The sequence below is a fragment of the Arachis ipaensis genome, chromosome B9 (genome assembly GCF_059453495.1).
Source record: "Arachis ipaensis isolate K30076 ecotype BB chromosome B9, ASM5945349v1, whole genome shotgun sequence".
Taxonomy (NCBI): Eukaryota; Viridiplantae; Streptophyta; class Magnoliopsida; order Fabales; family Fabaceae; genus Arachis; species Arachis ipaensis.
This window is the reverse complement of record NC_142444.1, coordinates 122,964,174-123,035,543: the sequence shown is the minus strand read 5'-3', so window position 1 is coordinate 123,035,543 and position 71,370 is coordinate 122,964,174. Positions and strand designations below refer to the sequence as shown.

General features: G+C 38.4%; 6 protein-coding genes and 1 pseudogene across 7 annotated transcripts; 3 read left to right on the top strand and 4 right to left on the bottom strand.

Moving 5' to 3' along the window:
• The first annotated feature begins 2,928 nt into the window (after nt 1-2,928).
• Nucleotides 2,929-3,753, top strand: LOC148546177 (uncharacterized). Its single transcript, XM_088498051.1, has 2 exons — nt 2,929-2,955; nt 3,334-3,753. Exons 1-2 carry the CDS (start codon nt 2,929-2,931, stop codon nt 3,751-3,753), a joined length of 447 nt encoding a protein of 148 aa, XP_088354177.1.
• Nucleotides 3,754-4,264: 511 nt separating this feature from the next.
• LOC148546176 (uncharacterized) lies at nt 4,265-8,010 on the top strand. Its single transcript, XM_088499153.1, has 8 exons — nt 4,265-4,305; nt 5,640-5,692; nt 5,780-5,790; nt 7,065-7,157; nt 7,254-7,388; nt 7,483-7,604; nt 7,732-7,795; nt 7,912-8,010. The coding sequence occupies exons 1-8, from the start codon at nt 4,265-4,267 to the stop codon at nt 8,008-8,010; spliced, it is 618 nt and encodes a 205-aa protein (XP_088355279.1).
• Nucleotides 8,011-13,980: 5,970 nt separating this feature from the next.
• On the top strand, nt 13,981-16,029 carry LOC107615801 (uncharacterized). Its single transcript, XM_088499152.1, has 4 exons — nt 13,981-15,190; nt 15,314-15,518; nt 15,603-15,769; nt 15,863-16,029. The coding sequence occupies exons 1-4, from the start codon at nt 13,981-13,983 to the stop codon at nt 16,027-16,029; spliced, it is 1,749 nt and encodes a 582-aa protein (XP_088355278.1).
• A 13,111-nt stretch (nt 16,030-29,140) lies between these two features.
• Nucleotides 29,141-32,362, bottom strand: LOC107615800 (protein FAR1-RELATED SEQUENCE 5-like). Its single transcript, XM_016317829.1, has 4 exons — nt 31,853-32,362; nt 31,564-31,632; nt 31,172-31,366; nt 29,141-30,265 (listed from the first exon to the last, which is right to left on the bottom strand). Exons 1-4 carry the CDS (start codon nt 32,360-32,362, stop codon nt 29,141-29,143), a joined length of 1,899 nt encoding a protein of 632 aa, XP_016173315.1.
• A 3,334-nt stretch (nt 32,363-35,696) lies between these two features.
• Nucleotides 35,697-41,868, bottom strand: CRY2 (cryptochrome 2). Of its 2 annotated transcripts, XM_088500606.1 has the most exons (5): nt 40,453-41,868; nt 39,281-39,502; nt 38,164-38,870; nt 36,543-37,191; nt 35,697-36,025 (listed from the first exon to the last, which is right to left on the bottom strand). In XM_088500606.1, exons 1-5 carry the CDS (start codon nt 40,763-40,765, stop codon nt 36,015-36,017), a joined length of 1,902 nt encoding a protein of 633 aa, XP_088356732.1. In that variant the 5' UTR covers nt 40,766-41,868; the 3' UTR covers nt 35,697-36,014. The 2 variants fall into 2 exon arrangements, with proteins under 2 accessions (XP_088356732.1, XP_088356731.1); XM_088500605.1 differs by having other exon boundaries at nt 36,009-37,191; nt 40,453-41,803.
• A 3,440-nt stretch (nt 41,869-45,308) lies between these two features.
• ADF6 (actin depolymerizing factor 6) lies at nt 45,309-48,486 on the bottom strand. Its single transcript, XM_016320482.3, has 3 exons — nt 48,329-48,486; nt 47,008-47,273; nt 45,309-45,775 (listed from the first exon to the last, which is right to left on the bottom strand). Exons 1-3 carry the CDS (start codon nt 48,347-48,349, stop codon nt 45,625-45,627), a joined length of 438 nt encoding a protein of 145 aa, XP_016175968.1. The 5' UTR covers nt 48,350-48,486; the 3' UTR covers nt 45,309-45,624.
• A 10,701-nt stretch (nt 48,487-59,187) lies between these two features.
• Nucleotides 59,188-60,127, bottom strand: LOC148546175 (uncharacterized; annotated as a pseudogene).
• Between the last annotated feature and the right edge of the window lie 11,243 nt (nt 60,128-71,370).

Genomic DNA, 71,370 nt, shown 5'->3' with positions numbered 1-71,370 from the left:
TAATCACATTCTATCTTTTAAGATGAAGGAAAAACTTAAGAGTAGAGAAGTTAAAACATATTTGAGAAAAAACCAAGAAAAGTGTCTTGTTAATATATTTTATTTATCCATCTTCCAAAGAAATGCTAAGAGAAAATTAGCTAGTCTTTCCTTTAAAAATAAGACAAAAAGCATTAGCCACTTAGGAATTTTCAAAAAAAAAAAAAAGACTTGCATAGGATTTCTTATCGAGTCACATACTCGTTTAGCAAACATGTTTTAGAAATTTTTATTATGACTAATCCCTATACTGTTCTATTTAATTATTAATATTATTATTATTATTATTATTTTAAAATTTAGGATATCAACCCACCTATTATTGATTTTGCTTTAAAATGCTATATTAGGAATTTGGGTTTTCACAAATAAAGGGAGCCGCGAAATTAAAATTGAAACCCTTTTATGAAATATCCCAGCTCCACTATAAGTTACTCTGCTTCTCATTCCTTATTCCCCAGCCCTAACTTCGAAAACTTTGAATGAAGGAACCCCTCCCCAATAGAAGCTCGCACAACTCGCGCTCCCAACGAGGGATCCTCAGCTTGCGCCGGACCTGGGTCTCCAGCCACTCCCGGTCGCTCAGGTCTCTCCACCAGTCTTCACAGCTTCCGATTGAGATCAAGGTTGGGCCATCTTAAAGTTTGAACTTATATTCCTTTGGGATTTGGTTATTTTTGCATTGCTTTCATTCTGAGTTAGTTATGAAATGCTATTTGGCTTGCCTTACCCCATGAGATTTTTATGGAGAGTAGGAACTCATTCAGTTGTCACTATCTTTATATTCAAAATCTTTGAATTTGTTAGCATCTACCTTAACGTTGATCACAATGCTATTGTCGTTCAAGGCACATTCCCTAAAATTTTCGTGAGAGACCCAAACTATTCTGACTTGAAGTTTCATACTGAATTTGTGGAAACTTATATTGTAATGGGAAGCTTTAACTGCCTATAATTTTAAATAACTAATTAAAGGAACTTGAACTATGGTATTTTATTGCTTGAAACAATTGAAACTGATGATGAGTTCTCTTGGGCAGTAATGACTAACATAAACCCTGACAAAAGGCTTGAAATCATGCTAATTATTAGCTTGATTTGATCACTGTTTCTTCTTATATGGCATTGTATCTTTTCTCTTTTTTTTTTGAACAAGGATAACATGGTTTTATAGAGAGTTAAAAGCAAAGTAGTTCAAACATAGGTCAAAGCTTGATTGTTTAGTTTATTTATTATACATTTAATTATTTTCTTATGGGAGATTTGATTATTTTAGTAATTAATTATTTAATTAAAAAATTATAAGATATGATTATTGATTTAGTTATTTATTCATTTTTTGGGAATTATATTTTTTGAGTGTATAATTATTCGATGGTGATTATAAAATAAGACACCTTTTTGGCCCCATATACTCGTTGCAATGATTATAGCTAACACTCTAGGACATGCATGAAAATAATCAATGGAAGGATCTAATTAAATTGGGATAGGTCATGAGTAATTTATATGTTTTTCATTGTTCAAATCTGTACCTAAAATATGACATTAATATATATAGCCATTTGGTTTGTATTTTGATATATGCGTGGTGTATTTTTAATGTTGTTGTCTACCTAAGATTTAATGGTTCAGTCATATCTACCTATAGGCTCTTCATCGTATATATTTTAAATACTCCTCTTGTGTATTTGGTACTTATTCGTGGAAATCATTTAGTCACTAGTTTTCTTAATTAAATATATTAAATTATTTAGTCACTTAGCCAGAAACAGTGTTCATGTGATATTTGAAACTAAAAGCTATATATGAAACATAGCAATTAATTTGGAATTGCCCTTTGCAATTGCTATAATCTTGAATGTACGTGGTACTTTTTCTGTTGAAATGGTTGGCAGTATCATAGAGTTCTGGGCAGAACTTATAGTCTCACATGTATGTAATCTCATATATGTATCTAAACTTGTGTTTTCTATATAGATTAGTCAATGAATTATATTTTAATTTTGGTTGTAACAAATTTATCAAAACAGAATGATATGTGCTTTGACTCTTCTTGATTTTAATTTGTTATTTGGTTGAAACAGGCGCCCTTTATCTTCTAAGATGGCCAGAAAAGGTCGTTTCACGAAAAAATCGAAAATAGGACCAGGATGTCAGCAACCACAAACGGCTCCGCCTCCGGCCTCTGCTACCCACCGCGATGACTCTGAAATACTCCCAGACAGTGGTGATAGTGTCCCTCCAATTTATGTCCCCTTTGAAATAAATCTGCTTTATTTTTACAACTCTTGACATACTGTTGTTTGTTATCTGTATAGCATATTTTCCACATTGATGAAGATAGCGAAGGAACCATCAAAAAAATATTTTGAAAGCTATGGGAAAGTCCTGGAAGGAGACAAGGCTGAGGTTGTATAATGCTTATTTCGAGCCAACGTTCACGACTGAACAAAATATTGAGAACCGTCCACCGGAAATAGATCGAGAGCATTGGAGATGGTACCTTGACTATCGCGCCAAACCCGAGACGAAGGTAAACTACTATATTACAAATTATTGTTGCGTTGAGTATTTTTAAATCATCTTATAATCTCCCGTTTTCTCTGCTGGACCAATAGAAGAAGTGCAAGAAAAATGCGAAGAATCGATCAAAACAACAGTATACCCACACTGGCGGTTCGAAGAGCTTTGCACGGCGTTTGGAAGAAGAGGTACTTTACTTTTTTTGTTCACTCTTCGGACTATTTCTGTGACTTAAGGTTGCCTTGATTGTGTGGAAAATGGTAATAGCACAAAATTTGTTGATACAGTCGGAAGAACAAGGGAGAATAGTCGGTAGAGGAGAGTTATGGATAAAGGTGCACAAAAAAAAAGGACGGCTCCTATATGAATGATGAAGCAAGAGCAATCGGTGTAAGTACTACTACTTATAATTGATCGATAAACTTATGACCTCAAATAGGGCAATAGTCTACTTTTCTATGCTATATTGTTTTTGCTCCTGTTTGATGAATGGTTTGATACTGTATGTTAAGATAGACCAAGAGACTTTTAAAAGTCCTATTTCAGCTTACTTTAATTATCATTGCTAATTTAACAGTTATGTTTCTGGACTATTTGAGCTAAGATATAATTTGGAAACAGTTGCCGTAGAATTTGAATGACTGAGTTTCATTTATCCCTTACAGCTAGTTATAGTGGCAGGCATCCTATGTTATCGTTTGCTATGTGTTATTGACATGAGATGGACCCATCAACAAAATTGTTGTTTATGCTAATTTGTGTCTGTAGGAAAGAATTGAGGAGATTGAGCAGCAGGATGAGTCATCAAGGGTGTTGTCTCAAAATGATTCCATTGCTCAGGTTTTCGGAAAAGAGAAACCGGGTAGAGTACGTGGTGTGGGTTTTGGACCGACTCCTAGTCAAATCTTCGGTCCAAATTCACATGGGTCTGGCAATGGAGTCCAACTAGAGGAGACTCAGAGGAAGCTGCTTGAACTGCAGGCAGAGCTTGAAGACGAGAAGTTGAAGAGGAAGGCGATGGAGGATGAGGCAGCAGCACAGAAGTTGAAGAGGAAGGCGATGGAGGATGAGGCAGCAGCAAAGAAGAAAAAGATGAAGGTGATGGAGAGTGCTCTGGTTTATCTGTTTCAACGCCAGGGTGAGGAGCTGCCACCAGACATCGCTGCAGGAATGGGTTTCGTGGAATGATAGAGTAAATAGTAGAATATTAGGAGTGGAGAAATTTTGCTATGAATCAAGCATTTTATTGAATTAGACTGAGCAACTCTTTGAAAGAGATTTCTTTTTGTTCGTATTTTTATGGATATATATATTTCCTATTTTGCTTATATATCAATTTTCTTTTTGCTACAAGTTTAGATTCTAAGGTTGAAAATATTCAATTTTAAAATAATAAAAAATATAAGAAGAATTATAAAAAATAATTGAATAATATTTTAAACCAATTTTGCGTTTTTTTTAAAGACCCGAATTTTCTTTTTTTTTTTTTAATTTCTATTAAAACAGCGGCGGTTTTAAACCGCCTCTATTTTGGTTCCATAATTAAGGATAGTGTTATATCTAGCGGCGGTTTATAACCGCCGGCATCTCTAACAGAAAATATATTAGCATTTGGTGGCCGTTTTAAAAACGCCGCTAAACGTGCGGCCACGTAAACAAAGCGATAAAAATTGTGGCGGTTAAAAAACCGCCGGTAAATATGTTGCAAAATGTGTCAGTGGAATACGGCGGCGGTTTTCTGTATGTGTGCCGCGAAATTTTGATTTAGCGGCGGTTATGCCAGCGGTTGCTGGAAACCGCTGCCAAATCCAATCCAGGCGCCCATATCCATGGCGTTTCGATTAACCACCGGCATTTGATTTTGCGGCGGTTTAAAACCGCTGCCAATTCATAAAAAAACCGCCACCAAATTCCGCCTCTGCTGTAGTGATGTAATAAAAATGTGAAATAATTTTTTTAGATATTATTTTAATTTTATGCTTAGTTATATTTAAATTAATTATATTTTTTATTATTCATAATTATTAATATAAATATAATTAAATATGTATAAGTAAAAAAATATCAAATATTTTTTTCAATTATAATATAATTTTTTTATGATTACATGATATTTATTAATATTATTTTTGAATAAATGCACATAGAATATAATAGAAATTTATGTGTTTTCAAGCTCTAGATGTAAATTATAATTTTAATTAACTGATTTAATTATCACTGTTCGCATAAAAACTCATACTTTTTTGAAATATATTTTCCTTAAGATAACATAAGTTTAGTATTTGTTAAATGTATGATAAAAATGTGTTATGCATATTTAACTAGGAAAATTATACTTAATGAGATCATTATGATACAATAATTGAAATAATTATTTTAGACATTTAGTGAGAGCTCGGTTGGGGGTGCGGTGAACCCGTCAGCTTGCATGGCAAAGTTGCATGGTTAATTAGTAGTTTGCGACGTCATCACCGGGCAGTTTGCAATGAAGAAAGAACCTTAATTCCATTCTTACACCGAAGGAAAAATCGACTACAATCTATTAAAATAAACTACATGCATCGTACGGCATTATTGCACGTAACACTTGACAAATATTGAAGCCTAACTGAACATGTAATATTATTGTCCCCAAAACATGTGCACGGATGTTGATTCGTATGATACACCATATATTAATTCCTGCGCAATAAATATAGGCCACATCTAGAAATTTGGTTCATAGGGATATGCTATTTTTCATGGGAAGCCACTTCAAAGCGAGAATGAGCAAAACAGTAAATAACGCTAATAATTATGTTTGAAATTAGAATATATAACCGTCTAGGTGTGGATACAATATCTGGGGTTGGTGACACATATTTTGAACACAAGGTAGTTATATTATTGTCACTAATGTATACGAAAATAAGGTTTAGGACGCCAAATACGGGGTTTAGACTAAGATTTAAATTTGCAGTAGATGTTATTAGTTATATTTAGATTCGGAGGGTAAAAAATTAAACAGCAAATATATTTTACCACAGCATAGTTAACACTTTTGTTATGATATTCGTAGAAACGTGTTTTAGATACGACTATGGAGACCAGAACCGTATGAGACTGGGAAAAGATATACTCCTGTGTAAGTCACTGCAACTAGGTTTTTTAACATAGTTGGTAATATCAGCCGGACATAATCACTTAAGATCATTATTATAATTTGTAACAGGCAATGTCGAGGTTACACAACGAAAACATGTGACATTCTAAACATACACTAGACATTAAAATAAAAGAGATACATAGATTGGAGTAATCGGGAAAAACCGTTTGCTTGCCTTGCATAGGTTGACGTTAGACACATTGGTAGAGCGGAAACCTTGCAAGTCGCCGTGACCTTCCTGAATGTGAAATTTGCCGCGTCATGCAACAGTGACAAGGATCCTAGTAGTCAGAGTCTTATGTGGTTGATGAATTTTTTTTCCAATTTCAGCCAATCCCATGCATGGATTCGGTTATGAAGATATAGGAGGGGGAGCTTGTTTTTTGCAATGCGAGGGGGGTGTAGCTCTTGGCATGTTGGGTATTCCATGCGCACTTGGCATCACGGAAGCATGTATAGGTTGTGACTTGTTAGGGAGGCAACCCTGATTTCCTTTGCAATGAAGTTGATGTGTGTAATCACAGTCTGGGTCGTACCTGACTAGGCTGGTTGATTTTTTCCAATAACCCCGTGAACCAAATTCTGAACCGCTTCGTTATAGTTATTAAACTAAAAAAAGATATAATAAATTCAACAAGTAGTCCGGTTACTCTTTAAATAATTACACAACTAATTTATTTTTAGTCGAGGCAGTTATATTTTTTAATAACAGAAATATATTAAGTTTAGTCGTTTAAGCAACCGGTCTTGGCTGGTTTGCATAACCCTGAGTATATAGAACCATGCTTGGTGAGGCAAAAAGCAGATTGACTTGGGCGATCCCCTAAGATGCAACGTTGTTTAAGCTACCCACGCTTGAAATGTTATGTTCGCACCAACTCATAACCTGTGCCACTCAACTCAATAAGATGCGACATCCGGATTGACATAACAAGCTTCAGTCTCAGTCATTTCTCAGAAAAAGCGCAATGGTAAAAGACCATAATGTACACACATTAGTGCACCAGTGCTTAACTTCACAGTCCGACACGGACCACAAGGCATGATCTGTGTTAGATTTTATTGAAAAACCCATTGCTACGCATCTTTCCTCCCATCCATTGTAAGTCACTCACCTGTAATTTAAGTGTTTATTTTCGCAAATATATTTTGTTGGTAATTGAAACGTAAAGCCACTGTATTGTGAATCCAATAACGTAATGCCATGCAACAGAAGAAAGATAGTCGTGACGGACATCGTTTACCTATCACATTTTAATTCTTTCTCTGGTTTCTTAAAAGCCTTACCTTGGTCGGCCTCTGCACCAGGATGAGAAACGATTCCAACTAAACTGGGGTATTTTATTTGCAGCAAGCTACATTTGGCGGCCAGTCGTTGACATCGGCGAACATGACGTCGAGATGCAACAACTACATGTGCAGCAAGGTGGACCAAACTGCCAAGGTATGTACACCGCTACCGGTATTATGTATTCATATGCTTGTTTTTTTATGTGTTGCTGCTTTTTCATACTTACCATTGTTCTGGATTTATTTTCAGGTTTATCAGTCCATGTGGTGTGACCAACACTGGTACCTGATGATAATCGACGTCCTGTGGAAGAAGTTGGTGTATCTAGACTCACTTCGAGACCCACGTGAAGCGAATGCCAGGAAAACGATGATGCTTCGGGTGGTAAACCTCGGTATCATTGGCACTACCACATGGCCACCCATCGAACGGCCAACACATGTCACTGGTACCTAGGAATTCTGCTTGTGTTTTGTAGGCACTTCACCTAGAGGGTCTGATGCTGGGAAAGTCCTGGCTATCGGGACCTAAGGCGCTGCATCCTAGGATCTCAATGTTCGAGTTTGAGGAGCCAGAGGTGCCTCAACAACAGGGGAACTCGTAAGACCTTTCATTTCCATATTTCGTATACTTTTGTGATTTTCTAGTATACTTTTACTAGTTATCTGATGTCTTCATTGTTATAACAACAAAACCCTAAATATCTGAGTGATTTGTGCCCAAATAGCATGGACTGTGGCGTGTGGGTCTCCCAGTGGATGATTCGGGAGCACCTGTGGCAAGATTACGGGGTATAGGTAGAGTTATTCTTATGTTCACATTCATCCCGTTGAGATTATAATGAATTAAGTTTAAACGAGGCATCTATTAAATAGATACGTTGGTATTCACTTGACTTTTGTTTCAGCATGTCAACAAGGCGACTTGGATGCGCTTGGCAGTGGATTTGGTGAAGTCTCACAACGACCTGGCAAAAGACACTATCTCCAAAGCATTTCGACACTAGCAAGGGAAAACTATCTAGATTTCAGGCATGTTTGGTTGGAAAGGTTCCGAGTGGTATATCTTTTGTGTCGGTACCTTCTGGGAATTTACTTTTTTGCATGCCAGGGTGCTAAATCGGAACATGATAAACATGCACACCCCCGTAACTGTTTCATTGAAATAGCGTGAAATTTACCTATCTGCTTGTTTTGATGATGGAATTTTTGAAGTCTATACTCTAAGTCTCTTCTGAAAGCAGTATTGATGCCAGGGCATTTTGACCAATTTCACTGACCTTTTCTTTACTGTTTTAGGGTAGTTTCATGCATTTTCTTAGTAAATAAGCAAGTTTTGGGTAGAAATACACTTACATCTTGATTCAAGCAAACATTGTGAACTTTACATGATTTAATGAGAATTATGCATGAATTGAATGACAAATTGGATAATGCATGATCTCATGACTTGGAATAGAGCTTTGATGCACTTTATTTGCTTGATTTCAGAACAAAGGAAGCAAGGAAGAGCCACGTTAGTAGCCACGTTAGCCTAATTAACGTGACCACTAATGTGGAATGGGCATAAGCTTGTAGCATTAATGAGAAAAGTGATCGCCAATAACGCCTTCGAAGCCATCATAACCCACGTTAGTTGCCACGTTAGTTACATTAACGTGGGAGCTAACGTGGAAAGAAAGGAGGAGCTCCAACGTTAGTGGTAAAAGTGAACACCACTAACGTTCTAAAAGGCCATACATAAGCCACGTTAAGAGCCACGTTAATCTAATTAACGTGAACTCTAACGTGGAGATTAGAGGAGAACGCCAATGTTAGTGACACTCACCTTTGTCACTAACGTTGGAACAGGCCAAGATTGCCCACGTTAGTGGTCACGTTAAGGCCACTAACGTGAAGGGTAACGTGGAGCAAGGAGTGATAGGCCAACGTTAGTGACACTCACCTTTGTCACTAACGTTGGAGATGGCAATTACCACCACGTTAGTGGCCACGTTAATCTAATTAACGTGAACTCTAACGTGGGGAGGAGGGGCGTTTGGAGCGTTAGTGACAAAGGTAAGTGTCACTAACGCTCTCGAAGCTTAGGCATGCCCACGTTAAGGGTCACGTTAGTTATACTAACGTGAACTCTAACGTGGGGAAAAGAGGCAATAAGCAACGTTATTGGAAAAGGTGAATGCCAATAACGTTTGTGAAGGACCAAGAGGCAACGTTAGTGGTCACGTTAGTGCCACTAACGTTGAAGTTAACGTGGATCATTTTTGGCTTGGAACGTTAGTGAAAAAGGTGATCGTCACTAACGTTCTCGAACCCACATTTTTACTTAACGTTAACACCACTAACGTCCTAACTAACGTCCACGCCTAACTCACACTTTTTCTGCAAGCAAAGCTGAGCCCACTGAAGACTATAACTGCCTCAACTCAAGATCAAAGGCCCATATCCAAGACTTGAAGAGCCAACTAGAAGATCAGAAGAGTAGTATATATAGGAGTATTTTTGAACTAGTAAGGGAGCTTTTAGCATTTTGGAGAACTACTCTCTGTATACTTTACTTTCTCTGTAATTTTTAGTTAATTTGATAATGCATTATTCTTTATCTTCTTCCATTCCCAGAGCTATGAACAACTAAACCCCTTCATTGGGTTAGGGAGCTCTGTTGTAATTTGATGGATCAATAATAGTTTTCATTATTCTTCTTCTTTATTTTCTCTTGATTTTACTAGAAAGCTTTCAATCTTCATCCAATTGGGTAGTTGTCTTAGAAAAGAAGCTATTCATACTTGGATATCTTTGGAACCTTGGAAGAGGAATGAAGAGATCATGCTAGAAATGCTTTCTCATGATTTCTCATGTTGGACCAAATTGGGGTTTGGATAGATATAGTGACATATAATCCTACCAACACTTTGATTTGGGAATACATGTGGTATAATCAGTGACCATACTTCATCTCTTCTCATGAGCAATTAGACCAAGGAATTGGCTATTGATCAAGATTTGAGAGATTGAATTACCAAGGAATTGGAATTTAATCACTTAAGATTGCCAAGGAGATCAATGAATGCATTGATTGAGGAAGAGATGAGAATGAACTTGATCCGGAGAATACAACATCTCCTGAGCCCAATGAATCCCCCATTTCTGATCTTGCCCATTCTCTTTACTTTCTGCCATTTACTTTTATGTTCATTTCCCCAAATCCCCATTTAAGATTCTGCAATTTACTTTCCGCCATTTATATTCTGCTCTTTATTTCCAGCATTTACACTTTCTGTTATTTACTTTCCTGCCATTTACGTTTCTGCAATTATCAACTCAATTTCTGCTTAGCTCAACTAGAACATTCCTCTGATTAAAGTTGCTTGACCAATCAATCCCTGTGGGATTCGACCTCACTCTATTGTGAGTTTTTACTTGATGACAATTCGGTATACTTGCCGAGGGAAATTTGTTGAGAGACAAGTTTTCCGTGTATCAAGTTTATGGCGCCGTTGCCGGGGATTAATTGTGATTAACAAACTACCGGTTGGTTGATTACCTAGATTAGACATTTTCTTTGTTTTGCTTTGTTCATGTAATTGCTTTGGTTCTTTGTTTTCTATGCTCTCTAACTGTTTGTGTTAATGCCTCACCAAGAAGCCCCTATTCGTGACAGCTCTGGCTCTGGTGATTTTGTTATTAATACAACAGTTTCTTTTACTTAGCTTCTTTTCAAATAAACTTGGCATATGATCACATTCTAAGTTTGGTGTTGTCCTGCAACAATCTATTTTCAATCTTTCTGGATACTTGCATTGATTCCAAGAGAAAGTGTCACACTAAGTTTAGTGTGCCACTTATTTTTTTTATGCAATGTATCCAGCAATACCACTTGTCTGTACAATCATAATGCCTTTTCTTCTTAGGCTTGTAGTGTCATTTTTTAACCAAGCTTTCTTAATTTTATGCATTACTCATAACTTGTTTCTTTTTTCTGACATTCATGGTTGAATCACAATCTCAACACCACTGCTCCTACTTGTTGCTTGCTGGCAAAGCACTTACTCTAAGATGGTGATTGGAGGGAGGAAGTCTGCAAGAAAGGACAACAAGGGCGAAGATGAGCTACAAAGGTTGTAAAGTTCCTTTCCTTCTCATTTACTCCCAGTAGACTTAATTGCAATCATGAATGTCTCTTGTTTTGAATTCTAGGGTCTACCTCTGTTCTGTTAAGTTACTTTTAGTTTAGTAATAAGCATGGTTCACTACTTATCATTGCACCCTCATCTTGAATCTGCTTGCACCCATTATACTTAAAAGTGCATCAAAAAAATCATTCTTTTGAAAGGAAAGTGTTGAGGAATTTTATCAATTTTGAGGCAAGCTAAAGATTAAGAGAAATAGACTGATTGTATGATTGTGTATTGAGGTTACATGTTTGTGAAAACTTGCATGGGAGCTCATAGACAGGAATTGAAATTTGGAAAAGTGTTATGGAAATTCTCAAGAATCTATTGATCCAAGAAGCAGTAAACAAAAGAAAACAAAAGAAAAATAAAAACAAGGAAAAAGCCCAAGGTTCTAAGCATCAATTACTAGGATGAAAAAGAAAGATACAAAAACTCAAAGAGTTATTGTCCTAGTTACATGCTTGTGGTGAATTTGTGTCAAAGAAAGAGGCCTAAGCAAGTAAATCCTAAGGGGTGCTTCATCACCTAATACCTTAACCCAACTGGGTTAGGAGTATTGATTGAAAACTTATCCTAAAGGGCCGCTTTGAGACATGACGCCTAGAGTCGAGGCCAAGACAAATAAATACTGCTTCAAGGTGATAATCTGTAAAGAGGACTCCATAATACCATTCGAATGACACTCCTAAGATCTAAGACTTCCAAGATGTAAGGACTAATGAACACTGGAACCCTTGCATAAGCATATAATTGGAGTTGGCCTTCATTATCACTTAATCACTTCACTCACCAAGGCATCATAAGAAATTCTTCAGCGCACTCTAATAAAAAGAATCCTTTGTGCATAATTCTTTCCTTGCTTGGGGACAAGCAAGATTTAAGTTTGGTGTTGTGATGCAGGTGCATTATTGCCTATTTTTAGTAGTTATTTCAGTAGGTTTTAGTTAGTTTTCATACAAATTTTGCCAATAAATGAGTAATAGCATGAAAAATCTCTTCATGAAACAAAATCTCAAGCATAGGTGAATTTTAGTTAATATACAGGGTAAATATGATAAAATAGATCACACTAAGTGAAGTTTTGATTTTGAGTATTATAAGCACACTTAGTATATAAAGATCATCTTGTATGTTACCTTCATAGTTGTAAGAACCGGACCGGACCGGTCGGTTCGACCGAAAAACCGATGAACCGGACCCATAACCGGTCTGGTTGAGTGATGTAACCGGATAAGGAAGAGAGCCATTTTGAACCGGGTTGAACCGGCTGGTTTTGATGAAAACCAGAAAACCGGCGGTTTCTGGTTAACCGACCGGTTCGGAAATGTTTTTTTTTATTCCTTTTTCCAAAACGACGTCGTTTTGGTTTATTTTTAAAAAAAAAAAAAAGAAAAGTCCTACGGGCTACCAAACCCCACCCCCACCCCAGTTTCCACTTTCCCCTTTTCCCCCTAAGGCCCCAACCCTAACGGCGCCTAAGCCCCCCTCACCTCACTCACCCAGCCCCCAGCCCCCAGCCCCCAGCCGCCCGCCGTCATACTCTTCGTCTCACCGCCGGTCTGAACTCTGAAGGAACCAACTCAACCAAGGGAGTAGGAACAGGACAGATACAGACCCGCCACCCGCAAACTCGCCGTTGCCGCCCAGTCGCCGTTGCTTTTCCGGTCGAACTCGTCGTTGCCTCGCCCTTCTGCTCTGTGACTCTGTCAAACAGGTAAGCTCCAGTTCTGTAATCTGCTTCTGCTCGGTTCTACACTAGAAGTTTAATGATTGTTCTGTGAAAAATGCATTACACCCGCTCTATTCTGCATTGCACTTGTAAGTTGTAAACTTACTTTTTTTCTGCACTTCTTGCTGACTTGCTGTTATGAATATGAATATGCTTGTTGAAATTGTTAAGCTGAATATCCTTGTTGAAAGCTTGAAATATGAAACTGTTGAATATGCTTATTGAAATTGCTAAGCTGAATATCCTTGCTGACTTGTAAGTTGTAAATTTGTTGTTTTGTTGATTTGTACTGGAGATATGAAACTGTTGAATTATATGCTTGATTTGAATCTATGAAATATGAATATGTTTGTCTTGCTGAATAGGGAATTTAACTATTTAAGCATTTAAGGTTGCTGTCTTACTTAATAGGGAATAGGAACTAGGGAATTTACTAATTTAGGATTGTTATTGTTTTATAATTTTGCGGTTTTGCTACTCCATATTCTTTTAGAATGTCTGTTGTGAATACACCATCAGAAACACCATCTTCGCAAGAACAAGGATCAACTGCTGATGCATCAATCGGAACCCAAAAAAACAATAATAGAGCAAAAAATGATCCTGCATGGGGTCATTGTAAACAAGTTGTGGAGTCTGGAAAAACAATTCTGCTATGCATATATTGTGAGAAGCTTATTAGGGGTGGAGGAATTCATCGGTTTAAGCTTCATTTGGCTGGAAAAGGAGGAGATGTTGAGTCTTGTCGAAAGGTGCCAGCTGCAGTGAGACACCAATTCCATGAAAGTATTGAAGAGCTTCGAAGCAAGAAAAGAAAAACTCAAGAACAATATGCCGAAAGTTATAATGCTTGTGATGATGTTGAAAGAGAATTTGACGAGATCGAACGTAATGAGATGCAACAACAACAAAAATCCAGGGTTCCAACACCTATCTCTAGAAAAGGAAAACAAGTCAAAGGTTTACAATCCTATTTTCCATCGGCAACAACACCCGGAGCTCAACCAACTATCAAAAGCGTTCTTCAAAGCAAAGAAATTGTGGAGAAGTGTGATATTGCTATTGTGAAATAGATGGTGGATGCCTCTGTTCCATTTAATGCGGTTAATTCAGCTTACTATCAGCCAATGATTGATGCTATTGCAAGCATGGGTGCAGGGTATAAAGGGCCAAGTTATCCAAGAGTCCGTGGGTATTTGTTGAGTAAATTAGTTGAGGATGTGAGAAAAATGATTGATGGTTATCGTGAGATTTGGAAGCAAACTGGATGCACTATTATGGCCGATGGATGGACTGATCGTTGTAGGCGTACTTTGATTAATTTTTTAGTTTATTGTCCTAAAGGAACTGTTTTTCTAAAGTCAGTTGATGCTTCTAATATCTCAAAAACTGCTGAAAATTTGTTTAAGTTGTTTAGGGATGTTGTATTGTTTGTTGGTCCTGAGAATGTTGTGCATATTGTAACGGACAATGCTGCAAACTATGTTGCTGCGGGAAGATTGTTAGAGGCTGAGTTTCCTAAATTGTATTGGTCCCCTTATGCAGCTCATTGTGTTAATCTGATGTTTCAAGATATTGGGAAGTTGCAAGAAGTGAGTCAAACTGTGTCACAAGCTTCACTGATCACTAAGTATATCTATAATCATTGCTATCCACTATTCTTGATGAGAAAGTTTACAAGTGGGCGGGAAATACTTCGTCCAGCTCCAACTCGGTTTGCTACTAATTTCATTGCTTTGCAAAGTATTTTAGCTCAAAAGGATCCTTTGAGAGCTATGGTGACTTCTAAAGAATTTACAAGCTCAGCTTACTCCAAAGAAGCCAAAGCTAAGAAATTTGTGGATCAAGTCTTGGATTCTAAATTTTGGAGTCAATGCACTGATATTGTTAAGCTTACCTCGCCACTTGTTCATGTTTTACGTATTGTGGATAGTGAAGACAGACCTGCCATGGGTTATCTTTATCAAGCTATTTATAAGGCTAGAGAAGAAATGGTGATGAGGTTTCAGAAAAGAAAGAAGGTTGTTGATCCTTATTTGAAGATTTTGGATACCCGTTGGGATGCACAACTTAAGAAAAATCTTCATGCCGCTGGTTATTGGTTAAATCCAGCTTTTCGATTTAATGCTGGAGAATTTGAAAAGCACAAAGAAACGATTTCTGGCTTGTTGGATGTCATTGAGAAATATACTTATGATGATCCTGTATTGAACTCTAAGCTGACAAGTGAGAAGAGGATCTTTAAGATTGCTGAGAAAGATTTTGGAAGACCCTCTGCAATACGTGAATGAACCACTGTTATGCCAGGTGAAATTTCTTCATAAATTTGGTCTTTTACTATTGTGATGTATTTATTATGTGATATTTATGATTGTGATAAATTATTTATCTATTTTTTATGTTAAGATCAATGGTGGGAATCTTATGGTTGTGGAGCACCAAATTTGCAAAAGTTGGCTATTCGTGTTTTAAGCCAGACTTGTAGCTCTTCAGGTTGTGAGCGTAACTGGAGTATTTTTGAACACATTCACTCAAAGAAGATGAATCGGTTAGAGCATCAAAAACTTAATGATCTTGTTTATGTTCATTACAACTTAAGGTTACAACAAAGGTACTTTCTTGATTGTTTTAAGTTGAAAGCATTATTTTAAAATCTTAATCATCACATGAGTAACGAAATATATTGATAACATAGGAACCAAATGAGAAACCAAGTTTATGATCCAATTTGTCTTGATGCATTTGAGGATCATTCGGAATGGATACTGGAAGATTCACCACCATTTTTAACTCCTGAAGAAATTGATGCTTTACGAAATGATCTTGCAAATATGTCTCTTCAATCACCTTTAGATGATTTAGGTATGCTTTTATTTATTTATGAATTTTGATCAACTATGATTTTTGTATGCCTTATAACATGTTTTATATTATTTTTTATCTTGATTTGTGAAGCATTATCTATAATGCTAGATCAATTGGATTTGGAAGATGATCGGGAGGATGATGGAGCTAATAATTCTGTGAAAAATGCAAATCAAAATGAAACCAATCAGGATGTAGCTCCACATTGGTCAGATGAAGAGCAACTTGCCGACTTCGAAATCACTCCTTGGATTTAGTTTATGAATTGTTATCCATATTATGTTTAATTAAGATACTAATGTACTGGTACTAACCACTTTCATGTTTATCTTTGTATTAGTTATATTTAGACTTTGAAACTTGGTTGTTTTTAAAATGTTGGTGAAGAACTAATGATATGTATTTTGAATTTATTAAGTTTATGACTATTTTTAATATTTTATATTTTTTATTCATGTGAAACCGGTTTTACCGGTTCAACCAGCGGTTTATCGGTTGAACCAATAAACCAGTGAACCAGTAACCTGACCGGTTCGATCACTGGTCCGGTTCTTACAACTATCATGTACTTTGTTTGTTTGATTTCAGGCCAAAAGAAGCAGAGAAGAGCCACGTTAGTGCTACTAACGTGGGCACTAACGTGGAAGGAAGGAAAGTTTGGAACATTAGTGGGAACATTAATGGCATTAACTTTGAAGAAGGAGCAGTGTTATTGGCAAAAGTGAGTGCCAATAACGCTAGCGCAGCAAAGGAAGACCCACGTTAATGGCCACGTTAGTTACACTAACGTGGGCATTAACGTGGAAGAAAGGAGGCAGCTGTGAAAGTTAGTGAAAAAGGTGAACGCCACTAACGTTTGTGAAGCAAAGAAGGCCTACGTTAGTGGCCACGGCACTAACGTGGCCACTAACGTCGGCAAAATCTCACCCGGCAGCCTGACCATGCCTTCTTCAAACAAGAATAACTTGAGCCGCAAAGCTCCAAATGAGGTGATTCTAGTGGCAATGAAAAGTAGGATTCCAGAGCTTTTCAAGCATATATGGCACTACATGGTGGACACTAAATTTGAGGGAGAAAACCTGCCCCGAAAGTGCAAAGATGAACATGGTATCAACCTGTAGTAAGGCCAGCTGACCTCTTCACCTTCCAAGAAGTGTAACTCGAGCTGTAGAGCTCCAAATGATGCGCTTCCAAAGGCGTTGGAAAGTAGACATCTAGGGCTTTCCAAAAATATATAATAGTATGGGGTGGACATCAAGTTTGAGCTCCAGAACCTGGCAATATTAATCCACTGAACGCTAACGTTATTGGCACTCACTTTTGCCAATAATGCCAGCGACTATGCCAGCGACCCTGTCCCCTTCAAAGGAACATAACTTGAGTTATAGAGGTCCAATTGAGGTGATTTCAGTTGCGTTAGAAAGATGACATTCAAAACTTTCCAAAGATATATAATGATCTATAGTGGGCATGAAATTTGAGCACAAACAATAGGCATCTTTTAAGCCCCAAAAACACCAACTGGATAGCAAGTGTAACGTTAGCCACAATAACTTCAGCACTAACGCCACACTTGTAGCGTTGGTATGGCTAACGGTAACACTAACGATTACCACCTGGACCTCAACTTTATTCACTTCTCTCTCAAGTCCACTTCAAAGCTCAAGCAAGCAAGCCTACAATTGTCAACCAATCAAGGCCACAAGAAGCATCTAGAATAGTTAATTTCATTTCATTGTAATTTACTTTTAATTTCATTTCATTTTATAATTTAGGAGAGCCTATAAAAAGGCCTTAGTTTCTATATTGAATTCATCCTGGAAATCTGGAAATTGAAGGAAGAGGGAGAGAGTGAAGACCAATTCGAACTTCTGTGAATTGGCACACTCCAAGGGGAGTGGGTCTTCGGACCCCTCCCCTCCTACACTCTTCTTCCTTTTCTCTTCTTTTTCTTTTCTTAGTAGGAGTTTAATTCTAGTTTGTACTTTCCATTTATGAACTTTGAAGTTTCAACTTAGTTTTAATCTTCATCTTTATTTTTCTGCACTTTCTTTCTTATCTATTTTGGTAGAGCAATGATCAACTAACTCTTTTCATTGGATTAGAGATCTCTATTGTGATTCAATGGATCAATTGTAGTTCTTATTCTTCTTCTTCTTTCTTTTCTCTTGATTTTACTAGATAACTTTGATGAGAGAACTTTTGCGTGGTCTAGAAATTTGCAGATAAATTCTCGTTGCAAGTATAGTTTCTAAACCTTCAAAAGTCCTTTCATACAAACGTTTGGTTGTCACAAGTAACAAACCCCTTTGAAATTGATAACCGAGTATTCAAACCTCAGGTCGTCTTCTCAAGGAATTGTAGGGAGGTATGTTCTTATTATTGGTTATGAGTTTGTAAATTAGGGGTTTTAGAAATTAGGGAGCAGTATGCTGAATGGCAAGTAAAATAAAATAATAATAATAATAAAATCTCTTGGCAAGGTATAAGAAATAAGAGATCATATCCTAGCTATCCTTATCAAAGATGATGACAATTGAATCTTAATTCCTCTTCGTTAACCTTTACTAAAATAAAGGAATATCAAGGGATTAATTAAGTTGATCTTCGAATCCTATTTATTTCCTAAGAAAAGATTGGGATTATTGAAGCTCAAATTAACAAAGATAACAATTGTCAAGCATGTTTGAGTTTGACGACTCCTGAGTTACTGATTTCTTAACCAAAACCAAAAGAAGGAAAATAAATCTACTGGAATAAAAATGTCTTCAGATTGGGGATAATTGTAACATAAATAAAGGAAAGCAATATTAAACTGAAATACCTCAAATAACATTAATCCAAAAGAGTAATCTGTAACATAGAAGAATTCATAAATTAATTTGGGAAAATAAATAAAAATAATGAACCTGGGATTGAGAGCCACTCCTAAAACTAAGAGAAATCCTAAATCCTAATCCTAAGAGAGAGGAGAGAACCTCTCTCTCTAAAAACTACATCTACTCCTAAAATTGTAAATATGAGAGCTTTTTTTATGAATAGATGCATTCTCCCACTTTATAGCCTCTAATCTGTGTTTTCTGGGCCGCAAACTGGGTCAGAAACAGCCCAGAATTCGCTGGTTGCGAATTCAAGCACGCTGATTTTTGTCACTGCGACATGGCCGCATGGAGCACGCGGTTTCGTCACTTAGCGTCAGGGAAACTATAGTATATTATATATCAAATCGAAGCCCCGGACGTTAGCTTTCCAACACAACTGGAACCGGGTCGTTTGGACCTCTATAGCTAAAGTTATAGCCGTTTGAGTGCAAAGAGGTCAGGCTGGACAGCTTAGCAATTTCTCCAGCTTCTTGTATTCCTTCCACTTTTGCATGCTTTCTTTCCATCCTCTGAGCCATTCTTGCCCTGTAATCTCTGAAATTACTTAACACACTTATCAAGGCATCTAATAGTAATAAGAGAGGATTAATATTAGACATTATAAGTCCAAAGAAGCATGTTTCCAATCATAGCACAAATTCTGGGAAGGAATTGTAAAACATACAAATAGTATGAATAAGTGGGTAAAGAGTTGATAAAAATCACTCAATTGAGCATAAGATAAACCATAAAATAGTGGTTTATCAACCTCCCCACACTTAAACAATAGCATGTCCTCATGCTAAGCTCAAGAGAAACTATAAAGGTGAAGAGGAATGATAGAATGTATGAAATGCAACCTACCTATATGAATGCAACTACATGCAAAAATGTTTCTACCTACTTGGTTAAAAACAAATAAGTTCTCCAAGACAAACATAAATCAGATTTCACTAATTCAAATTATACAATAAAAGACAAGTAAACTTGTAAGAAGATAGCTCATGAAAGCAGGGAACATAGAATTAAGCACTGAACCCTTACTGGTAGTGTATATCACTCTAGTCTCTCAAGTGTCTAGGGTCAATCACTCTACTATTCTCTAATCATGCTTTCTAAACCTTGTTCTTCATCTAACCAATCAACAAATATTTAATGTACCAATGCAAACATCATGAGGTCTTTTCAAGCTTGTAATGGGGTTGAGGTAAAGGTAAGGATATATGTATGGCCAAGTGAGCTATAATATGAATTTTTAATTAACCTAAGCTCTCACCTAACATACATACACTCTATATAACTTTAAAATCATACCTAGCTACCCATAATTCCCACTTTTACATCACATACTCATGTATCAATTTTTCTTTTTAATTTATCACATGTGCATTGATTTTTTCATTAACTTAACATTGGGGTAATTTTGTCCCCTTATTTATTTATTTATATTATATATTTTTTTTTCTTTTTCTCGTTTTCTTTTCTTTTCTTTTCTTTTCTTTTTTTTTTTGAATCATAAAAGCAAACATAACTTATCAATGCACATGAATTTTTCATTATTTTTCTATTTTGGTTTTTCATGAGTAGGTTCCCAAATTTCCTATATTCAAATAAATTAAAAGCATGATACGTTCCCTTATCAACCCATGTTCCCACAATTTTTCCACACTTATTTGATACACAATCTCTATCTTAAGCTAACCAAAGATTCAATTGGGATAATTAATTTGTTTTCCGCTTAAGGCTAGTGATGTGGTAAAATATAGAACAAATGGGGATTAAAAGGCTCAAAGTGGCTGACAAGGGTGATTTAAAGGGTAGGCTTATTTGGAATAAGTGAGCTAAAATCAAACAATGGCCTCAATCATGTGCAAGCATGTAAATATACTAAATAATGGACATATAGATTGGAACAAAATATAGATTACAATCATAGAGAAGGAAACACATAGGAATAAAATATTTATGGTTAAATAATGTAACCATATAAATAAGCTCAAAATCTCACAGGTTGTGTGTTCTTTGGCTCAAAAACCATGTTCCACATACAACTTCAAACAAGTTTTAATATAAATTTTTTTTTCAATTTAAATTAGTGAAATTTTTCAAAGATAGGGTCTTAAAAAAATTTTATTACTTTAACCAAGTAGTAACTAAATGCATAAAATCAAACAAATATGCAAATGCAATAACTAATTTAACAAAGAAAATTTAAACATTGGTGTTGAAACAGAAAGTTACTAACCCATGGAGATCGGTATCGACCTCCCCACACTTAAAGATTGCACCGTCCTCGGTGCATGCTAAGATGTGCAAGTGGACGGGTGGCTTCAACCGATGCTTTTCTCTATAGATTGTGCAGATTGACTTGCCTGTCTCCCCATGTAAACGTCTTCCGGTTCTCTTCCGGGTGGCCATCCTGAAAGAAAAAGGGAAGAAAAGTAACCCAGAAATAGAGATAAGAAAATAAAAGAAGTATGGGTGGGTTAATGCCAATTGATAAGGGTCTCAATTACATGGTAGCTACAATATGCAAGTGAGAAAACAATAGAAGCCATGGCATGCCAGTGGTAAAAAATGTACAACAATGGAAGAGAGTGGGGAAGGAGAGATAATATAAATTCATGTCAATGCAAAAGTAATACAGATATAAAAGATTGGCATTGATTTAAATAATATTACTCAATCAGAATTAAACAAGTCATTAAGCACCAAGAAAATACCAGAAAAGATGTAACAGTTGAATAAGAACATTTGAACACCAATAGTAAAATAATAAATTTAGAAAAATAAAAATATGCAATGAATGAAAGTATACAAATAAATAAAATAAAATAAAAGATAAGAAGAATGAGAAGGGAAAGAAATAAAGTAAGAAAGAAAGAAGAAAGAAGAAAAGATAGAAGAAATTAGGCTTAGAGAAGAAAAGATAAGAAAATTGGCACTAATCTGGATAGGTTGTGTGACGCTGGCGACGCGGTCGCGTGGTCAACGCGGTCGCGTGGTGCGCAATAAGGTCAGACGACGCGGACGCGTGGGGCACGCGATCGCGTGACTTGATTTGTGCTAGTGGCGCGAGTGCAGCCTTGCGGTTGCACAACTCTCTGTTCGAAACTTTGTATTGCCAAAATCCAGGGTGACGCAGTCGCGTGGTCGACGCGATCACGCGGGTGGCCTTATTTCCAATATGACGCGGACGCGTGGGTGATGCGTTCGCGTGGCAGGGCTTGTGCTGCAAGCACGGGTCCAGCCCAATTCCAGCTCAACTTTCGGCCATACACCCTTGTTACGTCGATTTACAGGACCACGCGGTCGCATGGGTGACGCGGACGCGTGGGGAAGCTATTTTGCAAATGACGCGGCTGCATCAGCGACGCGGTCGCGTGGATCAATTTGTGCCATTAGCGCGCCTCCAGCCACGCTTTCACGTGACTCTCTGTTCAACCTCATTTTCTTCCAAACGCACATACGACGCGGACGCGTCGGCGACGCTATCGCGTCGCGTGTGAAAATCTTTTTTTTTTTTTTTGTAAAATGCAGAATGCAATGCTTAATGTGAATGCTATGCATGATTCCAGGTTCAATAAAATAAAATAAAATTCAAAAACAAACAAAACTAAATAAAATTAAAATTGAAAAAGGAACGATCATACCATGGTGGGTTGTCTCCCACCTAGCACTTTTAGTTAAAGTCCTTAAGTTGGACATTTGGTGAGCTCCCTGTTATGGTGGCTTGTGCTTGAACTCATCCAGAAATCTCCACCAATGTTTGTAATTCCAATAGCCTCCGGGATCCCAAACTTGGCACGTAAAGCCTTTGAGCAGCTTCAAACAGATTCTTAGGCTCCCGGGGTGTTGGATGTCAGAACAGATTCCAGGATCTCAAATCTTGCTTTTACACCCGTCTTCAAGTTGATTATCATGATTCCATCCGGGTGGTTCAGCTTTAGAATTCTCACTGAAGCGTCCAAACAACTTCCTAGACCCATTCAATTGAGCTTTACACCAACCCTTGCGTTTAAACTTAAAGCTTCCAACCATAATGAACCTTGCAGGACAATTCTTACCACTGACCATCTTCCTCTTACTCTTAATGCCACAAAGAGCTCTAAGTTGACCATCCGTCTTCAGTAGCCCATATTCAAGTGGAATCAGAAAGCTAAGGGATATGAGTTTTACCCACTTGAATGTTGTGAAGGATGATGGCAACTTAGGGGGGGTATTTTTAATGAAATTGCAAGCTCCACTCCCTTGTGCTCTTCTCTGATAATTACCACCTCTTTGCAAGCTTCTTCAATTTCAACCTCTTCCTCTTGGTAGCTTTCTTCCAATTCAATCTCCTCTTCATTGCTTTCCAAGGGCATGGGAGGTTGTGCTTCTTCTTCTTGAATCTCCATCTCTTGATCAACCTCTTCCAAGTCTTCAACTGTGATATGCTTTGGAGGTTGTACACCCTCCTCAACGTCAATTTCAATCGCCTTGGAAGGAGGTTCTATAACTGGACTTTCCCATGGAGGTTCTGCATCTCCTAAGTCTTCAACCACTTCTTCCTCTGCAACTATTATGGCTTCCTCCACTTGTTCCAATACAAAGCCATGTTCCTCATTGTCCACCGAAGTTTCTAGTGTTTCCTTCATGCTTTGCTCTTCTTTTGATTCTCCACATGTAGCCATGGGAGTTCTTTGAGTGCTCAGATATTGGGAAGCTATTATATTTATTAACTCGCCGAAGGCGACCGCGAAATTTTGCACACTCTTATTCATCCTTTCTTGCCTTTGAAGAATAACACAAAGTCTGTCATCCATTGGAGGTTGGGGTGGATGTGAGGATTCATTGGTTGGGAGAGAGGGTTCATAATAGGAAGGTGGTTCATCTTGATAATGATATGGAGACGGTGAATATTGAGGTGGTGGTTCATGAGAGTAGTTGTGTTGGAAAGGTGGTGGTTCTGTGTATGGTTCATTTGGCTCATAAGGTGGTTGGTATGGTGGATGTGGATTAGGGTCATATAGAGGTGAATGGTGGAAAGGGGCTTGTTAGTATGGTGGTCCAAAGTCATGTTGAGGAAAGGGTTCATAGGTATATGGTGGTGGTTGTTGATAGTCCATTGGAGGTGGTTGTTGCCATGAGGGTTGATCAAATCCTTGTGGCTCCTCCCATCTTTGATTGTTCCAACCTTGATGCCTGTTCTCATTGTAATTTCTTCTTCCTGCAACATAATTGTAACCAGACTCATAGCTAAAGGGGTGAGAGTTCATAGTATCAAATAAAAATTAAAAAAAAATAAAAATAAAAACAAATTTAAATTAAAAGGTTATTTAAATTTTGAATTTGAAAATTAAATTTTGAAATTTTGAATTTTAAATTTTTGAATTTTGAATTTTTGAAATTTGAAATTTGAAAATTTTTAAATTTGAATTTTGAAAATTTTTAAATTTAAATTTTGAAATTTGATTTTTGAAATAAGACAAGATAAAATAAAAATTTTAAAATAAAAACCAATAACCTCTTAACTTAAGAAAAAGCAAAAATAAAAACAAAAATAAAAAATAAAAACAAATAAACAAGCAAAAATAAAATATTTACAATAACCAATAATAAGGCACACGTTTGCGATTCCCGGCAACGGCGCCATTTTGATGAGAGGAACTTTTGCGTGGTCTAGAAATTTGCGGATAAATCCTCGTTGCAAGTATAGTTTCTAAACCTTCAAAAGTCCTTTCATACAAACGTTTGGTTGTCACAAGTAACAAACTCCTTTGAAATTGATAACCGAGTATTCAAACCTCGGGTCGTCTTCTCAAGGAATTACAGGGAGGTATGTTCTTATTATTGGTTATGAGTTTGTAAATTAGGGGTTTTAGAAATTAGGGAGCAGTATGTTGAATGGCAAGTAAAAAATAATAATAATAATAATAAAATCTCTTGGCAAGGTATAAGAAATAAGAGATCCTATCCTAGCTATCCTTATCAAAGATGATGACAATTGAATCTTAATTCCTCTTCGTTAACCTTTACTAAAATAAAGGAATATCAAGGGATTAATTAAGTTGATCTTCGAATCCTATTTATTTCCTAAGAAAAGATTGGGATTATTGAAGCCCCAAATTAACAAAGATAACAATTGTCAAGCATGTTTGAGTTTGACGACTCCTGAGTTACTGATTTCTTAACCAAAACCAAAAGAAGGAAAATAAATCTACTGGAATAAAAATGTCTTCAGATTGGGGATAATGGTAACATAAATAAAGGAAAGTAATATTAAACTGAAATACCTCAAATAACATTAATCCAAAAGAGTAATCTGTAACATAGAAGAATTCATAAATTAATTTGGAAAAATAAATAAAAATAATAAACCTGGGATTGAGAGTCACTCCTAAAACTAAGAGAAATCCTAAATCCTAATCCTAAGAGAGAGGAGAGAACCTCTCTCTCTAAAAACTACATCTACTCCTAAAATTGTAAATATGAGAGCTCTTTTTATGAATGGATGCATTCTCCCACTTTATAGCCTCTAATCTGTGTTTTCTGAGCCGCAAACTGGGTCAGAAACAGCCTAGAATTTGCTGGTTGCGAATTCAAACACGCTGATTTTCGTCACTGCAACGTGGCCGCATGGAGCACGCGGTCGCGTCGCCTAGCGTCAGGGCAACTATAACATATTATATATCAAATCGAAGCCCCGGACGTTAGCTTTCCAACGCAACTGGAACCGCATCATTTGGACCTCTGTAGCTAAAGTTATAGCTGTTTGAGTGCGAAGAGATCAGGCTGGACAGCTTAGCAATTTCTCCAGCTTCTTGTATTCCTTCCACTTTTGCATGCTTCCTTTCCATCCTCTGAGCCATTCGTGCCCTGTAATCTCTGAAATCACTTAACACACATATCAAGGCATCTGATGGTAATAAGAGAGGATTAGTATTAGAAATTATAAGTCCAAAGAAGCATGTTTCCAATCATAGCACAAATTCTGGGAAGAAATTGTAAAACATGCAAATAGTATGAATAAGTGGGTAAAGAGTTGATAAAAATCACTCAATTGAGCACAAGATAAACCATAAAATAGTGGTTTATCAAGCTTTCGATCTTCATCCAATTGGGTAATTGTCTTGGAAGAGAAATTGCTCATATTTGGATTTCCTCTGAACCTTGGAAGAGGAATGAGGAAATCATGCTAGAAATACTCTCTCACATTGGATTAGGTTGGGGGTTGGATGGATATTGTGACATTTAATCTTACCAATACTTTAATCTATGAATGTGTGTGGTAAAATCAGTGACCAAACTTCATCTCTTTCCATGAGCAATTAAATCAAGGAATTGGAAAATTGTTCAAGCTTTGAGAGATTGGATTGCCAAGGAATTGGGATCCAATCACTTAAGATTGCCAAGGAGATCAATGAATGCATTGATTGAGAAAGAGATGAGAATGAACTCGATCTGGAGGATTGCAATATCTCTTGATCCCAGTGTTCATTTTATTTTTAGTTCTTACATTTACTTTTCTTGCCATTTTACTTTTCTGCACTTTATCGTTTTTCCTTTACATTCATGCAATTTACATTTCCTTGTTGCTTATCACTCTAATCTGATTCGTCTGACTAGGATAATTAATCAACTATTGATTGCTTAATCCGTTAATCTCTGTGGGATTCGACCTCACTCTTTTGTGAGTTATTACTTGACGACAATTCGGTATACTTGCCGAGAGAAATTTGTTGAGAGACAAGTTTCCGTGCATCAAGTATCCTTTTGGATGTACAAGGAAACCGCGGGAGTTCCTGAATGTCATATTATCGCATATTGCTAACTAACAAGGTTGTAAATTTCTTATTTTTACTCATATGATATGTGTAACTCACCCCAAGTTATTTTGGCTGTTACACTCTTGGGGTCTCAGACAAATTAACTAGGGAATAAACTTGCTCCTCTTGGTTTGTGATTTTTTTTTTTTTGGGTTCGTATGTTGGCCCACTAAGAACTAACACGACCAAAGATAAATATTATTCTATGGTTATTAAGCCCATGTGGTTTTTTCAACAGGTTTTCAACCATGCATGAGTACTTTACTTTAGGGAAATTTAAATAACAATAAAATAGACATCAAATTTGGAAGTAAATATTTTTCGGCATCTTGTAACTAGTTATTGGAACGTTGACAACACAAATTAGATTACATGGCTATGTTGTTTGTAAAGGACAACATTATTTGCTTGTCACCTATAAGGAAAACAATGTTTAATAGTTTTGTCTAATTTCTATCGCAATTTTCAATTCATGCATGGGTTATTTTGTATGGATTGTGATACTCTAGGTTACCACAATTGTCATCACCTTGATAACGAACAAATCATGAGAGATATAAAAAGTTACACGGTTCATCAAGGATATTCAGTAACCATATGTACAGGTTGCTGCAAATTATCAATTCATTTATCATGTACAAATAAAAGTTAACAACTCAAACATAACATGTGTGTTTCTCTCTAAGGGTTAGAGTCACAAATCCGTTTGAATTTTGTGTCACCATTTCTATCTATATAATTGAAGCTGATGAGTAAGCTTCAATGATAGTAGGAAAAAATTAACTACATAGTGCTACCAAATCAATAATGTTACTATATAGCACTCCAAAAAAAATTCCAGCCACACTGGGGGAACGTGACCGTAACCCTTTGTACCTACATTCATCCCTGCAGATCATGGTTCTTGGTATCTGCTTCAGGATGTGTTTCTATTTGTTTCACGCAATAAACACCTTACAACTAAGGCACCAATTATAGGTCATTAAGCATAACACAAATAGATGGACATGTCTATTATACATAAAGGTGTTATAGTCCTGGCAGACATCAAAGGTTCACAATCGCAACTTATCACCTTAGAACTAGCCACTGAACAAGTGGTGGTTACAGTTACACCGAAACATTATAACCCCAACTCACTAATAGCTATTCCAATTAGAGTCCGTTGAACCTAATCAGAAAAATCCGACCTCAACAAAATACTTACCATAGTCTTGTCATGGTGCTGAATTCAAGTCAAATTGGCAAAATGGGAATCACATGAAACCTACTCTAATTTCAGAACACCTTCTAGTTGTGAATATGCCCTTGTTAAAACATTTTTCCCACACCTAGACCCAGACAGGAATTCAAAACAACGAACAACCTCATGCCTATTTCTTCTCACCGGCATTGTTACTACTTCTATGTCCACCCATGCCTTCTGTTGGATGATGGCCTTCCCACGGCATTCTGTTCACGGCCACAAAAACAACACAGTCCACCAACAATCCATGCAGCTCAATACAAAAAATAAAAAAGGGGGAAATAACTCAACTTAACACAAATCACGAGTTTTTCCAACGCTACTTGTGAAAGCCATTACTCGAATAGTTCTTCGTTTGTGTGCCTTGTTGGATTAGACATTGGGCTGGCAACGTTTCCATGAGACTCTTCTTTGTGGCCCGAGCAACCCTATGAAGCAAAGAACTGTTCGTTGTGTTGCCCTCCGAGAAAGATGTTGCCCCCCTCCCCCACCCCTGACACCCATTAGGGGGTTCCAAGTCATTTGACTACACCCATGAATGGACGCAGGTGCTGCACCGTCAGCACGGGTTGAAGTGGTGCGGCCTACCTCGTCGGTGTCGACATCAATGCCATCCCACTACTACATACAACAGTCACATCACGTATCATTAAGCATCCATAATCCATTTGTTATGCATGCAATGCAGCATTGGAAGTGAACTATCAGGAAACATCTATTACAAACCAAACACATCGTGCTAATGCATCACCAAGGGACCTGTCTCAAACCCAGCGAGACATAGGATAGAAGAAAATAACCCCTAAACAACAGACATTACACGCATTCGAACAAAAATATGGAAGCTACCTAAACCCAAATATCCAACTCTATTTTCTGTCACCTGCGATATTTCAAAAGTGAAAAATACTGCCTATGTATTCATATCAGACGTCGATACAGCGTCTGTTCACCTCTTCCCTTTCAACCAACTTAACCAATTTTTTCACTACGCAAATAATCCTGTTATGTTTTGGTATTCGTCTGGTGTCATCAGTAACAGTCTCACAACATAGGTAGTTTAGAATAAGTTAAAACTCACACACTAACCTAAAATTTTCCAGCAAATTTATCCCTCACAGTTGCAGACGGTGCACTTCCGACATCAGAGGAACACTCCACGCAACCTGGGACTGCTCCATCTTTAGTGCCAGAACCACGATGATCCCGATGCCACGTGCATGTCCTCTTCGTATGACCAGGAACCCCACAACTTGTACAATGTTGTCACTTTGTTGGAACCTCACATTGCTTGCCCGGTTCCGGTTCTAGTTCATTGCCCTTCCTCGGAGCCCCCTTTGTTTTTTAAACTAGTGGGTCCTTCAGCGCCGACAGCGATGATAAACCAAGTTGGCTTCCGACCCGGTCATATGCTCTTCATTGAAGCACCTCCGCAAGATTGGCGATCCCATCCCTAGCCACAACAAACTCCGCCGGCATCTTCGGCACCAAGTTTGGCAACCAAACTCATTAACCCACTAAGGGGACCATATCGAAGCAAGTGTCCTTGATGGTCATCTGTGACTTGGGGGGGATTCGACCTCCAATCCTTTGGATCCTTGCACCACCTGCTCAGAATAAGACCCTCCAGGATTTGTTCCAATCCCTCGTACTTCATCACACAAAAGATATGACTACAGAAAATTCCATCACTGTTCCACATTGAACACTCACACTCAATCTTTTTCTCGTTTGGATCATACAACACCTTGTGTGTTTTGTTAGGTTTTCCCATTTTTGAGAATTGGTATACACTAGTAGTGCTAATGCTGTCCCTGCCCCGAAACAATAACATCGCCACACCCTTAATCTGTTTCTTTACTTCTCTAAAAACTGCTTGTGTATACACCTTTGATGCAAATAGCTCGGTCGAATCAAGGCCGGTCGTTAGCACCGGAGTATAATATGTGAAATAGAATTGGGCTGTTACTTCATTATTCTGGTAGTCTTTTACAACCTGGTCTAAATTGTGTACAAGTTCTAAAATGCTATCAGTTAATTTAAGAAAACCCTTAATAAAATCATTTATCCCTTCACATCTTGAAGCTGTCATGTAACCCGCACAGAAGGTCCCCCTCAGGTAGGCCATTGCCCAGCTTTCTCCAGTTTCGTATGTGCTATGAACCCAACCATTATCAAGTAGGCCAAGCGAATCAACCGATGTCTTCCAATACTCCTCAAAGTCGCTGATTTCAAAATTTGCATATAGAGCTTTCTTAAAAACCTTGCGAAATTCCGTATCCTTCACCCTTTGGATGCAATTCTTCTCTAGGTGCCAACCGCACAGTCTATATGTTGCGGCTGGCATCACCTCCGCAATTGCAGCATGCATTGCCTTGTCCCCATTCGTCACCACTACATAGGGCTTCTTCTGTCCCATAACATCCAGCAGGTTCAACAACACCCACCGGTAAGTTTGAACCTCTTCATCCTCCAGTAGCGCAAACCCGAATATGGATGTCTGTTTGTGGTTATTTGAATCAGAGAAAACCACCGACGGCTTCTTGTACTTGTTAGAATGATACGTGGAATCGAATGCCTAGAGATCACCAAAGACCTGATAATCTGACATCATCTCACCATCCGCCTAAAATAGGCTACCCAAACAATTATCCGTAGTCCGTGTGTAGCGTGCGACCGTCATCATGTCCGCATTCGCCTTGCCCTCCAAGAAACTGATAGTTGCTGCTGCATCCATAGTTGTCAGAACCGAACCGGTGATCAAACCGGTCAGGTTACTGGGTCACTGGGTCACTGGTTCAACCGATGAGTCACTGGTTGATCCGGTTGACTCGGTCCTATATAAATAAAAAATAAAAAATAGTTAAAAATTTAAAATTAAAATTTAAAATACATATTTTTACTAACATTTTAAAAATATCAAGCTATTTTAAAATAATATAGAACAGGAACAATAAATATTTTATTATTTTTACTCTATCATAAATATTTTTATTTTATTTTTATATTAAAATAACTTTTATTTTTAAATTTCAATAATTTATTAATTAGTTTATATTTATTATATTATTATATACTACAAGTATTTATTGAAAAATAATATTAATAGATATTATATAATTATGAAAAGAAAAAAAGAGAGTTTATAATTATTGTTAAATAAAAATATAATTAATTTAAGAATGAGTGAGTTTATAACTAAAATTAAAATAAATTAAATAGAAATAACTTGATGAAAGATATTTATATATATTATAATTTGCATATATAATAATGAAGAGTACAATAGCCTATTGGCTATAAATGGCACCTCTATTTATGAAGGGGTTCGAACCCTGCCTTTAGAATTTTGAACAAATTTTCAATTTGTACCGGTTTGGTTGGACCGGTCTTCATCAGGTTTGACCGTTTTTCAACGGTTCAATCTGAGTTTGACCGATTTGTACCGGTTCGTTGCCTTACACAGTCCAAATATCGGACAGACCAGTATAGGGTCCGGTTTACCAGTTGGTCGATCCAGTCCGGTTTTAATAACAATGGCTGCATCACTATCACATATTCGCACAACCCTTTGCCCATGTACATAATTATACAAATCCCATTTCGTAAATCGAAGCATGCCATACCCACCAGACTGCCCAACCATGTAAGCTATTATTTTCGAAGTTGCGATCCCAAACTGCTTGAAACCATCTTTAGCATTTTGAACAAATTTCCAATTTGTATTGGTTTGGTCGAACCGGTCTTCATCGAGTTTGACCGGTTTTCAACGGTTCAATCTGAATTTGACCGGTTCGTACCGATTCGTTGTCTTATATGGTCCAACTATTGGACCGGACCGGTATAGGGTCTGGTTCACCGGTTTTTCGGTCGAACCGACTGGTCCGGTCCAATTTTAATAACAATGGCTGCATCACAATCGCATATTCGCGCAACCCTTTGCCCCTGCACATAATTATACAAATCCCGTTTTGTAAATCGAAGCATGCCATACACCAGACTGCCCAGCCATGTAAGCCATTATTTTCGAAGTTGCGATCCCAAAATGCTTGAAACTATCCACCTATGCCTTGTTGCCGTCACTCATCTTTCGGTGACTTGGAAGGAGATATGTGAACATTGCCGGGGCAAGCTCGTGGTTGTGATCGTCCATGATGGTTCTCACCTTCCACACGTTGTGTTGCATATCATAGTAAATCTTCAACTTTTCCTTACAATCCATCTGGCTCTCAAGCCTCTCCTCCCTTACTCGCTCAGGACGGTCATAATGCTTAGGATGTCTTGTCCCTTGTCGATGGCAAAAAAAGTCTCTTCTGACCAAAACCCCGTTAACCCGAGCTACATCTCCCTTTCGGACTCCAAAACCCCTAAATTTGGCAAACTCCTTGTACGCAGCATAAGCATCCTCCTCCGTTGCAAACTCTTTACCCAAGAAGTCATCCACCAAGACTTGCCAGCTTGGGGCACCGCCTGCCACGTCATTTGCACCGCTAGACCCCCTGCAATTGTTAGCATCCCCGACACTTTTTTCCCCTGCTTCGGGACCACCTCGGGGCTCAAAGCCCTCCACGTCATCGTATTCGTTGTCAGTACCAAGATAATGTCCGGAACAATCATCTGAACTGCCTGCATCAGAGTTTTGACCTTCAATGTCGAACATACGGTTGAACTCCATCGACCAACGCTGTGCGACGTTCTACCCTGAATCCATACAATCCAAAGAAATGCAACTCATAATCACAGAAGATATACAATAAAAGCATGTACCACAAATATCACGACGGAGGGAATATTCACTTCCACAAATAAGGCATAGAACCACTGCATTGAATCTACTTTAAGAGAGAATTCAGCAACCACTATTTCGCTTTGATGAACAGCAACTCATCGCAATTAAGTACAACATTAATAACTGATGAATTTATCAACACATTCACAAGAACAAACAAAAAATTATGGGCATAACTAAACCATCAACAAATTAGCTACCATCAACTATCTTACTTAACTGAGTAAACTTAATTCAACTATTTCTGCGTTCAATGCAAAACAAGGTTCAACAAGGTGTTACCCCCCTAACCAAAGCTCAACAATTGTAACTTTTCTTAGCTAACTTCCATAGAAAGACTAACAAGCTAAACCCCATCTTAGGCACAAAAGGGTTCTCAGCACAACTATACACGAAAGGTTGAAACACCCTCTCCACCTAATAATCACAGGAATTAAAAAACTTTAACCAATAACATGTATTACAATATCACTGACATTTCAACGTCTTACTATACCTCCTATACAAGCTTCATCGTAATTCCCATACATGGCATGTCCTATATGAAACAAAAAATCTAAGCTTCATTATCCTGCCTACCATCTAGTTAGTTCCCATAATAATAACCATTTTCAAAACCAAGAATCATCATGCAGAAGACCAAACTTAACTCTCTATACTTGTTCCTCTCCTAATTACAGTACTTGTTCCTTCTTTTCTTTGCCTCCTCAAACATATTTTTTGAATCTTACAATTCGATTCCAAATTTAATTACCGCAACATCAACATATTACTTATCATAAATAATCTTATATCCACTATATTTTCACACATATACAATCATAGAATAAAGAAAAAGACACCATTTACATTCCAGATAATGCTATACAAGTGCCCATTATTAAATTACAACTACGGAGGATGAATGAGGAAAGGGACCAGGCAGCTCCTTACCTACCACGATGACGAATCGGTGGTCCCCCACTCCACACCTACCACGACGAAACTGGGGCTTGGCGCAGTGGGCCAGCACCTTCACCGCCTCAGACGACTTTGACCACGGGCTTATCTCGCGCGCCACTGGTAGGAGCGGTAGGAATAACACCAGCGACGACGGTCCTCCTCACTGAACCTAGAGATTTCGTTCGATGTTATGACACTATCGAAGCGAAGACGCAAGTGATAGGTTCCATCCTTTTTTTTTCCTCCCCAAACAAGGTCCATGTCGCGAGCCTCTAACCAACGAAACGTGGGACGTTCAGAACCCCGTTCAACTTCACCCCACCAAGCCGGCTCCATCGTACCTCCCATGAGCTCCCGCCACCTCCTCTGAGCCAGCTGCATACTACAACATAGGACCAACACATGTCAACATGTGAAACAAAGTGAAAAAAAATCTGTATATCTGTATGAATTTTGATTTGTACATTAGTGCGACCCCTCAATTTTATCCTCTTTATCTACTGACATTTGCCTCAGCATCATGGCTACATAATTATCATTGTTTCTATCATTAAGGTCTTTTGCCAAATCTTTCTGATATCTATCCGTACAATTACTTGCAATCCATTATATAAAAAGAAAAAAAAGAAGCCTTTAGTTACATCTCCAAAAGACTACTAGAAAAAATTTATTCTATAGCCATCCCTTTTTTAGTCATGTATTAAAAGTGTGGTAAAAAATCACTAACTAACACAAACTTTTATGACAGTGATATTTGTTCATATCTTTGGCCATATTTTATAAGTTAAATTATTCTATTAATCTTTATAATTTTTTCAAATTTATAATTAGGTTCTTATATTTTGAAAATTTTTAATGGGGTGTTTATATCAATTTTAAATTTATAAAGTTTTAAATCTATAATTAAATTATTTTTAACAGTAAACATTAAAATAATATTTTTATCCATCTCGCATTATTAGCGAATATTCCTCAGCGAATTCTGTTAAATTAAACAATTTAAAACGGTAAGGATGTGATTACAAATTTAAAGTTGACGACTAATAAAGTAATTTAACATATTTTTTACTTTACTCTTGTATCACGTGACAATAGAGTTTTAATGGACACGTTTAAAATGTGTGATCCACATTTATATTTAAGACATACTTTAAAAGCGTAGCATATTCTTTTTATCATTTAGTATGATAATTAAAGAGTAAGTTATATAAATAAATCAAATTGATTTTGAATTTACGCAATTACAACTTTTTGAAACAGGATATATGTTTGTACTTTTTTTAATCTATGTAAACTCTTACAGGATATAACGGTTTATAATTTGCACGTAATCCGCTATAGGGTACCGTGGATTATGTTAAAATTTGTGCCATGTAAAAACCGCTAAAGAGTATAGCGGTTTTTGAAGAAATTTCACAATGCATAAACTACTATATCGTAGTTTATGAAAAAACAGATGCTGCCCTAATCCGGTGCTATGGTTATGTATTGGATCGCTATAAAATATTTTGTATAAAACTGTGTACAAATATATGTTGGGATTCGAAAATTTTTTAAAGATCCATCATGCTAAGCCAATATATTGACCATTAAAGAGCGATACAACACGTAAACCGTGACACCCTCTAAAGGGTACCACTATTTCTTCATAAATTGTACCCTATAGTGGTTTATGCATTGTGGAATTCCTTCAAAAACTGCGACACTTTCTGCATGGCACGAATTTTAACGTTATTCTGTAGCAGATTACATACAAATTATAAACCGCAATTTACATAGATTAAAAAAAAACACAAACATATAATCCCATTTCAAAAAGTTGCAATTGCGTAAACTCAACCAATTTGATTTATGTAACTTACCCATAAATAAACACAGCTAAAGAAATAAAATTTACTAAACTTCAGAGTTACACTAAATTATCCTACAATTAATTTACTCAATTATCGGCTAATACACTAAAAACTAAAAATTTCACAAACACAAATACGCCTCTTGTTTTTCTGTAATTGCAGTGTATAACGGTCAAAATTAGTTGTTTACATAAAGTTCAACCTAACTTCCCCTACAATGAGGCCTAGCATACCATCAATAGCATGTCCTTCCTTAAATACTAGTGGAATTCGATCAAAAACCGGTGAAACGATCTACCATTTTGGCATCCCAAAATTTCCTTTTGGCAACGAAAACTATTAGTACCTCAGCACTAGATCAGAAATCATTCATCGAAAAAGTAAGGCAAGAATTTATTATAGCGTTGATAGTTCTAAGCAGGCCATTCTAGAATAATGTAATGTATAGAACATTTGAAGTTTGTTAGGTTTGTATACAAGATTGTCAGAATATGTATGTATATGGACATCACCATCACTACGACATTACTAATATACAAAAGTTGGCTATTTCAATACAAGTGGCTCTTCTCTTTGATTTCATAACCTTTTTGCACCACTGCTTGAGAATATAGCCACATAAAACATATGCATGTAGAGCTTAGTCTTAGTAAACTGCACCGGTTATATTTAGAATAGGAGTAATTTTTTGTCTTGGAAGTAATGCATCTGCCACTGGACTTATATAAGAACAAGCATTAACCTCACACAGCTCCTGCATAGCAATTCTTATTGGTTAATTCTTAATTGTTAGAAGCACATAAAATCCAGCCAAACAAAAAAATGCTAATATAACTATTGGAATCAACTGTTTTTTTCCAATGAAGAGAATCTGAACTCCTTCCAATGTGTTTGAGACTTAGAATGCACTATGAATCTGCAAAGTTCCAAAGGTTGCATCAACATTAAAAATGGGAGCCCGGTGCACAAGTATCCCGTGTTAATGCAGGGTCCAGAAAAGAGCTGCACCCAAGGGGTATAATGTATGCATTCTAACCTGATAATTACATCAGGATGACTAGTATTGTTGTTGACTCTCCCAACGTGTGGTCCTTTTTTTTTGGTCATCCCAAGGTTCAAACTGGAGACCACTATGAAGAAACAAGTTTTCTACTACTTGACCAATTTGTTGCTGGTCCATTTTTTATAATATATTCCCAATAATATAAAGATAATTTCTTTAGATATGTGCTTTCATTTCCTTTCATCCTTGGAAATATCAGTATACTCACCATCTTTGCTTGAACTCTGATCCATGTCAATCTGATCTTGCCATGGCCACTTTAAGTTAGAAGATGAAGAACACTGTTGTGGAACGGAAAACGAATACGTGCTGCTTGTACACTGCTTCTTGCATGAGGATTCAGCTGTTGAGCACATCTCTTGGTCAACGCCCGACACCCCAGTCTCTTTGTTATGGTTTTGTGAATGATCTTCATTCTGTCTTGCCTCCTCCATGTACTTTGGTCTTTTCCCACCAGGTGGTTCGATCTTGGGATCCTGAAATGCCGGAACCATCTGATCATTAGCTGAAACCGTGGCACATGGACTCTTACCCTTCAAGACAACTTTTGGAATGTCCAAATTTTTGACATTGCTCGAGTTATCAACAACAACTTCATTCCTTGCTTCCGAGCCAACGGATTTTGCGGATGCCTCAGCTTCCCACATCTTGAATATCGCTTCAGTGAGTTTTTCTCTGGCCAAATCTACATCAATTATTGGCTTCGGATAGTTCTGACCCAGTTCAACTCCCGATGCTCTAAGCACAGTTAGTGGCGCATCCCAAGGGTGATGGATCCACTCAGCTGGCATTCTTGCCAACTCTGGTAGCCATTGCCGTACATATTCACCTTCCGGATCAAATTTAGCCCCTTGAATCTGTAACAAAGTTAGATCAGATCAGAAAAAACTTAAGTGCTTACTGTTATGTGTTTGGATTTTTCTACTAATGAGTATAATTTACTTGATCATGTAATTTATCTGGATGGGGATTCAAATATAAACTAAATTTCTATATAAGGATTCAAATATGCATTATAGCAAGTTAGCAACAGTGTTTACAAGTACTATAGCTCCGGGTAGGGTAGGACTGCTCAGTGAATTAGAACTTCAAACTATATACTTAGATGGAAACAAGATGTACATTGAGGGGTTGAAGAGAACACAATAGTGATCTCTGTTTCTTTCTGGTGGCAGAGTGGTTATTTATATTTACAAAGTTTATGCTTTGGCACACAGACTCAATTTCTTCACATTTATGCAAAGTTAATTGAATCTCAAAAAATGGAACATTAAGACAGTAGGAAAACAAGAAATTTTGCCAGAGTAAAATTGAAGAGATTAATTTTGATGGACAGTGTAAAAGAAATTTACACTGACATCCAATCATGTGTTACCATGTAGACAACGATTAAATTCCACACTAACTACCTCAAAAGAAACCACTTCTGCATGTGGTTGTGCCAAATTGGATGTCAATATAAAAGCTTTTTACACTAACAGTGCAAATTAACACAAAATTGAATGTTATATATATATCATGTTGATTATCTATGTCTAAAAATGAGTCTAGAGATTTACACTGCCATCCAATCATGTGTTACCACGTAGACAAAAGTGATTAATTTCCACATTAACTACCCCAAAATAAACCATTTTTGCATGTGGTAGTGCCAAATTTGATGTCAATATGAAAACCTTTTACACTAGCATAGCAAATTAAACATAAAATAGAATGTATATATATCATGCTGATTATCTAACCTTAAAATTGAGTCTGATCACATGTGATAGACAATAAGCAAATTTGCAAACAATTAAAACCTGTCGGTAAAGGAAAACATGACAAACCTCAGGATCATCCAACCGCTCAAGCTCGTGACCATCCGGTAAGCTTCCTGATATATACTGCCAGCCCAAGATATCACATTCAAGGTCCGCATCCAGAAGTGTGTCCCAGAAGTATTTCATTCCCCATTTCCACGGTAGAAGCAACATTTTCACAGCAAAACTAGAAACTATTACTCTTATTCTATTGTGTATCCATCCTGTCGCCCAGAGTTCCCTCATTCCGGCATCAACTAATGGAAATCCAGTCCTCCCTTGTCTCCAAGTCTTGAAGTTAGCCGGATCAGCATTCCAAGGGAAAAACTTCAAGTGTCCTAGAAGTGCTCTCTCATGGGTGAATGGGAAATTGAAACAAAGATAGCGTGAGTATTCTCTAAGTCCAATTGCCCTGAGGAAAAGAGTTACACTCTCTTCGCCGGCGATGTTTCCTTCATTGGACCATAATATCTGTTTCCTGCGTGCTAACTGAAATACTTTTCTTACACTCAATTCTCCAAAGTGGAGATATGGGGACAAGAGCGAGGTGGAGTCTCCACCAAGCTTCAGCCTACTCTCGGAATAGTGAATTAGGTGCTGCTCCACAAACTCTGTCAAGGCCTTGTCGGCATTGCACCAACCCGGAGACCATGCTCGACCGAGTAGTGCATTGCTAGGCTTTTCTAATTCATCTTCAAGACCTAGTTCTTCAATTGAACATTTCCCAAGCTTTCCTGTTATTCAAAAAGCAACAAGAAATTATAACTTATCTTTCTCACACTCCCTCAACAAAAATAACAATCAAACAACCAAAGGAACATACAACAACAACAACAACAACAACAACAACAAAGTCTCACACTAGCTGGAGTCGGCTACATGGATCAAACGGCGCAATACGGAAAGAAAATTTCCGGACAGCACATGATCAATTTTCTGTCCATTTCCATAGTGGCACTACAAAAAAGCTATAGATCTCTTCCTATCTCTAAGAGTGGGGTGCAACCTAATATTAATATTCTTAGCTTCTCACTTAGTCCCCATGGGTCATAAACTTAAAATCTATCTTTAACTCAAAGCTGATATTGATACTCATATTATCAAGAAACAATCAAACACAAGTATTGTGCACACAAAGTCATACCTTCAGCAGGAGTTAATTGCCAAGGAGAAATAAGGGAAACAGATTTCATTTGCATGTGCAAGCATTTCTTCCAAAAAGGATCAAAGGTTGTAAAAGCATGTCCACGATCATCATATACTTCCCATGGTTCGTACAACAGATCCCCATTGTAGCTTTGCACCGATATGCCAGACTCCACTAGTTTTTCTTTGATGTTGTGATCGCGAACAAGTGAAACTGGATCTGAGAAGAGAATTGGGAAAATAAAGAGGTCAGATACTCATATACGGATATTTTATAGTTCATTATCAGCCACTCCTTTTAATAACAACAACGTTTCAAGTCTCAACTAAATAAACGTGTTCTCTAAAAGCTATTTTGGGCAGGGATCAAATTCTGCTCCATTTAACACATCAGAGATAGAAACAGCTTCATATTTGAATCACAAGTACCAAAAGGCAGTACAAAGCATGTTCATTTCAGGAAACAACATTAGAGCTTCACACAAAAATTCTATGTTCTTTGGTTAACTAGTTGATGATTGTTGGGACAAACAATAATATTACATGTTACTTGATCTGTTGTGAGAAAAAATTCTGGCAGCAAACAAAATGAATTTCCTCTATCTATAGATTCAGAAAGCATTAAGCAATGCTTCTTATTGTCCTTAAGTTAATGCCTTGAGCTCTACAGCATATTCTGATATGCACCATGCTTCTATTGATGTGATTGTCAAATCATGCTTGCCTTATGGTGTAGTAAGATAATTCTCCACTTAATGCAAAGACCTGTAAATTGATTTTGACAATTAACTATTTGAAGACAAACATTATTTTACTTGCTTAAACTTTATTGCTGCTCTGCAATCTCCCTGTCAACAAAAATTAACTACATACATTTATAAGGCAAGGTTTTCCACATTACTGAATGTCCCTCAAGAATCAAGAATCATGTGGGATCCAGACTAAATTTGATTAATACCACTCTGTCAATCAAGGACCGTTCCAATTAATCTCTATCCTCAATGTCTCTAATTTTCTTAAATTAAAAAAATACTTTATAGCTTCTTTAATTTTCTAAGATCCAAAACATCATACACGAAACAGTACACAACAACTAAAAATTAGCTTATACTTTTATAAAGTATGAGGCTACTTCTATATTAAGCTACCTTATGTGCTGCAATTACTTACCATACAAATGGTTAAACACTACTTTTGTTGCTTGGACAGCATTCACACACTCCAAAAGTGCATCAAGAGTACTATGAGTCTTGATCAGCACAAGTTCAGCTCCAAGAGATTTCAGTGACTGATACAAGTGAGCGAGTGACTGCTTCAACCACCACCTCGAAACTCGGCCTGGATAGAATTGCCCTTCCTCTTTAGGACACCATATGTATACAGGAAGTACAGAACCATCCCTTGCAGCAGCAGCTAATGCAGGGTTGTCCTCTATTCTAAGGTCCCTTCTAAACCAAACAATGGTTTTGTTGTTGCTACCCATGTTGTGTTAGGCTTCAAATTTTTCATAGCACAAGCGGAAGCTTTAAGCTTTACTTCTCCTCATATAATACTAGCTCTTAATTCCCATGAGCAAGCACAATAATCTACCTCATAAAGTTGACTATTTTCCTGTTCAAGATCCCCCACCAAAAACAGAAAGTATCTGAAGGAAGAAGATTGATGATAACCCCTGATATTGGCAACAAAGGTTGGATTGGATCTGAGATTTCTTTCAGAAGTAAAAGATAACACTAAGAGCCTCAAAATCAACCTAACATGGTGTATGCTACTCAAGATGTGTGAACAACTTGCATGCCACTTTACTTTCTGGAGGGTATCCAACCAAATCCAACTCAGAAACGCCTTCCCCACATGTCTCTCTCACTCACTAGCCCCAATTTAAAGGAAGACTCCCCAAATTTTAATATAAAAAATTGGGGGAAATCTCCAATTGACTAAAGAGTAATAAAGGTTGGAAGAGCATAAATAACAATAAAGAACATTATCCACAATCAACTTGACCTGGAATTTGTCAGATTACACAACCAAACAAACAAATTCCTTGAAGACCAGAGAGGTAAATAACTAACTGGAAAGTTCTTCAACACCATCAGCCACACAGAACAATCTTCAAACACTTGAGCTGCACAATAAGAAAGATATCAAAATTGACAATTTCACATACCCTTTAGGCAGATATTAAGATATTCACAATAGCCCAATAAGAGATAAGACGTAGAAGCAGCAAGGATCGAATCAAATCTAGCATATGCAGTGTACACAGGCAAAAGTTAATGAATCATCAAAGTGTTGAGAGAGAGAAAGAGTGAGATGTGTGAGGATATAATTGGTGCATATGATCACGTGGGGCAAGATCACATGTGAAGGTAGAGAAACAAAGAGGGTAAGAGACGTGCACTGATAATAGTGGGAGACAAACACATCACAAATTGGTGTATCTTTTCTTGAACAAAGACAAAAGGATAAGAACAATATTGGAAGGAACATGTCACTAGCAACTTCCACAATTTGTGTGAATATGGACGAATTTTTACCCCACTAAGTCAATTAAATTAGCAAAATATCTTGCAACATGATAAAATTAACAACAGTAAGTTGTGGATTCGTGTGTCAATAATGCATTGGTACTGTTTACTTTGAGAACTACATTGTTTAGTACTGTAGACTGTGTTTGGTGGAATGAAATAAAATTATTTCAGTTCGGATTCCTTACTTGTGGGGGACATGTATAGTAACTTGCATAAATTGATGATGTTTATTGGGAATAAATTTTACTTGGTTTCTACAAAGATTGTTACTTCTTTGCTTTTTCTTTTCTTTCTTTTTTTTTAATGAAAGATAGGGAGACTCGAATCTATCGGCAACGTCTAGATGAGTATAGAGAGACTATGCCGTTTGAGTTATAGCTCGTTGGCCTTCGCTTTATCTTTTTATACATCTTTCTTTATGTTATACAAATGGAACTCTTGTTTTTAAGGAAAACTTTTATATATCAAGAAATAGATGATGTGATTCAACTGCTTTAAGTGATAGCTTAGTGGTAATTGGTAAGCATGAAATGAGGAGAGTTTTCCTTTTTGGGGTTGAAATGATTGCTTGAAGTAGCTGTTCCTGTGTTCATAAAACACTCAAAAGTATAGTTAGTTCGTCTTAGACCGTATTGAACTTGATTTTTTTTTTTTTTTTGTGAGATGAAGTATACTTCGAAATACTAAAAATACAGAATATAGATATCTGTAAAACATTTTCAAACGTTCAAATCAATACAAGTAAATTTTCTCATTACTCTTTTCAAATCTTAAAATTTGCCTCCTCTTGTCTATGCAGTTCTCTTTATAAATGAAATTCTATCTATGATCAGTTACTAGTGAACAATTAATTATGATAACAAAGATAAACATTATATTCGTAACCGAATTATAACATTACAATTTACCGAGTTATAAGCGACAGATCAATAATCAAATATATAATCTTTAATATGATTGTTGAAATGATTACTATAGAAGCCAAACAAAATTTAATTTACAAGCCATGTTCTGCCCCTAAATTTTTAATTCACTAGACGTAAACTCTCGTCCGTCGACCAAGAGCCAACGATAGTCTGTGTGGGAGTTCCCCTAAAGTTTTGATATGGAAAAACATGCCAAAAAAATAAATAAAAGAGATTTTTATTTGAATATGTGGTTAAACTTTCAATATTCTTGGGGGAGGTGGGGATTCTGCAAAAGGCAGTGTTAAAAATACTAGAAGGAAAACTTAATTTTATTTATTTATTTTAGGCATTAAAAACTTTGCATTTTCTAATTTTTCTAAGTTAGATACACAACTTTTTCTTTTGAAAGTTCTCTTTGAACGTCAACTTAAAAGTCTTCCCAACGTGAATTCACTTTGTAAGAAAATAGTACTAATAAAATTTGCATTAAAAAAAATCTGACTAGTAGTTTCTGGAAAACAATTTTGTCGGTTGGTGGTCTTTTCTTTAACAAGTTTGTCATGCAGACAAGAAAATGAGAGCTAGGAATTATCACTAGACACTAAATACACACAAGGTAATCGAGCCCTAAGAGAAACAAAGCTACAACAAAATAATGCCGACACAAATCAACTAAAAAATAGATGGGGCAGGCAATGCCAGGACAAAACTGAAATGATCAATTTCAAATGAAAACTATTTTCTTCGTGAATTTAAGTGTTTGCTTGAATTGGCTTATTTTAAACGAGAAAAGTATTTTTGATAAAAAAATAAAATATTTTTATTAAATTTTAAATATATTTAGATACATCTTTTAAGAAAAAACTTTTGTTAAAAAAATAAATTATTTTTTCTAAAAATTAACAATACCTTAATTTTTTTAAAAAAAATAAAAGACATTTTTAATATTTTAAAATTCTTTTCAAATGTGAAATAGCTTTTGTCTATTAAAAAATCTTTTTTAAATTAACACAATTTTGTCCTGGCGTTAGGGATCTATTAACGAAATTGACGGCAGGACAAAATTGAGATGATTTTGAAACGTTAGGGACTTAAATAGGACGAAAACGTTGAGAACAAAAACGATACAAAGAAATAAATTTTAATTTTATCCTTCATTAATATCAATCTTTTAAGATACATAGTTATTCAATTATTTTTTAATCACATCTAAGTAAATTACACTTAATCACATTACTTTGATTCTAAATAAATTTATTTTTTTTATAATTTTACTCTTAAAGATTTTTACTCATCATGAAATATTTGTAAAATGACTAGAATCACATTATTTTATTGTATATGTATCATTTTTTTCTCCACAAATTTATGTATTAATCATTCTACAAACATTGTATGATGAGTAAAAATTTTTAAGACTAAAATTATGAAAAAATAAATTTATTTAGAATAAAAATAATGTGATTAAGTATAATTTACTTATATGTAATTAAAAAAATAATTGAATAACTATGTACGGTAAAAAAGTTGATATTATTGAAGGATAAAAATCAAAATTTATTTCTATGTATCGTTTTTGTCTCCAATATTTTTTTGTCCTATTTAAGTCGCTAACGTTTCAAAATCGTCTCAATTTTATCCCACCGTCAATTCCATTAACAGATCCTTAACAACAAGATAGCATTGAGTCAATTTTGAAAGTTAGGGACAACTTTAAGATTTACCCCAAACGTTGGAGACAAAAACGATACTTTACTCAAAAGATAAATACTTACATTTAATTACGTATTATCACGTCAACAAAAATAATAATCTTTTACATTAATTGCATAAATAATCATCTAAAAAAACAAATATAGTTAACTAACTTTATAAAATATTTTACACTATCAGTACATCAAATATTAAATTCTTCTTTACTCACATCATAGAACAATGACTTTAGTTATTACTACCTTGGACCGATGCTTCCAATGGATGATAAATTGATAATATTATCTCAGTGATGCATGCCATGAAACTTCAGAGAGGAAGAGACAAATAAATTTAAGGTTCATATGGGTTCAAGGTGCAATAATGGATGCTGGTGGAGCCATAGGCAATTGGAAAATAATAATAGTTGACCATGCATCCATATTTAAAACCATGACGTATTTGATCTGGAAGATAAGGGGACTTGAAATAAAATACAGCTCAAAGAATATCATATTTAGGATTCGAAAATGATAATTTTATCCTTCATAGTTTAAAATATAAATAAATACAATTTCTAGTCCCAGGCCATTTGTCCAAAAGATAAAGCGGCACTCTACAATTCAAAAATCTCTAATCAGTCCCACACCATTTAAGTAATTGATCTAAGCAACCCTTGTAAACGGTGACCTGCTGATGTGTCTAGAACTGCTTAGACCAATAACAGAAATTGCTTAGATGAGTTACTTGAATAGCTAAAAACCGGTTAGGGATTTTCAAATTGGAAGGGCCACTTTGTCATTCGGAAAAATAGTGAAGGACCAAAACAGACATTTACTCTTTACAAAAAGATGAAATGTTCCAGGATGGAACTAAAAGCAAAGCAAAACCATCATGATGAATAGAGTACAAGTCTTTGATAGAGTACAAGTCAAATTTTCAATATCCATAATGGTATGTATAACTCTGCACCTGAGAAGCATCATGGAAGTAGAAAGGAAGAGCTCTAGTTCCCCCCTGCAATGGGGGTTTCTAAGAAAGGAAACCCTAATCAGCCTTCACAGGTGTAGGTTATTATTTACTTGATAAGTAATTGTGTCAAAACAAACAGAGACCAAAGTGACTTGAGGGAATTAGTCAATATCATTCCCTTCAGACACCCTAAACTACATCACCTAGACACAAGACAAGCTCTAGGCTTGGGTAGATGCTCAGTTCGCGCGCTCTCTAAGGATTTCAAGATCCATCTCTGTTGGGTCCGTTGCTTGTATCTCGTAATGGACGCCCTTCAGCTCCCTCCTGAACCTGTCCTTCGATGTTGCATAAAGCATTTTAGGGCGAATACGAGCTACCGAAGGGGACCTGTAAAATAAACAGCCGACAAAACTCAAAAGCAAAGCAAAGGCCAAACAATTGTGCCAAATTATACAACAGTCACACTTCTTCCACTTTAATGCAAGTGCAGTAAATAGAAGGCAAATATTTTGTAGCAATAACAATGATAAGCAAGTACAAAATGGGAGAGAACCGGATTTCAACATTGAACTGGTGTTTCTTTAATACTGGGAATCTTGCGAACACAGCCAATTTACAAAATAATGAAAAAAATACCCAATAAAATGTCACAAGAAAATTGACAAAATTGTTGAGATGATGGTTTAAATAGTTGACATGTAAACAGCCTACACAATACTCAACGTGAAGCGAAACTGCGAAAGATAAAAGAAAACTATCACACATGATTTTCATCAGAGACCAGAGTTCAGACATCTTGAGAAGAGTAAATAACTAAATATAGAATAAACAACCTACTAGTCAGAATAAGGGTCTCATGGCTGACAGGAACAAATCGGTGACTAAACCTACTCTTCAATTTTTTTAACATGTGCATATTCAAGACTGACATGCCAATCAGAGCAAGGTGGCCAATAAGTGAATATTAAGTCAACTTTATTGCAAGGATACATATGTTGAAGGCCAGAATGTGCATGGATAGTTCTAGCACTTGCAAATAAATCTAGACAGAAACCTAACTCTTGCTAATTATATCCATACTATAAAGTGATTTTTCGGAAAATACTTCTATCATTAATATTGCGTCCCAGTTCAATAAGGTGTAGTCATTGCCGTTCAATAAAATAAAATATAGACCTCTAAAAACATACCTTGATATAGACCCTGGCAAAATTATTCTTCTATCCTATAAAATAAAATAAAACTTGCACATTTACAACAACAACAACAACAAAGCCTTGTCCCACTAGGTGGAGTCGGCTACATTTAAACAAAAAAAAAAAAATATCATCTACCAAATACAGCTCACATCCCATACCAGAATACAAAGTCCTCCAACATTAAAAGATAAACCAACAAATTCCTCTAACCAATGCTTCAATGCACATTTTACCATTTGTTTTCCACTTTACCCATTGAGAGTTTGAGACATGTCCATGTTATCAAAGTGACTATGATGTCCTCTCTGAGTTGTTTCAAACTTTATAAGGAGACTTCCATAATTTTTAGACATGAGTGCAGCTACATCTATAGAACTAATATGCAGCTTCTGCAATTATGCCATGAGATAAGTAACTAACCATGCAATGAAAAAGATTTTGCTCTTTTGACAGTTCTCAGCTGTCACAAAATCGAAGTCGTATACAGCATATCGACAATCGTTCTCAGGCAAGGATGCGGTGAAATCGTCATAGCTCTCAGCAGGGCCTCCAGTCTTTTCAACCACAACCTCTTTCTTATTCTCGTCAATTTTAAAAATCACATAACGGTGCACTTTCTTCCTCTGCAGTTCCAGAAATGTGCTTACACTATGTTCAGCAACGCCCATGCCAGATGAGGCATTCCCCTACGTTGAAGCCACATTACAGTTACTTCTAATCCATTTTAAATTTAAAAGTATATAAAATCACAAAATAAAAGATAGTAAAAAAGAAATTTCATTCATCAAAATGAGCCCTCACAATTAGACTTCACCTATAGAACTTACTGCTTTACCTAATAGAATAAAGGCTGTATATTCTTACAAACTAATGTACAAAAGATGCTCTTAGATAAAATGCTACTTGGAAAGAGAGAAAACTGATTATTATCTGATTTTTCAATCTGCAGAAGTTTATCCAAACAAGATACAAAAACTTCCTAAATGCCCTTTTTCTTATCAATATATAAAACATTTTTCTTAGTAAGATAGCACAAGCACAAGATGCACACGCACTACATTTGAAAAACATCATATAAGAAATGGCAATCATGTGCCATTGATTAACTGATTCAGATAAACATCCCATACAACGGACTTAGCAGGAAGAAAGACATTCCTAAAGTGATCTTTAAGACTCTACGCAGCTTGATAAAAGGGGCAGCGTCTGTTATTTTTATAACCAAAATACAAGTAAAATTCTTTTCATATTCCAGGTCCAATGCAAAACACAAACTACTTACATTATTAAAAAAATTAAAAAAATATATATATAGATGAGAACCATCATCTGTAAAATCTTAATGAGTTTATGCTCAGATCAAAATCGATTGAATTAGATTCTATGTCAGTGAGAGTGACAAAGTAAAAACACATTGTTAAACAAGAAAAAAACCGTCACCACAGAAAATTAGGAACAATCACTAAAGCAGAAAGAGTAGCCAAAAAAATTGAAGTAGCAAGAATCTCAAAATTCTCAATTAGCCATGAAACAACCAACATCTGACATAGATAATCTATAGGTTAATTTTTTTTTCTTTTTCTTTTTTTTTTTTATTTTTAAAGAAGGAAACGGGACAACATTGGATGAAATCGAGCTGATAGCAGCACAGTCAAACGAAGTGAAAAATAAATAAATAAATACATAAAAGGGTAAATAGAAATAAAGAAAAAATAAGAGACGCATGAAGGAGGAAGCTTACCCCTCCCATCCTGAAAGCCATGGTTGCGCAGTCAAGAACGAGAAAGGAAGAACAAAGTAAGATGGGTTGAGAGAGAGAGAGAGAGAGAGAGAGCGAGCGAGCGAGCAACACAGGAAAAGCCGCAGCCACCGAACGGGGAAATTTTTATTTTTATTATTAAAAGGAAAAGAAAAATCTAAAAAGTAAAGTAAAGTAATTGTAAAACCAAAGGAAAGTAAGAAAACAAACAAGAAGAATGCGATCAATGAAAGAAACAGCGTGCCGTGTCGTTTTATCGGATTTTTTATTTTAATAAATAAAATAAATATAATATTCATCAATATAATATTTATCAAAATAAATAATTTTATGAGTATTTACTTATTTAAATTCTCTTGCTAGATATGGTACGTTAGCGTGATACGTGTATATCTTGTTTACAATGTAAATAAGATATACACATCATTGTAAACGAGATAATAAAAGACAAATATTCAACATCTATAAAAGGATGTGTAATTCTTGGTATTTTTTACACACATTTTATATTCTTTTTCTGTCTCGTTTTTCTCACAAAAATAAAGTTGAATGGCCAATTACAATCCATTCATAGTTGTGATTGTTTATCCCAATTGTCGAATGAGCAATGGCGACAACGAGGTGACATTTGAGTATCAAGATCCGATATTGTTTCGCACTCAGCGTGTGGAGACGTTGTCGGATTTGAAGAGTTTCATATTGAGCAAGTTTGGTGGTACACAAGCGAGGGAGATAGGTAGGGTGGGGTATAGGTTGCTAGCACCCATGGGAAATGGAGTCTTCCGGTTTCGACTATTTCAACTTCAAGAGGATGAGCATGTGCGACTAATGTTCGACATTCATGGGAGGATGATAGTAGAACAGGTAATGGAGTTGTCCGCCGAGGTGGATCACAGTGGTAGTGGTGGTTCCATACACGAAAGGATTAAAAGAAGAGAGAAAGAGGTTGACAAAATTAATCTGAGATCCGGAATTAAGCTGTAAACAACTTCTATATATAGGCACGGACAGGCCATATCTCGTTTACATTATAAATGAGATATAGCAAAAGAATTTAAATCGATAAATACTCATAAAATTATTTATTTTAGTAAATATTACTTTTATTTTATTTATTAAAATAAAAAATTCTCATTTTATCGGTTAGTCTTTTGGCCACTCATGACTTATGACTTATGTTTTAATTAAAATAAAAATTTAGCTAAAATATGTTTTAAAAGAATATTTTGAGAATGAAAAAGTTTAGGATGTAAACCTGATTTTTGCTTATTAATTTTAAAATTAGCCAACAACTAGAAATAAAAGAATACTAGTTAGTAAGAAATATTTGAAACTAAAAATATCTAAAATTTAAGTAAAAGAAAATCTGAAAAGAAATAAAATAAAATTAATTTTAATTAATTTATAGAGTAAACTATTATTTCTACCACGAAAACTCTAAATCTTAATAAATCTACTTATGAAATAATAAAATTAAAATTGTACACATGAAAAATAAATTTCATACAACAAAACTATCTAAAATTCTAAATAACTACCCAAAAATTTCAAATTATCTTTCTTAATATAATAATCTAACCCACCCTAATTCCTAACCTTTTACCACCACTAAAATTTTTTATTTCCAACTCTCATCCACATCTAGCACAACCATCAGTGCCACCATCACCACAACCACCACCACCATCGCCTCCTTCTCTTTACCACTACCACCATCATCCCCTTTTTTTCGTCGATGAAACCTTAGGTTGCATTTGGTTTGCATTTTCATTTTCTTTTTTCATTTTCAGTACTTTCTGTTTTCTAGATTTTGTAAAGGAAAAAGTAAAAATAGTAAAAATAATAAAATCCTATTTTCTGTTTTTACCTCATATTTTTACTTTTTTCACAAAATTCAGAAAACAGAAAATACTAAAACTGAAAATAGAAAATGAAAATGCAAATCAAATGCATCCTTAAAGTTCTCAGAAAAAATCATCCTCAAGGACAAAAAAACTGAAGACAATGCTCGTTGACAAAACTGAATCAACTGTGGTTGGATGCCATTGTAAAAAATTCTCACTCTTGAAACTGATTTTGTTCGAAATAGCCTCAACGAAGGAGAAGAGGTGCCTTTAAAAACTCCTAAAAGCTTTGAAGTGTTTAAGATACTTAAGTCCTAATTACAAGAAGAAGTAGTAGTTTGAGATTAAAAGGGAGATTTCAGAGCCTATTGAGATGCAGTAGTAGTTTGAGATTAAAAGGGAGATTTCAGAGCCTATTGAGATGCATTGGGTGGGGCCATCGTGGGATGAGAGGTGGATAAGGAGGAGCTGGCATTGATGAAGGCTCCTACCCTAACCCCTCTTTCATTGTCATTGGCTATTCCTCCGCCATTATAATTCCTTCCTCTCCAACTCTGACTCTATCCACCTCCTCCCTCCTATTGTCCGCTACTACAAATTCTTTGTCGTTGGAGTTAGTCATAGCCTTGTTTGCATCACCCTCAGCCACTATTGTCACTCCCTCGTCAACTATAACCATTCTCTTTGCCGCTATATCAGTCTCTGCAACCCTGTCACTACCATCTCTCTTTACTGCCAATATTATTGTCTCTTTTGATCCTCTCAATCAATATTAGAAGGTTGTCATACTCTTTACATGCTCGATGATAAAAATTATCAAATCAAAATAAATTTTTTAACATTGAGGTCTTTGATTAAATTAGTCTTTGATAGTTTTATGGAATTAATTGTGCTGCTTATAGTATTTGCAGTGAGGACAAAGAAGGAGATAACAGGTGAGGGTAATTAGGGCTCGAAAAAGAGTATTTTGGCATTTTAAGTAGCTTTTAGTGTTTAAATAGTTTTCTCATACGGAGCTTATCTTCATGGGTATAACTTCAATTCGTTTTTTTGTGGATAGATTTGTCAACGTTCAAAACTTTCATAGGTAAAAATGATGGTTTACTCTAATTTATAATTTAAAGTTTATAATTTAGAATTTAAGATTTAAAATATAAGATTTAGGATTTAAGATTTAGGGTGATCGATGATAAACAAAATTTATCATGCCGATATAGAATTCAATAATGGATATAATCGTGAGTATAGTCTAATCGACATTCAAACTTCGCATCAAACAATCCTACAATCTATAACCGAGAGTACTAGTCCCCCGAGTCGTCCTCCCTTGAATTGCTAGAGCATGCATCTTATCGATTAGGAAGCCTTGTTGTGGTTCTTTTGAAGGTTTAGCAAAATAAATGGCAAACAAGCAATCAATTTATAAAAGACTTGGCCTAGGGTTGGCATTAGAAATTCTATCCTTATAGTCCCGTCAATGATGACAACAATTAGGCCTTGCTTCATTTAGTTAACCCCTAGGTATAGAGGAAAGTCAAATGAGAGTAACTAACTTGAGTCACAAATCCTAGTTTTTACCTTAGGAAAATCTAGCTTTAGTGCACTCCAAGTCAATTAGCAATTTCTAATTCCAAATCAACAATTGACATAAACTATTCAACTCTTTCTAATGACTCAAACCCTATGCCAAGTAAGAAACTTTTACTCCATAACTAATGTTGGCATTTTATCAAACAATTGACGAGCAAGGATAAAAGGCATAGTAAAAAATGAGAAGGAAGTAGAATTGAAAGTGCTTCAGCACAAGGAACTAACAACAATTAACAAAGAACAACAATGGAAATGAACTTCTCAAGAAATTGAAATAAATCCAAAACTACAAGTTGAATCTAGGATCTATGAGGATTGAGCAATTACAAGCACTAATTGAGATTGGAGAAGAAGATCTATAACATGAACAAGTGAATTGAGAATTGCAATGGATCTCACCAAAGTATGATTGGAAATTCAGAAAAGGGATGAAGATGAACCCTAATGAGAGCTTGGAATCTCCCTCTCTCTCTACCCAAGAGTGTAACTAACAATAGCCAAAAAAATCTAGACCAATCTAAAATGAGCCAAAAGTCCTTAACCCTTCAACCCTTGGTCTTCTTAAGCTCTTTCCGCCAAGGCACTTCCCCCAAGATGAGATCTCCAACTGTCTCCACGCCCAGGTCACGTGACTTCTAAAAAAATCATGTTCGAGCATCGGCGCGTACGCGCAAAGCACGCGTGCGCGCCACTGGGGCATCTTGCAATGTGAGCGGAGGTGCAGCGTACGCGTGTGCGCCCACGGGGGTTATGGCCTAGCCGCTACACAAGCCGGCTCGTGGCTTGGCTTCTGGCTTTGACTTCTAGCTGCGCAATCCACGCAGGCGCGCCAAGTACGCGCACGCGCCCTTGCTGAAGTTTCCAAAGCTCAATTTCTCATGCTCCTTTCCTTCGCGCCCATTCTCCTTCTCTCTTCCGGTTCATCCCTGCCCTATATTCTGAAACCACTTAACACACAGGTCACGGCATCGAATGGCACCAAGAGAAGATTAGAAATATATCTAATTTTAGTGCAAAATAAGCATGTTTTCATCCATGAGGCAAAAGTTAGGAAAGGAACACAAAGTCTTGTATTTTCATATGAAAAGCGTGTGGAATCATTGATAAAACCCCTGAAATCGATACAAGATAAGCCCTCAAAATGGGGTTTATCAATCGACCAGCGGGAATGAGTGAATGATCGGCAGTGGTGAGTGATTGGTGGTAATGGATGAAATTATATTGTTGAGACAAAGGAAAAAGAAGTAAAAAGGGATAAAAATGTAATTTCGAAAGAATAGTGGATGAATAAATAATCATTTCTTATCATGAAAATATTTAGATGCAGACAAATTTATTCATAAAAAACTAAACTCAAGTTGTACTCATGAAAGATGGGTTTCGGTTGATAAAAATATCAAAACTCTAGAAAACTATTCAAAAGTTTCAAACTACCCCTCCCAATGTAACCTTACCCAATTTCCCAACTATAATCTACTTCTACCATACGCCACACTTTAATTTTTCTCCACCACACACAAAAGCTCATATCGAAATTCTTTCTCTTATTTTCCCTCACCTTTCTCTCCTTGCTCACCCTCCCAATGATATGTCGCTTTAATAATCATGTCTCTATTGTATGCTCTCCCTGCCTCGTGTTGTCGTGCCTTTTCTACCCTGCCCTTGAGCCATCGTGCCATAACTACCCTGCCTTACATAGCTGAGTATAGCTCACTGCTCGCCTCTGCTCCGTTGACTTGGTTTTGCTTTTCTATAATGTATTTTTTTGCATAATGTATTTTTTTCTGGGACATTATTGCCTATGATTACTTGTTCTAAAAGGTATCAATGCCTTGTTCTACGATGGCAACAAATGAGTTTCAACATATTGATGTGAGATAAAGTTGTTAATGATTTATCATGTTTTCACCTTCCATTATTACTTTACTTTAGTTGTTGATACTCGGTAGTTGGTATCCTAGTGCTGATCAATGCAGATTTAATTAGGTTCATTTGGTTGGGACCCAATAATTATTTCTTAATTAGGTGAAGTTGGCTATTTTTTATTGACTCCTTAGTGGGTTTGTTCCAAAAATAATATAATAAAACTTTTTCAAATATACCAACAAAGATTGGTCAAAATGGTAAGTGGCTCAGATTCGTTTAAGCAAGTCTCAAAGTTCGAAATCTAGTACATGCATTGAAAGACTCACCCACAATAACCAAGTGCCCGACTCGAGGTTAGATCTGGATTAATCAGGGCGAAATTTTAAATACTAGGTGAAAAATAAAAAAAATTAAAAAGTTCAAATTTTGATATATTCAATTTATAAGTATTACTATCATGCTATCTTTTTTATATAAAAAAATTGTTAAAATCATTTATAATTTTTTATAAAAATCAATAATTATGTATATTTATTGATTGAATTATATATTATTTATTATAGTTCAATTATTCCAATTGAATGTTGAACCATTTTTAAAATCCTGATATTCAATATATTAAATATGTAGCAAAAAACTTTTTTAAATAGAACATTTGATTCTGTGATACTTTTAACTAATAGTTTTACAATGTTTTTAATATAAAAGTAAAAACTAAAAGTAATTATTAAAATTAATATAATGAAAAATAGAAATTCATGTGGTCTCTTACTTGGAGTTGGGTCTTAGATTGTAGAATGCTTTGTCCTAAATAAGTAGGTTTTGTTATGGCTATGAATGTGATGTCTATGATGGTCACATGGTCAAAAACTAGTATGCGCTTGATACTTGGCTTGAATTCGTTTGTAGTTAGTGAATATTATTGAGCTTGGGTTTAAAAAGGTAAGTGATCTATGAACAGTGTAGGACTATATTGGTAATTTCTATTATAATTCACAACTAGAAGAGATGAATCTTAAAATTGGAGTATTGGGGACCTAGGCAGCGTCATGACTGATTCTTTTGATGCGTTTGACCATGGTAATGGCAGAGGTAAATGTGATTTGATATGTAGTTTTTCACACTAGCTTTTGATGAGAGGTATATTTTGGCCCTATTTTCTCAGTTTTGAAACCTAAGATATATGTGTGGCGCTATCTCGGAGTGGTGTCGTCTTGTTGATTCTGATCTCAACGGACACAATGTGAAGGTAGGATGGATTATGATTTGTTGAATTTTGTATAGAATATTTAGGTGCAGAATAATAGAGCATTAATCAAATGCAGTTTCGGTGGCACAACTTCTTCACTCCGAAATAGAATCCCACTTCCTCGACAGGCTTTTTTTAATAGGAACTTTTGCACAAAAAAAAAATTCCAAAATGTCCTACCTTTTGTTGAATATAATTTCTATCATATACAAGATTAGCTAATAGATTTCCTATTCTTATTATTGGGCTTGACATACAAGATATTTACAGAAAGTTTACCAAATCACCTAATAATTTCAAGAAATTTGTTTTCTAATATGTAGCCATAAGAGATACAATTTGATCTGTAATAGATTTAATTTATAATTCAGATCTCATTAATGGACAAGCATACATAGTTTTATTCTTTTCAGAAATAATTTTGATGTACAATTACAATAATAACCTTGAATTAATTACAAGAACTTAAGCTATTAAACTCTTTGTGTCTTAAAATTTGGGGTAAAAAACCATTATAAGCCAATGCCATCTCAAATTGACGTATATAAGCCAAACTGAAAATCGTTTCAGTAATGCGCAGGATCTTGTATATATATAATTCGAACCGATATGGTTCGAACTGCAAATGAGAGTAATTCGAACCGGGACAGTTCGAACTACCACCTGAATTTTCTTCATAAATCGAACCAGGTAGGTTCGAACCTTGAATGCACATAGTTCGAACTAGGGAGGTTCGAATTATAGAGAGAGTCCGTCCTTAGTAATTCGAACCGGACAGGTTCGAATTACACAAACCTTGAGTGCACATAGTTCGAACCAGGGAGGTTCGAATTATAGAGAGAGTCCGGCCTTAGTAATTCGAACCGGGCTGGTTCGAATTACACAAAAAATAATTCGAACCAGGCCGATTCGAATTAGTGGGAGAGAGACCTCTATATAAACCGTTCTAAGCGTGAGTTGGTCTCATTAGATGGAGTAAGATGGCTAGTGAGGAGATTTTTGTTGTTCTGGTTCACCACAGAGGATCCATTAAGAGGAAAACTCGTTCCGGAGTGAAGTTCACAGATAAGGATCCTCTCTGTATTGTCGTGAATCCAACGACAAGCTATGATGACCTTGTTAGATCTGTACTGATGAAACTTGGCCTGGAAGGTGCGAAGCGGATTAAGAAGTTTTTCTATCGCATTTCAGTCACGATCCTGCACGATACGGTGAAGTATGATTGTTTCACGATTGGTAGTGATGAGGACCTACAAGTCATGTTTCTTTGTCGGAGGCAGTTTCCGGAGGTGAGGACACCAGAATTGCTGGCAAAGCTGATTGATGTGGTATCCAGCTCAGGGGGTTCGAACCGGAATACCACCAATGTAGCCACGGCAGCTGGTTCCAGCTCCAGGGCTGCCGTGGCTTCTTCCTCCGTCCCAGTGTACGAGCCAGCGGTCCAACTTTTTGCCTCCCCGTCTTTTGCTGTTGATCTGAAAGACGGCGTAGGCGACGAGGTAGGATCCTTTGATATTCTACCGAACGCTTTACAGGGCGTTCCATCGGTTGGCGTCGGAGACGGAGTCTTGGGTGATGCAGATGAGGACGACGTCGAGCCGGATACGATTGAGGATGACAGCGGCGACGAGGTTGGAGCGACTGGTCCTGCATTGGCGGGCGGTGGTTCTAGCTCTGGCACACAGCAGTATCTACCACATTTTTCCTCGTTGGACCTGGACGCCATGAGGCATGAGGGGGGTTTTAGGGCACGCTGTTGGATTCGGAGCTAGAGATGCGGAAGGGACTGCTGGTCTGACAGAGTTCCAGGTTGGTCAGCAATTCCAGGATAAAGACGAGGCCCTGTTAAGTGTGAAGACTTACAGCATCCGGCGAGGGGTACAGTACAAGGTGGTGGAGTCCGATCACCGCCGGTATGTGGGCAAGTGTTCCGAGTTTGGGAATGGGTGCACATGGTTGATTCGACTGAGTCTCCGGAAGCGCAAGGGCATTTGGGAGGTCAAACGGTACAATGGACCTCACACTTGCCTGGCCACATCCATCTCGAGTGACCACAGGAGTTTGGATTATCATGTGATTTCGGAGTTCATTATGCCAATGGTTAGGGCTGACGCATCCGTGAGCATAAAGGTGCTCCTAAACACCACGGCAGCGCACTTTTGTTTTAGGCCGACTTACAGGAGGGTATGGATGGCAAAGCAGAAGGCTATTGCCCTCATCTACGGTGACTGGGATGAGTCATACAACGACATACCTAGGTGGGTGTTGGGTGTCCAACTGACGATGCCTGGAAGTGTTGCGGTCCTCAGGACGAGCCCGGTTCGAGTTGGAGGACAGGTGGACGAGTCTCAAGCGTATTTCTACAGACTTTTTTGGACTTTCCCTCCGTGCATCGAGGCATTCCGTCGTTGCAAGCCGCTAGTCAGCATTGACGGCACACATCTGTATGGGAAGTATGGGAGAACGTTGCTCATCGCGATTGCACAGGACGGGAACTCCAACATTCTACCTGTCGCATTCGCACTAGTAGAGGGTGAGAATGCAGAGTCCTGGACATTCTTTCTCTCGCACCTTCGACAGCACGTGACCCCGCAGCCCGGTCTGCTGGTTATATCGGACAGGCACAACGGCATCAAGGCTGCGCTTGAGGCCCCTAACGGAGGTTGGTTACCGCCATCTGCGTACCGTGCATTCTGCATACGACACGTAGCGGCTAATTTTGCCCTTACCTTCAAGGGCAAAGACGCTAGGAGGCTTCTAGTGAATGCGGCGTATGCGAAGACCGAGGTTGAATTTGATTACTGGTTTGATATTCTGCGGTCTAAAGACCCGGCGATGTGTGAGTGGGCGAACCGGATTGATTACTCCTTGTGGACTCAGCATCGTGATGAGGGGCGGAGATTCGATCACATGACGACGAACATCTCCGAGTGTGTGAACTCAATCCTCAAGGGGGTCAGAAATCTCCCTGTAGCATCCCTGGTGAAGGCAACATATGGTAGGCTTGCGGAACTCTTTGTTCGCAAGGGGAGAGAGGCTGAGGCCCAGATGGGAATCGGACAACAATTCAGTCAGCATTTGGTGAAGTGTATTGAGGCCAACTTAAAGACGGCCAGGTGCTTGACGGTGACGTTGTATGACCGGGATAACTCCGAATTCACCATAGCAGAGACCACTCCGACTGGTTCTTTCTCCTTGGGTACTTACAGAGTATCACTTGCCTCTCGGACATGTGACTGCGGGTACTTCCAGTCGCTTTATTTCCCGTGTCAGCACGCACTTGCATGCTGTGCCTACTCACGGGTCACCTGGACCTCTTACGTTAACAGCGTCTATCAGATTAGCTCGGTGTTCAGTGTGTATCGGATGGGATTCACACCTCCGATCCCGGAGGGCTTCTAGCCACCTTACGACGGGCCCACGGTGATTCCGGACCCTGACAAGAGGCGTGCAAGAGAGGGTCGTCCTAGATCCACAAGGATACGGACGAACATGGATGAGGCAGATCTGAATCGACCAAAGAGGTGCGGCCTATGTCGCCAACCCGGACACACACGACGTTGTTGCCCTCAGGTTGGAGGATCGTCTCAGACAGGGCGCCATTAGTGGGCATGTTGTTAGTGTTAGTATTATTTACATTTAAGTTTTCCTGTTAGATGCAATGTTTGAGCACGTATGTAACTGGTTGATCTTTATACATTGTACTTTGATTGTTGCGAGTAGTAATGAATATATTGTCTTTCATTATGAGTACTGCTACAAGTTCCGTAGATGCAAAATTTAATAAGTCAAAGTAAACAATAAACTGTTTCATGATTCAATGATTATAAATAGTCAATGTCCCAGAACACAAATAACAAATAACATAGGTAAACAGACTATAACATAACAAGAAAAGTACAAATCGCTATCATACATGATTGAACCTTAGGGAACAAAATACATGAAATACATGAATCATCTAAACAGATGCGAGCCAGTACCACAGCGACGGGCTACCCGTGCCCTCTGACCTAGGCGGAAAAACGGCTCCTCATCCTCGATGTCATCCCCATCCTCCTGCGGGGCAGGCTGTGCAGGTGGCGCAACATGCAAGGGTGCCGCAGACGGCCCTGCGACAGACTCTGATGCAGCGGTGAAGGCGGATGGAGGGGTACCTCCGAGACAGAACTGGTGACCAGCGGATGAGGATGGAGGCTCGTTCAGATCAACATCTAACGGGGCCTGTGTGCTTGAGGTCTGACCACCACTGCGGGGAGTCATGTCCCCCTGCATGATGGCGGTGATTTCCTCTAGGAAGCGTGGACTCCCGAAGTCCCCAACAAGCGTGTCTGACCCAATAAAGTCTGACCACTGTGATCCCGGGATAACCCAAGGTGTACCCCCCTGCTCAGGCTGGTCATCGGCTGGCACACCAACGAAGTAATGTCCAAGAGGGCCCGATCCAAGTCCAGCGTCACCCGTGTCAGCCCCGTCACCCATCCCTGTACCATACCACTCACCCCCATGACCGCCATCGTGTGTACTAGTACCCGCAGCTGCAATAGCCCCTGAACCACCCCCGCCAACGTGCCCATGCTGATCCTCGTTGTCGTCCCCACGGTCAGCACGCCCCCTCGCCCTACCTCCCTGGACTCGTCGTCCGCCTCTAACGGGACCGGCGTCGTAATCATCGTCCATAGCATGATCAGGCCACCTCCACTCACGCTGGCTCCGCCGTGTCCCCACACCCATCCTCCTCTCAACCCTACGCCTGTCCGGCACGTACTCAGGACGATCCATATCAGGAACTCGCCCCGGACCCCGCTGTGAGGCCTCAACTGGAATCGAAACTGCTCTCGGATCCCCCAGCTGCGGGTCCAGAGACAAGAACCTCTTCTCATGCTGACTCCACCACTCAAGGAACTCATGCGACGGTCCGGGGTCGGCAACAACGTCGAACCTCAGCACACTCTCCTGATGAGAGTCCCAGTGGAGATGCCACTACTGCAAATAAGACGGGAACCATCGATCGCCGCCTCTCCCATCCTTGGACATCAGAAAGTCGATGTTTAGGGCAGGAAGCGGAGGGGGCTGTACCCCTCCAAACTGTGGAAGAACACGATCTATCTGATGCCACTCTATAACAGCAAAGTAGATCAGCGTGGTCACAGAACGCCACAACGCCATATGCCGAGGCTCCAAAACCTCTGGATGCACAACCTGAAGTACGTCGGGGCTACTGTACGGCATCCATATAAACTGCACAAGGAACTCACCCTTGTCAGGGCAACTGTTGGACCCAAATCGAAAAGGTTGATTATAGAAGGACACTTGTTAACTGGCATACTCACCTCCCTGTCCTGTAACCGGTCTATCCTGAGCCTCCACATCTGCACTCTAGGACCCTTCTCGCTCCCGGAAGGGTTGTAACCTGACCATCTGCACCGTACACATGTGTTACATCTACTGAAATATGTGTTTAGAGTATGCAATAGACTATTAATGAATATGCAGTTATGTATGTAAAATTGAAATAGAGAAGGCCGCTTCTAGTACCTCGAGGCCAATGGCCAGCTGAACGTCTCATAGCCTGCAGGCCTAAACCGAGGAAAGCGCTAAAAGATCCAAGACTGAAGTAGCTAAAGCGGGCCCGCTAACTTGACGACATGTCTGTTCGCCACTCGGCACATGCACCGGTACAACCAAGCCAGTGCTGCAGAACCCCAGCTGTAGGTACCCAGCTCCTCCAGCCTCACTCCGTACGGAAGCCATCTGATGTGAATCCGGTTCCCGGACTTGTCCGCAAACAGCTGCGTGCCCAACAACATCATGATGTACGCACGGGCATATCGGCACACAGTATCCTCATCTGCATCCTCAGGGCACTCACCAAAAGTCTCCTGAAACCAGGTGCAGTTCACTGCGTACTTCTGAACCTGACTAGGAGGAGGTATAACTTCGAGCAACTCCTGGAACCAGACCCAGGCTGGACGGCCACCCTCGATGTATATATGGAACTCTGACAGGCACCCGCTCACGTAACGGCGTTCCACTGGCAAACCCAGCTGGTATGCCACGTCCTGGAGTGTGATCGTTCACTCTCCGAACGGCATATGAAACGTGTGCGTCTCGGGACGCCATCGCTCCACGAATGCACTGACAAGGGCCTCGTCTAGCCGGAACCATCGGTCGTTCAACCGTGCAAGATGGTATAGACCTGCCATCTGTAAGTACGGAACGTATCTGTCATCAAGTCGCATGCCCTGCTGCCGCCGCATGCTCCTAATGCATCGCTGGGGCTGCGCATGAAATGAACCGCATAGTTAGAACCAGCTTAAAAACCAACCACAACCGTAAGCAACACGATAAATCATCAACTAACCATTCTGCTAAATAAAACCGCATAACATTACATGAAAGATAAGCAACTGGAAAACAAACCCATAGACCGCACAACTAAACCGCTAACATAAACCAGCTTAACGAGATCCACTAACAAGAAACAGCTTAACTAAACCGGTTTACATAAAACAGCTAGCGTAAAACAACTACCATCAAACAAGTCAAACAAATCACCAACATAAAACCACTAACGAAAACCACCTACCCTAAACCACTCACATAAACCGCTTGCATAAACCACGCACAAAAATTGGTAACATAAACCACCAACACAAAAACCCGTCTTTTGCTGTTGATCTGAATGACGGCGTAGGCGACGAGGTAGGATCCTTTGATATTCTGCCGAACGCTTTACAGGGCGTTCCACCGGTTGGCGTCGGAGACGGAGTCTTGGGTGATGCAGATGAGGACGACGTCGAGCCGGATACGATTGAGGATGACAGCGGCGACGAGGTTGGAGCGACTGGTCCTGCATTGGCGGGCGGTGGTTCTAGCTCTGGCACACAGCAGTATCCCCCACATTTTTCCTCGTTGGACCTGGACGCCATGAGGCATGAGGGGGTTTTAGGGCACGCTGTTGGATTCGGAGCTAGAGATGCGGAAGGGACTGCTGGTCTGACAGAGTTCCAGGTTGGTCAGCAATTCCAGGATAAAGACGAGGCCCTGTTAAGTGTGATGACTTACAGCATCCGGCGAGGGGTACAGTACAAGGTGGTGGAGTCCGATCACCGCCGGTATGTGGGCAAGTGTTCCGAGTTTGGGAATGGGTGCACATGGTTGATTCGACTGAGTCTCCGGAAGCGCAAGGGCATTTGGGAGGTCAAACGGTACAATGGACCTCACACTTGCCTGGCCACATCCATCTCGAGTGACCACAGGAGTTTGGATTATCATGTGATTTCGGCGTTCATTATGCCAATGGTTAGGGCTGACGCATCCGTGAGCATAAAGGTGCTCCTAAACGCCACGGCAGCGCACTTTTGTTTTAGGCCGACTTACAGGAGGGTATGGATGGCAAAGCAGAAGGCTATTGCCCTCATCTACGGTGACTGGGATGAGTCATACAACGACATACCTAGGTGGGTGTTGGGTGTCCAGCTGACGATGCCTGGAAGTGTTGCGGTCCTCAGGACGAGCCCGGTTCGAGTTGGAGGACAGGTGGACGAGTCTCAAGCGTATTTCCACAGACTTTTCTGGACTTTCCCTCCGTGCATCGAGGCATTCCGTCATTGCAAGCCGCTAGTCAGCATTGACGGCACACATCTGTATGGGAAGTATGGGAGAACGTTGCTCATCGCGATTGCACAGGACGGGAACTCCAACATTCTACCTGTCGCATTCGCACTAGTAGAGGGTGAGAATGCAGAGTCCTGGACATTCTTTCTCTCGCACCTTCGACAGCACGTGACCCCGCAGCCCGGTCTGCTGGTTATATCGGACAGGCACAACGGCATCAAGGCTGCGCTTGAGGCCCCTGACGGAGGTTGGTTACCGCCATCTGCGTACCGTGCATTCTGCATACGACACGTAGCGGCTAATTTTGCCCTTACCTTCAAGGGCAAAGACGCTAGGAGGCTTCTAGTGAATGCGGCGTATGCGAAGACCGAGGTTGAATTTGATTACTGGTTTGATATTCTGCGGTCTAAAGACCTGGCGATGTGTGAGTGGGCGAACCGGATTGATTACTCCTTGTGGACTCAGCATCGTGATGAGGGGCGGAGATTCGGTCACATGACGACGAACATCTCCGAGTGTGTGAACTCAATCCTCAAGGGGGTCAGAAATCTCCCTGTAGCATCCCTGGTGAAGGCAACATATGGTAGGCTTGCGGAACTCTTTGTTCGCAAGGGGAGAGAGGCTGAGGCCCAGATGGGAACCGGACAACAATTCAGTCAGCATTTGGTGAAGTGTATTGAGGCCAACTTGAAGACGGCCAGGTGCTTCACGGTGACGTTGTATGACCGGGATAACTCCGAGTTCACCATAGCAGAGACCACTCCGACTGGTTCTTTCTCCTTGGGTACTTACAGAGTATCACTTGCCTCTCGGACATGTGACTGCGGGTACTTCCAGGCGCTTCATTTCCCGTGTCAGCACGCACTTGCGTGCTGTGCCTACTCACGGGTCACCTGGACCTCTTACGTTAACAGCGTCTATCAGATTAGCTCGGTGTTCAGTGTGTATCGGATGGGATTCACACCTCTGATCCCGGAGGGCTTCTAGCCACCTTACGACGGGCCCACGGTGATTCCGGACCCTGACAAGAGGCGTGCAAGAGAGGGTCGTCCTAGATCCACAAGGATACGGACGAATATGGACGAGGCAGATCCGAATCGGCCAAAGAGGTGCGGCCTATGTCGCCAACCCGGACACACACGACGTTGTTGCCCTCAGGTTGGAGGATCGTCTCAGACAGGGCACCATTAGTGGGCATGTTGTTAGTGTTAGTATTATTTACATTTAAGTTTTCCTGTTAGATGCAATGTTTGAGCACATATGTAACTGGTTGATCTTTATACATTGTACTTTGATTGTTGCGAGTAGTAATGAATATATTGTCTTTCATTATGAGTACTGCTACAAGTTCCGTAGATGCAAAATTTAATAAGTCAAAGTAAACAATAAACTGTTTCATGATTTAATGATTATAAATAGTCAATGTCCCAGAACACAAATAACAAATAACATAGGTAAACAGACTATAACATAACAAGAAAAGTACAAATCGCTATCATACATGATTGAACCTTAGGGAACAAAATACATGAAATACATGAATCATCTAAACAGATGCGAGCCAGTACCACAGCGATGGGCTACCCGTGTCCTCTGACCTCGGCGGATAAACGGCTCCTCATCCTCGATGTCATCCCCATCCTCCTGCGGGGCAGGCTGTGCAGGTGGCGCAACATGCAAGGGTGCCGCAGACGGCCCTGCGACAGACTCTGATGCAGCGGTGAAGGCGGATGGAGGGGTACCTCCGAGACAGAACTGGTGACCAGCGGATGAGGATGGAGGCTCGTTCAGATCAACATCTAACGGGGCCTGTGTGCTTGAGGTCTGACCACCACTGCGGGGAGTCACGTCCCCCTGCATGATGGCGGTGATTTCCTCTAGGAAGCGTGGACTCCCGAAGTCCCCAACAAGCGTGTCTGACCCAATAAAGTCTGACCACTGTGATCCCGGGATAACCCAAGGTGTACCCCCCTGTTCAGGCTGGTCATCGGCTGGCACACCAACGAAGTAATGTCCAAGAGGGCCCGATCCAAGTCCAGCGTCACCCGTGTCAGCCCCGTCACCCATCCCTGTACCATACCACTCACCCCCATGACCGCCATCGTGTGTACTAGTACCCGCAGCTGCAACAGCCCCTGAACCACCCCCACCAACGTGCCCATGCTGATCCTCGTCGTCGTCCCCACGGTCAGCATGCCCCCTCGCCCTACCTCCCTGGACTCGTCGTCCGCCTCTAACGGGACCGGCGTCGTAATCATCGTCCATAGCATGATCAGGCCACCTCCACTCACGCTGGCTCCGCCGTGTCCCCACACCCATCCTCCTCTCAACCCTACGCCTGTCCGGCACGTCCTCAGGATGATCCATATCAGGAACTCGCCCCAGACCCCGCTGTGAGGCCTCAACTGGAATCGAAACTGCTCTCGGATCCCCCAGCTGCGGGTCCAGAGACAAGAACCTCTTCTCATGCTGACTCCACCACTCAAGGAACTCATGCGACGGTCCGGGGTCGGCAACAACGTCGAACCTCAGCACACTCTCCTGACGAGAGTCCCAGTGGAGATGCCACTACTGCAAATAAGACGGGAACCATCGATCGTCGCCTCTCCCATCCTTGGACATCAGAAAGTCGATGTTCAGGGCAGGAAGCGGAGGGGGCTGTACCCCTCCAAACTGTGGAAGAACACGATCTATCTGATGCCACTCTATAACAGCAAAGTAGATCAGCGCGGTCACAGAACGCCACAACGCCATATGCCGAGGCTCCAAAACCTCTGGATGCACAACCTGAAGTACGTCGGGGCTACTGTACGGCATTCATATAAACTGCACAAGGAACTCACCCTTGTCAGGGCAACTGTTGGACCCAAATCGAAAAGGTTGATTATAGAAGGACACTTGTTAACTGGCATACTCACCTCCCTGTCCTGTAACCGGTCTATCCTGAGCCTCCACATCTGCACTCTAGGACCCTTCTCGCTCCCGGAAGGGTTGTAACCTGACCATCTGCACCGTACACATGTGTTACATCTACTGAAATATGTGTTTAGAGTATGCAATAGACTATTAATGAATATGCAGTTATGTATGTAAAATTGAAATAGAGAAGGCCGCTTCTAGTACCTCGAGGCCAACGGCCAGCTGAACGTCTCATAGCCTGCAGGCCTAAACCGAGGAAAGTGCCAAAAGATCCAAGACTGAAGTAGCTGAAGCGGGCCCGCTAACTTGACGACATGTCTGTTCGCCACTCGGCACATGCACCGGTACAACCAAGCCAGTGCTGCAGAACCCAGCTGTAGGCACCCAGCTCCTCCAGCCTCGCTACGTACGGATGCCATCTGATGTGAATCCGGTTCCCGGACTTGTCCGCAAACAGCTGCGTGTCCAACAATATCATGATGTACGCACGGGCATATCGGCGCACAGTGTCCTCATCTGCATCCTCAGGGCACTCACCAAAAGTCTCCTAAAACTAGGTGCAGTTCACTGCGTACTTCTGAACCTGACTAGGAGGAGGTATAACTCCGAGCAACTCCTGGAACCAGACCCAGGCTGGACGGCCACCCTCGATGCATATATGGAACTCTGACAGGCACCCGCTCACGTAACGGCCGTCCATTGGCAAACCCAGCTGGTATGCCACGTCCTGGAGTGTGATCGTGCACTCTCCGAACGGCATATGAAACGTGTGCGTCTCGAGACGCCATCGCTCCACGAATGCACCGACAAGGGCCTCGTCTAGCCGGAACCATCGGTCGTTCAACCGTGCAAGATGGTATAGACCTGCCATCTGTAAGTACGGAACGTATCTGTCATCAAGTCACATGCCCTGCTGCCGCCGCATGCTCCTAATGCATCGCTGGGGCTGCGCATGAAATGAACCGCATAGTTAGAACCAGCTTAAAAACCAACCACAACCGTAAGCAACACGATAAATCATCAACTAACCATTCTGCTAAATAAAACCGCATAACATTACATGAAAGATAAGCAACTGGAAAACAAACCCATAGACCGCACAACTAAACCGCTAACATAAACCAGCTTAACGAGATCCACTAACAAGAAACAGCTTAACTAAACCGGTTTACATAAAACAGCTAGCGTAAAACAACTACCATCAAACAAGTCAAACAAATCACCAACATAAAACCACTAACGAAAAGCACCTACCCTAAACCACTCACATAAACCGCTTGCATAAACCACTCACAAAAACCGGTAACATAAACCACCAACATAAACCACTAACAGAAACCACTAACTTAAACCACTAACATAAACCACTACCCTAAACCACCAACCTAAACCACTAACATAAACCACTAACTTAAACCGCTAACTTAAACCACTAACATAAACCACCAACATAATCCCCTCACATAAACCACCTACATAAACCACTAACATAAACCACCATCTAACCCACATGCAAAACCACTAAGTCACAAATACCGCTAGAATCAAAAATATTTTTGTACTAACCTCGTCGTTGATGACCCCGGCTATATGAGCGACTCCGTCCAAGCGATATAACCGTGCCGGATCGTCCCCCATCAGCAGAGTATTCCATTCAGTTCTTCCTCGGAGAGAATCTGGGTCGTTTTCTCTGAGATTTGGTGGGGTAGGGGGAAGGAATAATAGTTCGAATGAGGGTGATTCGAACTCCTTATATAGCCGAATCACCCCTAATTCAAACCAGCTTGGTTCGATTTATGAAGGAGCACGCCAAGGGTAATTCGAACCAGCTTGGTTCGAATTACATACGTTGCACACTTGCCTATAGTTCGAACTAGGCTAGTTCGAATTACTTGGGGTTGGAGTTCGAACCACATTGGTTCGAATTACATTCAAAGTTCCTCTCCACCTAATTCGAACCATCCTGGTTCGATTTACTAAGGTTTGTAGTTCGAACCACCCTAGTTCAAATTACATAAAGATAGCGTTTGGCTTATTGCTGAAACGATTTTTAGTTTGGCATATTTACGTTACACACTTCTTGTCTTGGCTTATTAGGGTTTTTTACTCTAAAATTCGCCCATTAATAAAATTAAACATATTTTTTACATAGTCAATTTTTGATAGAAAGCACCACATGTGCTCTTACATTCTTTAATAACATAGGCACCCACAGTCATGGCTCTCAGGATATGTTTGTTTGAAGGAAAAATAGAAGGAAAGAAAAAGGAGAAAAAGAAATGGGAAGAAAAATGATTATTTTTCATTGTTTGGTTGAGGAGGAAAATTAGAGAAGAATGAAAAGGGATGGAAAAAAATTGGTGAGACCCACCAATTTTTTTCTATCCAATATTAGAAAGGAAAAGGATAAAAAACTTATTTTCTCTCTATAATTCTAATATTACCCTTCACTTTTTTCAATATATTTTATAATACAAGGGTAAAATTGTCTTTTTATAATATTTCTTTTCTTCTTATTTTCCTTCCATCCAAACACATCAAGGAAAATAAAAATTCACTCAATTTTTTTTCTTTCCTTTCTTTCCTTTCTATTTTCTTTTTCTCTATTTCTTTCCTTCCAACAAAACATAGCCTCAAAGTCATCACATATGTCACCTTAAAAAAATTATTATTCATTAGTAAATATAATGTAATGAGTTAGGACAATTGTATATAAATATTTAATAATCTATTTACTATATAAAAGATGGCTCAAAATATAATAACCACACTTTCAGCTTTTCAGCATGTGTCTAAAAAAATTATGTTTCTAACTTTTTCGTTTGACGCGTGAAAACAAAAACGAATTACATTTTTTTCTGATGGAATTAAATTTGTAGTTAAAAGGGGAGGAGGATGCAATTTAGGGTTGAAGGAAAGGAGAAGCAACAATCATTTCAAAAGAATGAGTAATACTATTTTTGATTGGCAGATTATTTAAATAATGGATTGCTACTTGAATTTTCACCAGTAAACTTCAAATTTAAGATGTAAAATGTGTTATAGGTTTGGCGTTTTATTTTTGCATTCAAATTCATGTGTGTACATTAGGGGTGTTCAAAAAAACTAATTTAATAAAACTGAAATGAAACTGAATTAAAACTACTTTAAATAAACCAGTATTTTTTAAGTTAAAAAAAAAAAAACTAGAACTACATTTTTTTATAGAAGTCAATTTGTTAAAAATTAGTTTTTATGGTTCAGTTTGGTTATAAACTGTTCCGTTCGTTGATGGTCTTGCTAAGTTATAGTGACTCCTAATACCAATGAGCTTGCTTCACCAGAAGAGTTATATGTCGGCTTGAGTCAAACACCACGGATGGAACACCTGCAAAAGATACTCTAATGCTCAAGTCAAAAGTGGATATCAATAATATGATAAGAATTACTAAAAGCAAGTAAAGTAGAGAATGTGTCTACCCTCTATTGTGTTGCTATTCGTTTCTTTATATAGAGTGAGAGTTTGTTGATCAGTTTTGAGCTTCACCGAGATTCTTAGTTGGTTCGAGCATATTGCTCTGCGAGGTTTGGAACAATATCGTTTTAGTGATCATGTTTGACTTGTGCCTTATGTGTCCGAGCTTATCGTTTTTCATTGCCAAGGTATAGGGTACACATCACAGCCCCCAAGCTTGACCTATCTCGAAGGAAGCAGGGGCGAGCTTTCTTACATGTATACCTCGGCAATACCTTGTGGTGTGTAACAGAGTGCCCTAGCCCCCAAGCTTGACCTGGTTCACCTATAGAATATGAAAAGTTTGTAATTAATTTGCATCTAAAGTGTTACCTAGTTTCATGCGCCCATGAATTGATTGATGTGAAACGTGGTGTGAGTTTCGATGTATCCCTGAGCATTTGATTAATGTATGTTTTTGAAAGGTATGCGATGGATGGTTGAGATTAAAATCGGTTAAGTGTACACAGCCATTTAGTTTTCCACTATTGTCTTAAATGGGTCTTCTTTTTCCTAAGTGACATTTGTAGGAGTTCTGAAGATAGAAAAAAGTTTAACTTTGTTTTGTCAAAAAATGAGTAAAAAAGAAGAGTCTTGACTTCTTTCTTTGTTTTCTTCTATGGGTTCTTCATTACTTTGGGATAATGGGAAAAGAAAAGATAGAAATTCATGAAAGTGACCCTTATAGTTGGGTGGATGATAGTGTAAAGAGTCATGTGTCACGGTTTAATGATGATGAATCGGTGAAAGTGTTAGGCTCTGATGTTTGGGTCAGGGAGGGTGGCCAAATAAGCTTAGAAGTGTTACTTGTGAGGAGAAGGACCATATTTATGAGAAATTGAATGACTGGCCCTATTTTTATTTGTACAAAAAATGACCTAATTAAAACTTTAAAATGTTAATTCCCAACATTAAACAGAGAATAGATAGAGGAATATTATTAAAATGTGACAGCTAAGATGACCTGCACTAAGATTCCAGTCCCAAGATGATTGAGTTTTCCTCGGCCACTTCTGATTCTTTGAGAGAGTGACTTCAAACCAAAAAAAGCTTGCCTATATGGGCTCCCCTCTTTTGTTGCATCATTCCATAGGTGTCATTGGCGAGGATAGGAAATTGCTGCCAGCTCCACCTGCCGACATTGACATCTCCTAATCTCTCTTTTTCAAGTGCGGCATGCCATTCTGAAGATATTAACACTAAAAGCTATATTCAATTTAATTAACGTTTTCAATCAATCAAACAACAGAATAAAGTGTGAGTGAGCGAGAGAACTAACCATCCTTCAATCGCAGCACCCACCAGCGAAGGAATGGCTGCGACGTCGTTCTGCGGTGGACACAGCTTTGTGGATCCAATAACGGCGGTTGTAAGACCTTGGATTCTTCTGGAAATTAAATAGTAAGTTATTTATAATTTATTATAATCATTGATAATTTTATATAAAGGAAATTATTTTCTTAAAAGTAATTAAATTAAATTTTATAATAATTTGAGTTTAAAATCCATTAGGATTAAAATTTTCTAAATAATTGAATAATTGAAAGTTTTGATTAATTTTATGAACTTAAAGAAAATTTATTTATCTCTAATTTTAAATTAGAGTACATAATTAAAAATAATTTGTAAGTTAAATAATAAATGATATTCTTAAAGTTAATTATATTGGATTAAATTTGATTTTTAATTAATACTCTACCTAAACCCTAATTCCCAAATCAAAATCCTAAATCCCAAAACACAACCCTAACCCTAATTTTCCTAAACTATGTTCTTCGTCTTGATTTTTTGTTGTCTAATAATATTCTATCCCAAATAACATAACTAATCTAATTGGCCTACTATGATAAATTTAACCTTATACATATGCAACTTTATTCTATGTTTAAGTATATAGTAACACCTCTCAGTTGTTAAGGAAGAAAAATTGGATACAATAAAACATAAAGAATAAAATTGTTTAGTTATATATGTTTCCGTTTTAGCAAGAAAGTGTAATATATTAAAATGAAGTGATTGTAATGTATACGTGGGGGAGCCGCCTTTCCCCCTTTCTTTTCTTCCAAAACACACCCACGCAGTCATAGAAGTGAAAAGAAAGAATGATGAGCGCAGAGGGAAATGAAGGAGAGGGAGCCGTCGTACCGTGGTGCCTACCACCGTGCAGCATGTCTCATTACCATCATAGGACGAACGATAATCACTATCTTGAAATCAATTCTTCTCTTTAAACGTATCTTCTTATAACAATTCTTAAACCCTCTACTGAGAACCCTTTCAAGGACGATGTTCTCACTCTCCTACAGAATTTCTTTTTCAATGACAAGTTCAGGAAACTTTGGCACGAAGCCGCGATCGAACTATGGAGCTTTATGTATATATATGTTTTCATTTTCTGTATTCGATTTAGTCTTAGATTTTATTTTACCCTTCGTCATTTGTC

What these genes read in the sequence shown, in the direction of transcription:
- LOC148546177 (XM_088498051.1), top strand. Translation starts at nt 2,929, where the DNA reads ATGAATGATGAAGCAAGAGCAATCGGT. An exon ending in ATGAAGCAAGAGCAATCGGT is followed by an intron (nt 2,956 to 3,333) that starts GTAAGTACTACT and finishes TTGTGTCTGTAG; the next exon opens with GAAAGAATTGAGGAGATTGA.
- LOC148546176 (XM_088499153.1), top strand. Translation starts at nt 4,265, where the DNA reads ATGTTGCAAAATGTGTCAGTGGAATACGGCGGCGGTTTTCT. An exon ending in CCTCAACAACAGGGGAACTC is followed by an intron (nt 7,605 to 7,731) that starts GTAAGACCTTTC and finishes GTGCCCAAATAG; the next exon opens with CATGGACTGTGGCGTGTGGG. An exon ending in ACCTGTGGCAAGATTACGGG is followed by an intron (nt 7,796 to 7,911) that starts GTATAGGTAGAG and finishes CTTTTGTTTCAG; the next exon opens with CATGTCAACAAGGCGACTTG.
- LOC107615801 (XM_088499152.1), top strand. Translation starts at nt 13,981, where the DNA reads ATGGTGGATGCCTCTGTTCCATTTAATGCGGTTAATTCAGCTTACTAT. An exon ending in AACTTAAGGTTACAACAAAG is followed by an intron (nt 15,519 to 15,602) that starts GTACTTTCTTGA and finishes TTGATAACATAG; the next exon opens with GAACCAAATGAGAAACCAAG. An exon ending in ATCACCTTTAGATGATTTAG is followed by an intron (nt 15,770 to 15,862) that starts GTATGCTTTTAT and finishes TGATTTGTGAAG; the next exon opens with CATTATCTATAATGCTAGAT.
- LOC107615800 (XM_016317829.1), bottom strand. Translation starts at nt 32,362, where the DNA reads ATGGAGTTCAACCGTATGTTCGACATTGAAGGTCAAAACTCTGATGCA. An exon ending in TGCAACACAACGTGTGGAAG is followed by an intron (nt 31,633 to 31,852) that starts GTGAGAACCATC and finishes AATTATGTGCAG; the next exon opens with GGGCAAAGGGTTGCGCGAAT. An exon ending in GTAAACCGGACCCTATACTG is followed by an intron (nt 30,266 to 31,171) that starts GTCTGTCCGATA and finishes GGTGATCTCTAG; the next exon opens with GCATTCGATTCCACGTATCA.
- CRY2 (XM_088500605.1), bottom strand. Translation starts at nt 40,765, where the DNA reads ATGGGTAGCAACAACAAAACCATTGTTTGGTTTAGAAGGGACCTTAGA. An exon ending in AGTGTTTAACCATTTGTATG is followed by an intron (nt 39,503 to 40,452) that starts GTAAGTAATTGC and finishes TTCTCTTCTCAG; the next exon opens with ATCCAGTTTCACTTGTTCGC. An exon ending in AGCGGTTGGATGATCCTGAG is followed by an intron (nt 37,192 to 38,163) that starts GTTTGTCATGTT and finishes ACTTTGTTACAG; the next exon opens with ATTCAAGGGGCTAAATTTGA.
- ADF6 (XM_016320482.3), bottom strand. Translation starts at nt 48,349, where the DNA reads ATGGCTTTCAGGATGGGAGGG. An exon ending in TGGCTTTCAGGATGGGAGGG is followed by an intron (nt 47,274 to 48,328) that starts GTAAGCTTCCTC and finishes GCTTCAACGTAG; the next exon opens with GGGAATGCCTCATCTGGCAT. An exon ending in AAAATCTTTTTCATTGCATG is followed by an intron (nt 45,776 to 47,007) that starts GTTAGTTACTTA and finishes TTTATTTTACAG; the next exon opens with GTCCCCTTCGGTAGCTCGTA.